The 56,223-nt window shown below is 53.6% G+C and overlaps 6 protein-coding genes across 6 annotated transcripts; 4 read left to right on the forward strand and 2 right to left on the reverse strand.

Annotated features, from left to right (window-relative positions):
* The first annotated feature begins 6,606 nt into the window (after positions 1 to 6,606).
* On the forward strand, positions 6,607 to 14,944 carry DNTTIP1 (deoxynucleotidyltransferase terminal interacting protein 1). The gene is made up of 13 exons (XM_063147493.1): positions 6,607 to 6,740; positions 6,903 to 6,973; positions 10,392 to 10,488; positions 10,831 to 10,929; positions 11,337 to 11,408; positions 11,680 to 11,739; positions 12,072 to 12,133; positions 12,509 to 12,554; positions 13,122 to 13,180; positions 13,454 to 13,514; positions 13,811 to 13,882; positions 14,092 to 14,147; positions 14,566 to 14,944. The coding sequence occupies exons 1-13, from the start codon at positions 6,618 to 6,620 to the stop codon at positions 14,708 to 14,710; spliced, it is 1,023 nt and encodes a 340-aa protein (XP_063003563.1). The 5' UTR covers positions 6,607 to 6,617; the 3' UTR covers positions 14,711 to 14,944.
* A 1,532-nt stretch (positions 14,945 to 16,476) lies between these two features.
* On the forward strand, positions 16,477 to 22,650 carry UBE2C (ubiquitin conjugating enzyme E2 C). The gene is made up of 6 exons (XM_063121379.1): positions 16,477 to 16,583; positions 16,718 to 16,745; positions 17,450 to 17,536; positions 20,943 to 21,147; positions 21,744 to 21,803; positions 22,546 to 22,650. The coding sequence occupies exons 1-6, from the start codon at positions 16,477 to 16,479 to the stop codon at positions 22,602 to 22,604; spliced, it is 546 nt and encodes a 181-aa protein (XP_062977449.1). The 3' UTR covers positions 22,605 to 22,650.
* Positions 22,651 to 24,607: 1,957 nt separating this feature from the next.
* On the reverse strand, positions 24,608 to 31,141 carry TNNC2 (troponin C2, fast skeletal type). The gene is made up of 6 exons (XM_063147481.1): positions 30,974 to 31,141; positions 28,990 to 29,041; positions 28,042 to 28,185; positions 27,818 to 27,932; positions 26,897 to 27,033; positions 24,608 to 24,883 (listed from the first exon to the last, which is right to left on the reverse strand). Exons 1-6 carry the CDS (start codon positions 31,124 to 31,126, stop codon positions 24,852 to 24,854), a joined length of 633 nt encoding a protein of 210 aa, XP_063003551.1. The 5' UTR covers positions 31,127 to 31,141; the 3' UTR covers positions 24,608 to 24,851.
* Positions 31,142 to 35,009: 3,868 nt separating this feature from the next.
* SNX21 (sorting nexin family member 21) lies at positions 35,010 to 39,838 on the forward strand. Its single transcript, XM_063147491.1, has 4 exons — positions 35,010 to 35,067; positions 36,565 to 36,862; positions 37,958 to 38,115; positions 38,680 to 39,838. The coding sequence occupies exons 2-4, from the start codon at positions 36,586 to 36,588 to the stop codon at positions 39,343 to 39,345; spliced, it is 1,101 nt and encodes a 366-aa protein (XP_063003561.1). The 5' UTR covers positions 35,010 to 35,067; positions 36,565 to 36,585; the 3' UTR covers positions 39,346 to 39,838.
* A 97-nt stretch (positions 39,839 to 39,935) lies between these two features.
* ACOT8 (acyl-CoA thioesterase 8) lies at positions 39,936 to 44,932 on the reverse strand. Its single transcript, XM_063147494.1, has 6 exons — positions 44,792 to 44,932; positions 43,185 to 43,321; positions 41,853 to 42,078; positions 41,127 to 41,284; positions 40,458 to 40,649; positions 39,936 to 40,309 (listed from the first exon to the last, which is right to left on the reverse strand). The coding sequence occupies exons 1-6, from the start codon at positions 44,920 to 44,922 to the stop codon at positions 40,191 to 40,193; spliced, it is 963 nt and encodes a 320-aa protein (XP_063003564.1). The 5' UTR covers positions 44,923 to 44,932; the 3' UTR covers positions 39,936 to 40,190.
* Positions 44,933 to 45,279: 347 nt separating this feature from the next.
* Positions 45,280 to 52,291, forward strand: ZSWIM3 (zinc finger SWIM-type containing 3). Its single transcript, XM_063147482.1, has 2 exons — positions 45,280 to 45,859; positions 49,420 to 52,291. The coding sequence occupies exons 1-2, from the start codon at positions 45,705 to 45,707 to the stop codon at positions 51,512 to 51,514; spliced, it is 2,250 nt and encodes a 749-aa protein (XP_063003552.1). The 5' UTR covers positions 45,280 to 45,704; the 3' UTR covers positions 51,515 to 52,291.
* The last annotated feature ends 3,932 nt before the right edge of the window (positions 52,292 to 56,223 follow it).

The raw sequence follows: 56,223 nt of genomic DNA on the forward strand, positions 1-56,223 counted from the left end.
ATGAAAGCTGCAGGGTTAAACGGGTGGGGAAAACATGAGTGGAACTCCACAGGGGGGAAGAGGCTGTTGGGAACTGAGGCTGCCAGGGGAAAGGCGAGGGGCAGATTTGAGCAGGCTGCAGTCAACAGTTTGCATATCGTTTGCAGATATAACGAGCTGCCCTGGCACTGCTTCACTTAGAACAGCAGCTGTAGGCTTTTCCTTTATATTATTTAGCTTCTGAAGAGAGCTGAGGGATGGGACGTAGACCTGAAGGGCTCCAGTGTGTACATGTGGAGGCAGCAAACAGTACTATTATTCAGCAAGTGCACCCCCACTTCTGGCGGGCAGTGGCCTCAGGGCTTCCAAGGTCCAGTTTCCTCAGGAGGAGGTCACAGGAGGCTTCGGGTGCATCTGTGGCAGAAGCACTCTTTACATATGTATCTATAGGGGCTGAGCATAAGATGAATGTTCACAGCATTCGTGCCCCGCCTCAGATCCCTAGGGAATCCTGTAGCGCCATAGGGTTTCCCACAGCAAGCAAAGCCAGTGGTCAGCTTGCTTTCCAGTTGCAGCTCCAGCACAGACTGACCTTCCTGCTCCCCACAGAGACCGTCGCTTGCTGCTTTGCCTAGTGGGGAAAGAAAGAGGAGTCCTTCTCCCACCTAGCACCTATGGCAGCTTTCTGGTGCCTGCCAGATGTGTTGGGCTACAATGGGAGTTGTAGTCCAACACATCTGCAGGATGCCATGTTGGGGAAGGCTGACCTATGCTTTCTTGGGCCATCCTAACTGCCATGGAAAGACCTCACCAAAACCGCCACAAGCTGTCCTCTGTCAGATGTGAGGGCATCCACACTGAACATGAGAACAGCCACGCTGGATCAGAGCAAGGGTCCATCTAGTCCAGCATCCTGTTCGCACAGTGGCCAACGAGAAACCCACAACAGCGGATTTCTTGCTGATATGCAACCCTCCCACCCATGTTCCCCAGCAACTGGTGTATGCAGGCTTACTGCCTCTGAAACTGGAGGTGGCACAGAGCCATCAGGACTAGCAGCCATTGATAGCCTCCTCCTCCCTGAATTTGTCCAATCCCCTTTTTAATCCATCCAAATTGGTGACCGTCACTACTTCTGGAAGTGAATTCCATCGCTTAACTCTGTGCTGTATGGAAAATTCCTGCCTTTGATCTGTCCTGAATCCCCCACCATTCAGCTTCATGGGATGACCCTTTTGGATTCTAGTATCATGAGCGAGGGAGGAAACCTCTTCCTAGCCACGTTCTCCACACCATGCATGACTTTGGCCACAGCTAGACCTAAGGTTTATCCTGGGATCATCCAGGGTTCACCCCTGCCCGAGCACTGGATCCCCTGTGTGTCACCTAGATGAACAGGTTTGACCCCTGGACGATCCAAGGATAAACCTTGGGTCTAGCTATGGTCTTTGTCTCCCTCCTACTTGCCTGCTTTCTAAGCTAAACAGATGTTGTAACCTTTCTTCCTAGGGAAGTTGCTCCAGCACCTTGATCATTCTGTCACACCAGAGATTTGTATAAAATTGCATAGAATCAAAGAATAGCAGCTGGGATTGTTTACTGCTTTTAGCACAATACTCCAAATGAATATAAAATGGGAAGGCAGCAGGACCCTTGCCACCATCAAGTAAACACGGGTGTTTTCTAAAAGTAATCCAGAAGAGAGTGGAACAGCTTTCCAAAACTCTGTGTACGCCAACTTTTTCCAACTTGGGGCCCTCCAAGTGCCTCGGACTACAATTCCTAGCTCCCCCAGCCAGCCATGCTGGGAACTGTAGGCCAGCATATCTGGAGGGCGTCAGGTTGGGGAAGAACATTGAAAGCGATGGCTGCCTGCAAACAGTCATGCCAGACGTAAACTATCTTGACTCCAACAAGCTTCCGTACTTTGCGGCTACTGCTGCTACTTGCTGCAGAGATATACAGTCACGGCTGAAGCACTTTCCACGCTGTGCTGCCTTCATAGAATCATAGAATAGCAGAGTTGGAAGGGGCCTACAAGGCCATCGAGTCCAACCCCCTGCTCAATGCAGGAATCCACCCCAAAGCATCCCTGACAGATGGTTGCTGCTTCTTGAATGCCTCTAGTGTGGGAGAGCCCACACCCTCCCTAGGTAACTGATTCCATTGTCGTACTTCTCTAACAGTCAGGAAGTTTTTCCTGATGTCCAGCTGGAATCTGGCTTCCATTAACTGGACATCAAGAAAAACTTCCTGACTGTTAGAGCAGTGCTTCAACCCCTAGTAGTGCTATTCTTCCAAGGAAAAGCAAATCCTATGCAAATAATCTTCGGCTGGTATTTCCCCCCCAAACGGTTGAACTTCAGCATATCTTACACCTTGTCCACAGCAAGAGGCCCAAATCTGGGGAGAACGGTGAGGGTAAATAGCATTTCAGAACCCAATGTTACACCATCCTTCCATGAAACTGTGACACAGATATCGTTCTGGAGAACTGCCAGCCGGGCTGCTAGAGACGATTTCAGCAGGACTGAAGGCAACCAGGATGATCAGAGGTCTGGAAATAAAGCCCTATGAAGAGAGACTGAAAGAATTGGGCATGTTTAGCCTGGAGAAGAGAAGATGGAGGGGAGACATGATAGCACTCTTCAAATACTTAAAAGGTTGTCACACAGAGGAGGGCCAGGATGTCTTCTCGATCCTCCCAGAGTGCAGGACACGGAATAACGGGCTCAAGTTACAGGAAGCCAGATTCCAGCTGGACATCAGGAAAAACTTCCTGACTGTTAGAGCAGTACGACAACGGAATCAGTTACCCAGGGAGGTTATGGGCTCTCCCACCCTAGAGGCCTTCAAGAGGCAGCTGGACAAGCATCTGTCAGGGATGCTTTAGGGTGGATTCCTGCATTGAGCAGGGGGTTGGACTCGATGGCCTTGTAGGCCCCTTCCAACTCTTCTACTCTATGGTTCTATGATTCTATGAAGTCTTCCTGATGTTTCTTGCCTCTGTTTATCCCTTTCAGGCCCTGTAACATTTGGGTGCCAGATGTCAAATCAAATATGTTTAACACATTTCTCCCAGGACAAAAGTCATTGACTGCGTAGATGTTGAACAGTATTGTATAAGCCAACTAACACAATAAGCAGGGCAGAAATAGTTTCTAACCCAACTCTTCATTCCTGTCACTTCACAACAGGAATCTCTTCATTAATATTTGGTTTCTATTGAATTCTATTTCAGTATTCACGGATATCTTATTGGCACCCATTCTCTATATTGAAAATATATACCATATAGGAAGGGCTGCTCCCTACAATATCTGCCAAGTAGATATCGATTTAAATTAGCAAAGGAGAAAAAGCCAATTTTAAACAGGTGTTCCACTGATATTTCTTCATTTCTTTCCTAAACAATGGTGTAGATCTGACCACTAAACAATGTTTAAACAATATTCTATTTGGTGACAAATTAACATTGTTTTATTCTTACAGTCAGGTGTTGTGTTTATATACATTCTTTTTTTGTTGGTTTTTTACCCACAAAGAGAATGTTTTTAAAACTTACCCATATAGGGAACTTCTCTACATGTAATTTATTGCACGCTCATGATTGGCCACTCACAGAAGTTTCCAGGTCTTTTACATGATGCCCTCAACCTCCAGGATATCCCTCAGTAATATCACTTTTAAAAAGATCAGAGATAATGTACTATTTAAAATTATTGTGGGGTATTGCAGGATAGCCGCAGTGTGGAAAGTTTGTGTTGTGCTATAATACAGCCACTAGATGGCACTGTTTCATTGAACTTTATGGAGTATTACCCAGAGAGGAAGTTTTCAATTATAAATCAGGGGATCACCGTTGGTTCGTGTCCAAAGAAGCCCGTAGCCAACACAGAAAGACCAGAGAAGAAAAAAGCCTGGTAAGGGTGCAATTTTCTCCTTAATGTAGAGATGCCCAGGGTCTTTTTTATGACCAGTAGCCATGAGTTTCATTCATTCTATAATCCTTTCAGGTTTCAGACTGAAATTGGTTTCTGGACTGGAGCTCAGTCTCTAGTTAAATTCTTCCTTGTTTTAGGCTCTAAAGCCACAGTCCTAACTATGTAAGCCTGATGGCGTTCAATGGGACTTACTCCCAGTCCCAGGTAGATATGCATAGGATTCCAGCTTTGGTGAGAACCTTTGTCAAAAGTGCACATTTTACCGATGTCAGGTAGTACAGCACCATGTACATTGATGGTGCTATATAAATAAATTAATAATAATAATAATAATAATAATAATAATAATAATAATAATAGGTTCATAAAACTGTTTGCAGCACAGATCCGGGTCAGTCCCCCTTGTTGAGTCAGTTGCTGGAGGCCTTTTGTGGCTTTGGGGTTTCTGGCTGTCCCGGACGCACCCAGGACCCACAGGCATGTTGGGGCCATCATGGCAGGCCTGGCTGGCAGCTGCTTTCTAGTCTCCCTTTTGTCCAAACACCACCAGAAAGGTGCTATTGCTCCTTAGCGAAGCTGGGATCTCCTATTGTTCGGTAAACCAGGAAACTGGGTCCTTCTTCATGGGAGGGGTAGAGAAATTCACAGGACGGAAGCGGCATTTGCTCGTGGTTTCCTTACTGGCCGCAAATGGGTTCTGTCTCAGAAAAGGCGGCAGCAGGCAGGCAGGCAATGCCCCTGTGCATGAAGGGCTGCCCATTGCGCAAGCGCCCACAGGGCAGGGCTTGCTACAGGGCCCTGCCTGCGTGGGGTTGCATGTCACACTCCGTTGTTAAGCTGATGTGCATCGCATTCATTTATTAATTCTAAAAGGCATTGAACGGCATTGAACGCTAAATTTGTTTTTTAATGGACTCTAGAATTGTTGTTTTAAATGGATGCTGCTGTTTTTATACTGTTGTTTTTATGTCTCTGATGGTTTTTAGGTTTTGTATACTTTTAATGTTTACTGTTTTTAGCTTTTGTGAACTGCCCAAAGAGCTTCGGCTGTGGGGCGGTATATAAATGTAATAAAATAAAATAAATAAAACATAAATAAAACAAATGTCCATGTACTGCTTTCCACAAGCCAGTCTCTTACGCAGCCAACCCAATTCTGCATAAAAGGAAACATCCCACATAAACTGGGCTGCGGCCATTGGGGTATTATTATTATTATTGTTGTTGTTGTTGTAGTTGTTTTTAAATGGATATTGTCTGTTTTTGTTTGTATTTTAAGGTTTTTATGGTTTTAAATTTTGTATAATTCTTTTTAACGTTCACTGTTTTTAACTTTTGTAAACTGCCCAGAGAGCTTGGGCTATGGGGCAGTATATAAAAGTAATAAATAATAATAATAATAATAATAATAATAATAATAATAATAATACCCTATTTCTTCGATTCTAAGACACACTTTTTTCCACATATAAACGTCTCTAAAAACGGGGTGCGTCTTAGAATCGCAGGTGTGTCTTAGGGTATTATTTTTTTCTGTTGGTGGTACTGAAATTAGTGTGCGTCTTACAATCTATGGCATCTTACAATCGAAGAAATACGGTAATAATAATAATTTATTGCATTTTTATAACGACCAACAGCCGAAGCTCCCTGGGCGTAGGAACGGGAACGTCCCTGTTTCCAAGCATTTCCAAAATGTCCTGGCCAGTCAGTCAAGAATACCGGATTCCTGTTCCAGCCAGCGGAAGAAATTCCAACCTCCGAAATGGTGCCTTGAGCCTGCTCAGTGGAGTGTCAGTCTCCATACTGAAGTCTCCTCTGGCTTTTGAGAACTAGTAGAGAAATGTAATTTAGTGACCTTTTTTTGTGTTTGTTTGCTTCTTTGCCTATTATTTATTTGCAGGTGCTTAAGTACTTTAGGCTGCAATCCTATGCCAATTTACCTGGGAATAAGTCCTATTTATCTTATTAGGATTTGTTTCTGAGTGGACACACATAGGATTGCAGTGTTCGATAGCTTTCTTTCTTTCCCTAGACCTTTACATATTGCTCAGTTGTTGTTTTTTAAAAATCCTAATCCCCACCCCAAAAAATTGTCCCGGGCAGAATCTACACTACTGCTTATAATGGTTTATAATGGTTATGACAACTGTTCAGGCCCAGGACACATTACATATACCGTTTTCATACCGTTTTTAAAGTGTTATATCCTGCTTGGTGTAGATTGGCCCCCGGTTTTGTGGATTCAGAATATGGCAACCCTACCTGGGTGGTTTACAAAAACTAAAACGAGAGCGAGAGACCACAGCGTGACTTTGAGAGGGAGAACTCTGCACATGCTCAAAGCCACCCCCGTCTTGACACCTAGAATAGTAGTGTTGGAAGGGGCCTCTAAGGCCATCGAGTCCACCCCACACAACCACCCGATCGATGCAGGGATCCCCCCTCACAAGCTGCCTGCAGTCCGAAGAGTGAACCTTCCCCCCCCCTCTTTAGAGAGAAAGGGGGGAAGGGAGGCACTCTGCGCATGGCCAGAAACACCCCTCCTGCTGCGGCGGCGGCGGCGCCAAAGGTTTGAAAACAGCCCCCGCCCCCGTCCTTCTCTCTGTCGCCAAGGCAACGGGCGCCGAGGCCTGTGCTTCCGGGCGCATACCGATGACGACGGCGCCAGTCTGAGGGCGCCCGCGGAGCAGAATGGGGGCCGCCCGGGAGGCCGAGCAGCCGCCGCCGCCGCAGCAGCAGCAGCAGCGGGAGGCCCAGGGCGGCGAGGAGGAGGAGGAGGAGGCGGAGGAGCTGGCGAGGGGCCCGGGCGCCGCGGTGAGGGGCGGCTCGGTAGCCGCGGGGGCCTTCCGGGGCCCTTTCCGCCCCCGGGGCAGAGCGGCCGCAGCGCTGGGGGTGGTGGTGGGGGGCGTCGGCCCCGGGATGCTGTGGGCCGCCGCCGCCGCCGCCCCCTCTGAGCCGCCGCCCTTGTGCCCACAGAGCCCCTGGAACATCATGATCAAGCACCGGCTGGTGCAGCGGCGCGGGCGGCGCTCCCAGATGATGTGCAGGTAGGACCCGGCGCGGGAGGGAGGGAGGGAGGGAGGGCGGAGGCCAGGGGGCGCAGGCGGGGACGCCGGGGCGGGGAAGGGGGCCGCAGCAGAGAAGGCCGCGCCCAGCCAGCCCCACCCGCGACGCCAGAGGAGCCCCCTCCCCCCCAGGGAAGCCTCCCCGGGGTTGGGGGTGGGGGTGGGCCCCCTAACCCTGCCCTTATGTTTTATTTATTTATTTATTTATTTGTTAGTTACATTTATATACCACCCCATAGCTGAAGTTCTCTGGGCGGTTTACAAAAAGTTAAACAGTAAACATTAAAAGTATACAAAATTTAAAAACATAAAAACAACAATATCCATTTAAAAACAACAGTTCTGGGGGTCTGTTAAAAAACAAACTTAGCGTTGTTAAATGGTGTTAGATGCCTGGAAGAAGAGAAAAGTCTTGACCTGGCGCCTAAAATATATTTTTTGTGAACTGCCCAGAGAGCTCCGGCTATTGAGCGGTATAGAAATGTAATAAATAAATAAATAATAAATAAAACAGTGTTGCCGCCAGGCGAGCCTCATCGGGGAGATCATTCCACAGTCGGGGGGGCCACCACCGAAAAGGCCCTCTCCCTGGTTGCCATCCTCTGAGCTTCCCTCAGAGTAGGCAGTGAAGAATCTCCAGGACAAAGGATGCCACAGCTCTCCTGTCCCTCTCTCTGGCTCTGGGGAAGTTTGTGCTACCAAGCATCTGGTTACTGTCACAGCACAAATGGGACGCTTTCCCTGAGTCTCTTGCAGTTGTCCCCAAATGCAAAGAAAAGCAACAGTTCCACAAAGCTAAACAAATTCATGGTGGGTTTGACAGTAGTAAGTTTCTCCTTTGATCAATTTTCCTCTGCACTGACATACACACACTGTCTTCATAAGTTTGCATTCATTTCTTTCTTAAATCATTGTACTTTCATTCTGCTCTCAGGCTGCCTGAGGAATGGTAGAAGTTGCACAGGATTAAGCCCAAAATATAATTAGTTATTATGGAGCGCCATAAAGAAAACCTCCTAGCAGCCAATGAGTTCTACCTATGTTTTTGTCCGTAAAAGTGGGGGGGGGGGGGGGAACACGTTAAATGCGCTAACCAGAGAGCTTCGGCTATGGGGCGGTATAGAAATGTAAATAATAATTATAATAATAAATTCAATGGGTGTGTGTGTTTGTCACTGTAAATTATAGAGAGAGATACAGATATATCACAAGCACACAGCTGTTTTTCAGTTCTGTGCTAGCTGAGGTCTTCTTCAGGTTGTTTGCAATTCCAGTCAATTTTGTGTTGTGGAAATCTTGTCTGCAAAATTCTCCACCAAATTTTCACAGCCAGGGTGCCACAGCAGAGAAGGCCCTTCTCCTGGTAGCCACCTGCCTCACTTCCTTTGGCAGGGGCTCACATAGAAGGACCCCGAAGAGGATCTTAGGGTCCAGGCACGTACATATGGAGGCGTTCCTTCAGATAACCTGGCCCCAAGCCGTTTAGGGCTTTGAATGTTAATACCAGCACTTTGAATCAGGCCCGGACCTGGATTGGCAGCCAGCAAAGCTGGAAAAGTACTGGCATAATGTGGTCTCATTGGCCAGTCCCTGTTAATAATCTTGCTGTCCTGTTTTGTACTGGCTGAAGTTTCCGGACCATTTTCAAAGGCAGCCCCACATATAACACATTACAGTAATCCAAACAAGAGGTTATCAGAGCATGGATAACTGTAGCTGGGCTATCTCTGTGCAGATAAGGCCCAGCATTGGGCAAAAGGCGGGATACAAATAATAATAATAATAATAATAATAATAATAAAAATAAAAATAATAATAATAAAAAAAAATCAGCCTAAAGACTAAGATACTGAATGATTCCCCCAAGGAGCCCAACGTAATCTTTAATCTCTTTGTACTTAGTGTGCACATTACTGTTCTGGCCCAACTTTGTATCACAGCCAGGGGACAACATTTTTCTAAGCTTATATTTGGGACAGATAAGTGGAATTGAATATGCTTTCGCCTGTTAACACCGCTTTTGCCTTGCTCAAGGAGACCAAGCAATCTTTGGCACAGCTGCTCCTGGGCTCTTGCTCCGTTCCTTTCTGCTGTTCTTGTGGAGCCCGTCCTGCGCTGAGTGGATGCGCCCAGGACCATTTCCCATAAGACTGCAGCCTAGCTATTTACGTGCAGATTACTTTATAATATTAATCAATTTAGTTATAAATTTTATCTGGTGTTTTAAATTTGTAATTTCGCATTGCTGCTGTTTTTATCTGGTTGAGCTTTTATATTGTATCTTATATTATGGTTTTATACTGTTGTTTTATACTTTGAATGTTTTTAATTTTTGTGAACTGCCCAGAGAGCTCCGGCTATTGGGCGGTATAGAAATGTAATTAATAAATAAATTAATAAATATATACTTTGTTTTCCAAAAATATTATATTCAAAAGAGGTTCACAGAGCAAGACATTTAAATGCAATAACCGTAATTTTAAAGCATCACATTACATAAATTCAGTTACAGTTCATTTCTGTTAATAATATTCGATACCGACGACATCAGCATTAATTGTTGATTAATTGTTGTAAACCGCCCAGAGAGCTTCAGCTGTGGGGCGTTATATAAATGTAATAAAATAAAATAAATAAATAAATTATACTCACATTAAGCATTTTTTTAATGTTTTCTTCTAATCGTTTTGCAATAGTGTTATAGTTTTGTTTGCTAGCCTGTACTTCTGTGGGTTCACCTTATAGCTCCCGAGGACTTCAGCTCTTCCATTAAGCCCCAAATATCATAGTTAATGGCTGTCTCAGCATCCTGGAGGGTAGATGTCTCCTGCCTTAAGAATTGTTCACACATCTTAAGCCGTTTGGGCTGCTGATCTGTCGCCTTCTCTGAAGAATAGTCAAATTACCATCCACGGTTCAACCATATTGGTCCTTGGGCCATTTGCCTGCCTTTTAACTTCTGTTGGTCCTTATTCAGACTGAGTAGAAGCTCCATGCTTAATGCCGCCTTCATATTTTCTGCTGCTTCCAAAACCTGACTTGTACCCTCTTGTTTCTGGGTTCTTATGACTGATCCTCTGTGTCTGAACAGCCAGGGTCCCCTGCAGAACCTTGGGCTGCAGTGTTAATGAGGCTCTAAATAACAGAGGCTTCCCTCCACACCCTCCCCCGTTACGAGATTGACTTGTCACTGCTGGGAAGTGTAGGAGTTTCATATTAGGTCACAGCCCTCAAGAAGAATGAAATAATAAAAGGGTCTGGCAGTCCCTTTTCTCCTGGCAAACATGTCTGGAGTCGGAACAGAGTATAGGGCGCTCCGGAGGCTGCAGAGCCTGGAACTGGCCTGGCCTGGCCGACGCTGGGCGGCCCACTGACTGCATTCATTCCTCTCCTGGTCCAGCTTCACAGACCCTGTGGTTTCCATGGACCTGCTGCGAGCGGTTCTCCAGCCAAGCATCAACGAGGAGATCCAGGCTGTCTTCAGTAAATACATGAAGGTAAAAGCTGAAAGCAGACGCATTTGAATTGGCAGCCCAGAGATCCTGCCAGCGTTCAGCTTGAGCGGGTCCGATTGGTGTGTCGGGAGGAGGGGTTAATGGTAGAGCCTCCCAGCTGGAAGAGGTGGACTTCCTTCTCCTTGCCCTGGCATTGAGACACTTGTGGGGGGTTGCAGCAGCAGCAGCAGCAGCCTGAGAGGTTCTGCAGATTTGTATCCTTCCAATAAGATGCCCAGTCGCACATAACCCATTTGGGAGGAGAGCAAAGGTGGAGGGGTCCTGTGGCATTTTGGGGAGCGCTATTTTGGCCTAGGCTCCAGTTGTCTCCTCCTTCTTCCCAAGTTTTTCCAGAAAGCTGCAGGGAATGTGCGGGAGAATGTCGGGGAGGACGTGGACACCGAGCAGCTCATTCAAGAGACATGCCGGAGCTGCCTGGAGCAGGTGGGTGTCTGTTGCCACCACTTGTTTTGAGGAGAAGAGCCCTGTGCTGAAGGCCCTCCCAGAAAGCAGCAGCAGCACCTCCAGATCTCAGGATCTCCCGGCATGAAGCTGACACCGCCTAGCATTGTGTCAGCGTGGGAGGCGAGACGCGCCCGAGCACCCCCACAAAGGCAAGGCCCCAGCGGGAGCAAAGGGACCTTGTTGCTTCTCTTCATGGAGCTCCGCTTTGTCTCCCTCTGGACTCCTGGGGAACATGATCCATAGCCCGTTCCTTCCTGATCTGTTCATAAGCAGCTGATTCCCCCTCACATATTGTTAAACCTGGATCACGGAGATGCTCCGGATTAACCAGCAGAGGGCAATGTGGGGTTTACCTGGCGCACGTCTGACGTTCCTTTTCTCTGCAGGCCAAACTCCTGTTCTGTGATGGCAAGAAGACTTCTGCTGCAAGGCTTCCCCATGAAGTATCAGCAATGAAGGTAGAAGCTGGGCTCTCTCCAGCAAGGGATGGGCCTGGTAGTCTCTCCCCGGCTTTCCCATGTTAGGGCTTGGGGCCTTTCATGCTGCTGAGGAGTCCTTGGCTGTAGCAGTTCTCCAGGCACCTCTGTGAGGGGTCCTTGGCTTGTTCCTGCTAGGGGAGAGGCACTGCGGCTGTTGGCTCCAAGTAGGAGTTGCCCCCAAGAGGCCTTGGACCCGGGACGGAGCAGCACTTCCCATTTCCAGGCTAATGCTCTTTTCCCCCCCGATCAGCGCTCCAAACCAGTAGAGGAGGAAATCATGAGCCAACAGGGAAGTCCCATCCCCAAAAAGGTAGGTGGCCTCGGGAAGCTGGAATACCTAGTCCCTTGGGATGGGGTCAGGAGTCTCACTGGGGCACAGCCAGACTGCCCCCCCCCTTTGCAAGTTGATTCTGTGCTGCTTTTTTGGTCATGGGCTGGGGAAGGTTTGCTTTGAGTGGGGGGCTGTGCCTACTCATCCTCTGCTGAGAGGAGCGGGTCATTAGCAAAAGGCCTTCAAGAGGCAGCTGGACAAGCCTCTGCCAGGGATGCTTCAGAGTGGATTCCTGCATTGAGCAGGGGGGTGGACCCGATGGCCTTGTAGGCCCCTTCCAACTCTGCTATTCTGTGATTGCTCCGTTGCAGAGGAAGGGGCGGCCTCCAGGACAGAGCCAGGCGAACGAACGAGGGACTTCGGGAGCGAGCACGTGAGTGCAGTGCGGTGGCTAGAAGTGGCCTGGGGTAGCTGAGGCGGCCTCTTCTCTCCCTCACTGAGAGCATACCCAGGAGAGACCAATGCAGGGGCTGGTTCAGCAGTGGGGAAGGCTCTTTCACCTGGAGGAGATGGAGGCCTGCCTAGGCTGGAGTGGCCGGACCAGGGAGGGCCTGGCGTGGAGGAGCCAAGCGGAGCGCTTTGGCATTGGTCCAGCTAGAAGGGATTGGCCTGAGAGCGCCTAGTGGCAGCGCGATTCTCCGAGAGGCAAGACGTCCCTCTGCTTCCCCTCTTACGCTCCCAACTTCACCTCCCGTTACTGCTTTAGCTCTTGAGCGCAACTTAGCCTTGCTGCCTTCTCTCCTCTCAGGTGGAAAACCAAGTCCTCTGAGCCATTGCAGAGGGATGGGCCCAAGGTATGCTATGCCCCCTGTTCCTGCCCCCTTGCTTTGTGGAGGCCCCTCTGGGACAAAAGGGGGGGGGAGCTGGAAACCAGGCCTTTCTGCGGCCAGGAGGGCAGACTGGCTAGCAGGAAGCCCCGGCACTAGAGGCAGGTCTGATACGAACGCGCTGGGCGATGGCTGTTCTCTCCACTTCCTGGTTGGGGGCTCTTGGAAGCTCCGGCTGGCCGCTATGGGGAGCAGGCTGGGGGGCCAGAAGGGCCCTCCTGAGTCAGGGGCTCTTCTGACATAAACGTCCTGGACACCAAAGAGCTTTGTTACGCGTGCCTCGTCGTCATCATTATTGACATTCCTATACCTCCCCATAGCCAAAGCTCTCTGGGCGGTTTACAAAAGAGTAAACATTAAAAATCGATATACAAAAAAGCATAAAAACAGGCAATAGCTGCTTTCCTGGTTGGGCTGAACTTTGGCCGCCTGTCAAGCCACACTCTGTACCGCAGGCAGCAAACGTGTGCGGGTATATGGGGAAAGCTGGTGCTGTCCTAACGACTCCCTTTCTTTTCTTCCCTTGCCTTGCAGTGGGATCCCTTGCGGATCACGGAGGCCACCGCCTTTGTCCTTGGATCAAGAGCAAACAAGTAAGGTGCTGCCAGGCACAGAGATGGATGGGAGGATGGATTTTTGCCCTCCGGGGCGAAGCAGGCTGCCAGCAACACACACTCTAGTGCTTCTTTAAGGCAAGGGTGGGCTGTAGAGCCATGGCTGGGTGGGAGGTTCTTATAGAATCATTGAATAGCAGAGTTGGAAGGGGCCTACAAGGCCATCGAGTCCAACCCCCTGCTCAGTGCAGGAATCTTCTTGCCAGCGGCACAGTTGCAAGAGTTTAACCCAACTCACTGTCCCGGATTCAGGGCCCTCGGGATGGGAGGAACCAGAGGCAGACTCTACATCAAGCATCCCCACCTGTTCAAGGTCAGTGATTCAGCCGTCAGGGTCGCGGGTCTCCCTCTCTCACGGTCTCCCACACCCCGGCTTGTGTTGCCTTGCTGCCTCCTTTCTCGCTGGGGGGTTCAGTTCCTTGTAGCATGTAGCCAGGCACTCCAGACCTCCCTGAGCAGCAGAAGAGACGGAGAGGAGCTATGCATGGCAGACTCTCTCCACGGAGAGGGCACATCTTCCCTCTGTCTCTGTGCAGCAGCCCTGCCAGCAGGGCCCTTGCAGCTAAGGATCAGCTGGGCCAGCTTCTAACTTTTGCCCCCCTATTCTAGTACGCAGCCGATCCTCAGGACAAGCACTGGCTAGCTGAACAGCAGCACATGCGAGCCACGGGAGGCAAGATGGTGAGTGCCACAAAGCCTGGGGAGAACGAGGAAAAAGAGGGGGGTGAACTGGCTCAGGTTGTAAAACAGCAGAGGGGGGGGGGACCTTCCGCTATGTGCTGGGGCCCCATTGGGTAAGTGTGCTGGGCCAGTCTGGGCAGGGCGCCGTAGGCTTCTCAGTTGCAGCGGTGGGGAGAAGGGCTCACTCCTTTGTGCCTCTCCTTCCGTAGGCCTATCTTCTCCTGGAGGAGGACATTCAGGATCTGGCTGCTAGCGACGAGTACAGGTGAGGCACGGAGCAGGCATTTCTTGGGGTGGGGACTCTACCCTGCATGGAGCGGCACTTGTGTCTCAGGCAGCGTTGGTGCGGAGAGGTCGCCAGGCACGAGAGGCACGGAGAACCCATGTTTGCTTGGTGCAAGGGGGAGCGGCAGGACTCCAGGCTCTTTGGTCCGTGGAGCCCAGCATTGTTGACACGGACTGGCAGGGGCTCTCTGGGGTTTCCCAGCCCTGCCTGTAGCTGCCAAGGGTTAAACCTGGGACCTCCCTCAGGCTCCGCAGGTGCTCTGAGCTACTTCCTCCATCCCTGGGTGCCAGAGTCATGCCAGAGTCCCTGATGGGATCCTCTCGAGAGCCCTTTGCACCAGCTTGGTCTTCATGAGGGCTTTTCTCCCTTGCTTGCTTTCTCCTACTTGCTTCCATAGGGGGTCCCTAGAGCTGAAGCTGGACGAACTGAAGCCCTTTGTCCCCCCACCGTGGATGACTGTGAAGATGCGGAAGTATATGGAGTCCCTCCGCAGCGAAGGGGAGCACCCGCACCCGCCGCCAGAAGGCACCCACGACACCTAGGCCTCATCCAGCCTCCACCTCTGGGGACGGGGACTCTTGGACTTGCTCCTGTGTGCTGGGTTTGCCCTGCTCCTGCTGGTGTTGCGGAGGGTGAGAGAGAGAAGCAGCCTGGGCCCAGCCGGGCCGTCCTTGAGTGCTGTGGGGGTGCAGGATCCTTACCTGGGCTCCACTCTCCCTTGTTTAAGTACTTGGGCCTTGTCAGGAACAGGCTGAAAATAAACACATCTGCTTGAATCTGCTGTCCTTTTGAAAGACTGAGCTGGGGGTGGGATGGGGGGGGAGGAAGCGGCCCTGTCCTTGGACCAAGCAGGTAGCACACCAGTGGCTAAGAGAGGGCGGGTGGGAGACCTGTCACTAGCCCTCCTGTTGCTTGTAAACAGGGAGGGGGTCTCCAACTGCTTTGGGGGAAAGAGCAGGTCAGCAACAGCCTACTACTGTCTCCGTGGTTGGATGCAGGCTGAGATCTGATTATAAACGGTAGTATTTATAAGGCGCTTCAGGACTGACCGGCTGAGTGGAGCCTGGAGGCCAAGAAGAGAGGGGAGATTGGGTGGTTTCAGGGGGGTGGGGGTGGGGGTTCTAGAGCAACTACAAGGAAGCCTGCAAGAGAGGGAGAAGTGCTGGCACAGCAAGGGCAAGGAAGGACACAGCAAGGCCAGGCGGTGGAGCCTCAGGGCGGAGATGTGAAAGCACGCAATGGTCATTTACCCGATTTCTTCGATTCTAAGACACACTTTTTCCCCATATAAACATCTCTTAAAATGGGGTGCATCTTAGAATTGCAGGTGTGTCTTAGGTTTTTTTTCCTGTTGGTGGTACTGAAATTATTATTATTATTATTATTATTATTTATTTATTTATTTATTTATATAGCACCATCAATGTACATGGTGCTGTACAGAGTAAAACAGTAAATAGCAAGACCCTACCGCATAGGCTTACATTCTAATAAAATCATAATAAAACAATAAGGAGGGGAAGAGAATGCAAACAGGCACTGGGTAGGGTAAAACTAACAGTATAAAGTTACAATTGAAGAAATACGGTAATAATAATTATTTCTTACCCGCCTCTCCGATTGCATTGAGCTGGGGAACAACAGCAAGAATGAAATACTGATTAAAAACCTACACTGTTAAAAACACCCTAAAAGCATGCTAACATTCTACTGGGTAGAATTCTGCGGCATCTCCGAGCGAAATGGCGGACCAGGGAAAGGGGGGCAAACACGAGAGGTAGGAACAGCGCCGGGGTAAGAGAGGGAAGGAGGGACCCCGTGGGGGGATGGGGGGCGGCCCTAGAATCAGAATAGCCGAGTTGGAAGGGGCCTCTTAAGGCCATCGAGCCCAACCCCCTGCTCCATGCAGGAACCCCCCCGAAAGCCTCCCTGACAGAGGGCTGTCCTAAGGCAGGACTGTGCCCCGCCGGGGGTTCAGGGCCCGCCCGGCGGCGCCCCTGCTTCCCAAGCGGGTGGAAGGTGGCCGGGCTCGCCTCCGCTGGGCCCGGCTTCTGGGCTGCAGGCGGCGCCCCTGGCCCGCGCCCCTCCCCTCCTGCCTCCCTCCCTCCCTCCCGCGCTCCCGGCCGCCGCTCCCCGGCCGCTGCCATTGGGCGCCTCGGAGGCCAGCGCGGCGCGGATTGGCTGAGCCGCCGGAGCCTCGCAACATTCAAACTTGGGCCACTCCAGCAGCGGCAGCAGCAGCAGCTCCAGCCCGGCGCCGAGAAGCCCCAGAGCCGCCGCCGCCGCCGCCGCCGCCGCCGCCGCCGCCATGGCCTCGCAGAATACCGACCCCGGCGCCGCGGCAGCCGCCGCCCGCGCCTCCAGGAAGGCCGCCGAGCCCGGCAGCGGCGCCGCCCGAGGCTCCGTCCGCAGCAGGTACGCGGGCGGGAGGGAGGGGAGGAGAGGAGGGGAGGGGGCCCCCGGGCGCGTGCAGAGGGCCCCCTCGCTGCTGCTGCTGCTGCTGCTGCTGCTGCTGGGCTCTAACGCTTGTTCCCGTCTCTGCCCCGCAGGCTGCAGCAGGAGCTGATGACCCTGATGGTGAGTGGCCCCCGCCCTGCCCCACCCCGCCCCAGCAGATCTCGATCGCCGCCCCCCCTGCGCCGCCCTCGCGCCCTCCAAGGAAGGAAGGGAGGGAGGGAGGGAGGGTGCTGTGCTTTTGCCCCATCGGAGACTCCTTCCGCTCCGAGGCCTGGAGGGGCCCAGAAGACCTTCGCCGTCAAGGCTCTCCAGCTGGGGGTCGTTGGGCAGATCGGGGGGGGGGCAGCGGCTGCTCTAAGGGGGCTGAGCCTGTTTAGAGGTGGGAAGGAACAAGGAACCGGGGGGGGGGGGCTTGCTCCGGAAGGCACAAGCAAAACTCCTCCTTGTTCCCCTCCCCCACTCTGCTTGGACCCCCCCCCCCCATCCTCTCTCTCCCCAGTCCCGAGGCCCCTCCCTCCTAGGAGCCCCAGCTCAACCGCTGTGGCCCCCAGGGGCCCCTCAGGTACAGCTGTGCTCCCCACACCTGGGGAGGCGGCCTGCGGTTCAGAGGGCCTTGAGCAGCTGCCCAGGAATCTGGGCCATCCAGTTCGTGGAGAGTCAAATGTCCAAAAGTCGCTGCTTGCCTGTGGCCTTTTCTTGCGCCCGCTTCCTTGCCCCGAAGGCCCCTTTGCTGCCAGCCTGGGCCCTGCCAGCCTTTCCTTTCTCAGCAAGTCACGCCCCGCCTTCCTCTTGAGGCCCCGGCACTAACCTGCTTTTCCACCCAGATGTCTGGAGACAAAGGCATCTCGGCCTTCCCGGAGTCGGACAACCTCTTCAAGTGGATCGGGACCATTAACGGAGCAGCCGGGACGGTGAGCTGGGCCAGGAGGGAGCCCTCGGGAACCCAGGAAGCCGCCTTAGGCGACGGAGCCAGGCCACACCTCCTTGGTCTACTGAGCTCAGGATTCACCGCACTGACTGGCAGCAGCAGCAGCTCTCTGGGGTCTGAGGTGGGGGCTTCCCCCACCTTGCCCTGCCTGGAGATGCTGCCCCTTGCGCTCAGGGCCTAGTGTGGCCGCTCTGCGCGGTGAGGGCGTGGGACAGGGGCGAGGGGGCTCGCATGTGGTGCAGTGACATTAAGAGCGTTGTCTGGACCCTGGGTACAAACCGTGGGATGGTGGGGGGGGGCGGTGTCTCAAGGGCTTATTTTCAGCTGGAGAGACAAACTGAGCCAGGCTTCAGCCCTGGAACATGCAAACTCATGATGGAGTCTCTGTGTATGTGCAGAGAGCCTTCTCTTACGATCAAGTAGTCAGCCACACCTTTCATCCTGTCATTAGGAGGCCGGGGTTCCTGTTCACACCAGGGACAGCCTCTAGAGAAACCAGCCAGTTTCAGGCATCACAGCTGAGTGTGCTCTGGATAGAAGTGAGTCAGGAGCCCAGTTCAGGCATTTGCTTGAACACATTTATTTATTTATTTATTTATTACGTTTTTATACTGCCCAATAGCCGAAGCTCTCTGGACGGTTCACAAAAATTAAAACCATTAGGAACGTAATAAACATCCAACAAGCTAAAAACACAAATACAAAAAAAACCAATATCAAAAGCACAACCAGGATAAAACCACGCAGCAGAAATTGATACAGGATTAAAATACAGAATTAAAACAGCAAAGTTTAAATTTAGATGTTAAAATACTGAGAAAATAAAAATAAAATTCACATGAGCGTGAAACCTGAGCAGGGGCTGGGGGATCCACGAAGACAACAGAATATTTATTTATTTATTTAAATTTATTTAAATAAATATTTATTTATTTCTTACCCACCTCTCCTTCCGGATCGAGGCAGGAAACAGCATTAAATACAAAATCACCAGAAAATGCATAAAACTGATGAAAACATATAAAAATTATAACAATATTAAAATAACAATTGAACATGTTTAAAAAAAAACCATTTGGGTAGGCCTGTTGGAAGAGATCAGTCTTTATGGCTCTGTTAAACTCAGCAAGGCTATTAAGCGGACGAATCTCCAGCAGGCCATCCCACAGTCTGGGGGCAGCGGATGAAAAGGGTCCTCTGGGTTACAGTTGTCAGCCTAGTTTTGGCTGCCTGGAGTAAATTCTTCCCCTGAGTGTGCAGGGCGGATTGTACTGGGGAAGGCGATCCTGCAGGTAACCTGGACCCAAACCACGTAGGCGTTGACTTGGAGGACAGCTTAAGCTGAACACACCTAGAAGGCTACACAGTCAGGAGCCCCGAAAAGGCAAATTGCCCAGAGGTTTCTCATGCCCAGACTGAAAGAACTGGGCATGTTTAGCCTGGAGAAGAGAAGATTGAGGGGAGACATGAGAGCGCTCTTCAAAGACTTGAAAGGTTGTCACACAGAGGAGGGCCAGGATCTCTTCTCCATCCTCCCAGAGTGCAGGACACGGAATAACGGGCTCAAGTTAAAGGAAGCCAGATTCCAGCTGGACATCAGGAAAAACTTCCTGACTGTTAGAGCAGTATGACAATGGAATCAGTTACCTAGGGAGGTTGTGGGCTCTCCCACACTAGAGGCCTTCAAGAGGCAGCTGGACAACCCTCTGTCAGGGATACTTTAGGGTGGATCCCTGCATTGAGCAGGGGGTTGGACTCGATGGCCTTGTAGGCCCCTTCCAACTCTGCTATTCTATGATTCAGTACGTTTTCCAAGCTCCCTTCAGGACCTCACGGTAAACATGCAAAGGTGGAGTGGATGAGGAACTGGGGTGAGTGGATATTAGCGTGCCCCCCCGCCCCCCATCTCCATTTTTAGCCTCGTGTGTTTAGGCAGCTGCTGGCCAGGGCTAGGAAGAAACTCAATGGTCAAAGGTGAAGAAACCGGCATCTGGGAGAGACCTGGAGGCCGCTGGTTTTCAAATGCTTACTGTAAATCTGGGGGTCTGATTTGAGTTCGAACTTCCACTTTTGCAATCCAGTGGGTAAAGTAAGACCAGTGTAAAAGACCACAGACTTTTAATTGAAACCAATCAATTGTTTCATTGATACAAAATGCCTCAAAATGATACGATCTTCACATTGGAATTAATCTTAGAAACATATATGATAGTGAATAGTCGCAAAAAGGCGCCGAGCGGGATAGCCAACCAAACAATATAAACGGAAACAGAATAGTTTTAGATTGTCCTTGACAAGGGAATTTGAGTAGTAATCCTAGACCCAAATCTGTCTCCTTGCAACCCATAAGTCAAATGCTATTAGACTACTCCACTACGACAGGCAAAATTCATGTCAACTGTTCCAGTTCAGTAGTGGGAGAAGAAATGGAAAATAACCGAAAGTATCCCACAGAAAAAGGGAAAGAGCAGCCGTGGACTGTGCCCAGAGCATCTTTTTATATTGTCCAAAGACGGGGGGGAAATGGGCTCCCCACCCCCCAAAAAAACCCTTTTATGTCCCGTCCCTGCCTTGTGTGGGCCTGCGCAAGGCCTAGCTAGAATCCTAGAATAGCAGAGTTGGAAGGGGCCTACAAGGCCATCGAGTCCAACCCCCTGCTCAATGCAGGAATCCACCCTAAAGCATCCCTGACAGATGCTTGTCCAGCTGCCTCTTGAAGGCCTCCAGGGTGGGAGAGCCCACAACCTCCCTAGGTAACTGATTCCATTATCACACTGCTCTAACAGTCAGGAAGTTTTTCCTGATGTCTAGCTGGAATCTGGCTTCCTTTCACTAGGGGGAAGTGTGGCAAGGACCCTGCTTTCCTGCAGGTCTTTGTACCGATCAGTGTGTCATAGGTCACATCGGCATCTGTGCACATTCTTCCAAACATTCCAGTTATGTTTCTTATGACTCTGGATTCTTGCGGCGCCTGCTAGACTTGTTGAAGTGACTTGCCAGGATTTCCCTGTCGAACACAATGCATTTACAATTCAGCAGAACTCCCCAGCAGCTTCACTAGGTTTGCCCATGGTGTCCACCCCTTCCTTAGCGCATCCTGGCTGTTCTAAAACCTGCCAAATCTGGGCGGGTGGGGCCTTGGGCCTGGCAGGGCCAGATCCTGACAAGAATAACTGAAAAGGGTGGGGGAGCCATTCCCCAGCCTTTGAGGATGGAAGGGGACAGCTAGCTTAGACTCCCTCGTTGCCAAAGCCGCCCAGGGATATGATGTAGGCTGCCTGGGCTCAAGGCAGGTGGCTGAGGGGCAGGAGGGCTGTTGTGGGGAGGGGGGGCACGTACGGCCATTGTGGTGTCTCGTGTGCCTGACCTGTGCCTCCCCGCCCCACTAGGTGTATGAGGAGCTGAGGTACAAGCTGTCCTTGGAGTTCCCCAGTGGGTACCCCTACAACGCGCCCACTGTCAAGTTCCTCACCCCCTGCTACCACCCCAATGTGGACCTGCAGGGGAACATCTGCCTGGATATCCTCAAGGACAAGTGGTCGGCCCTGTACGACGTCCGGACCATCCTGCTCTCCATCCAGAGCCTGCTGGGAGGTGAGTTCAAGGCGTGCTCTGGGGGTGGGAAGGCTTCTCCCGGCTCCCAGCCTCAGGTCCACCGGCGCCTCGCCAGCCCCGGTGGAAATCACTGCGGTAAATTCATGAAGGATTGCAAATACCCTTCTAAACAATAAGCCTAGAAGCACAGCTCTGTGCCCACTCTGCCGCTCTTCTAGATAACTCAGAGTTATCTAAAATGGCAAGTATTTGCGTCTCAGACCCAAATACTCTTTCTCTCCTGCTTGTTCTGTGCTCAACAAACTTCAAGTTGCAGCGGGGTGCACAGGTCCACTCACCAACCCCGTGCCAAGAAGGGGGGCTGGCACAGCAGTGGGAGGGGAAAGAGGGAGGCGCCGATCCGCACGGCCCCCCGGGAGCCGCGCAGGGCTTTCTAAGGGGAACGCCAAGCTCTTCACAGCAACGCGAAGGAGGCGGCCTTTGGCAACGTGACGCCTGCCGGGTGTTTCGGATGATAATCCCCACTCCACCCCTGGGATGGGCAGCAGAGCTCCCCGGCCTGAGACCAGGGGAAGGTGGGGCACTAGTGGGACCTTGACCACGTGGGCTGATGGCTTTTGTCCCCCCGACCCCAGAGCCAAACATTGAGAGTCCGCTGAACACCGATGCCGCAGAGCTCTGGAAGAACCAGGCAGGTGAGTGTCTCCAGGTGTGCTTATGGGCTGGGGAAGGAAGAACAGAGCAAGGTGGGCAGCTGCTGCGGGGGGGGGGGGGGTAAGGTGGCAGGGGCACAGTCTTCAGCCCCATGGCCTCTCGCCCAGGCAATGGGAAATGAGCGCGTTGGAGCATGGCGGGCTGGTGAAGAGTGTGGGGTTCTTGCCCCACTCGGCCGTGGAGCTCACGGGATGACTATGACTCTCAGCCTGGCCTACCTCACAGGGTTGTTGTGAGGATAAGATGCAAAGGAGTCGGTTCATGTTCACCTCCTTGGAGGTGAGGAGGGTTATAAATCTAATACGCAAAAAAATCTCTGTTGCATTTGGACTATAGGACAGGAGGGCACGTTTGACCTGCGGGCACGCTTGGCGCTTCCGCCCCGCTTGTCTAGAACCCCAACCTGAGTGGGTGGGAGCTCAAGTTCAGGCAGGGTGTGTGGCAGCCAAAGCCCCAAGAAAGGCTTGCCTGGTTTGAGCTCCTAGGTGCCCCCCAGCCCCAATGCTCCACTATCTCCCAGGTGGAAGAAAGCCAAAGCTGCAGCCGTGGGCTCCTTGGCTTCCCCCCTCTGGAAACCGGGGGGGGGCACCTGGGGTCCTTGTGTGGGCTTGGCTCGGCGTACAGGATGGGGGGGGGCATGCCCTTGAGGCTCCCGAGCTGTGAGGCAGCCCTCTGTCCCCGCCCAGCTGCTTGAGCTGCATTGGCGCCCGTCTCTCCCCACAGCCTACAAGAAACACCTTCACGAATCGTATGCAAAGCATATGAAGAGCCAGGAGACCTGACTCCTCTGCTGCTCCTGTCGCTGCCTGCCGTCTCCACCCTGGTGGTGCGTGTCCTTCCTCCCCACCCCCACCCCCCACTTTCCATTCTGTCCCTGGGCAGAACGCAATGTTGTATTATAGGTTGTTTTTAAATTTATTTGGCATTTTGTCTTGCTGTTTAATCTATAAATAAACCTTTTTTGTTGTTTTTATACACGCTGCCGGCTCCTTGCATTGCATCTGTTCCCGGGTTCTAGGCTGGCACTCCCAACCCTGGGCCCAGGCAGGCGGGGGGCTGCTTCCCCTATGGAATCCATAGGAGGGGGCTGGCCTGCGCTGACTCAGGAGGGGGCCACACACCCTGATGCCTGCAGCCGCCAGCATCCGGATCCCCACATTCAGAAGAGGAGAGCCCTGTCAGCAGGGGGCCTGGAGGCTCAAACAGCGCTGGCTACGACCTGGCCTGGGGGTGGATTCATGGGGCAGCAGGATGAGAGCCCTGCGGCAGGGTCAGGCCAACGGCCCCTCGCGTCCAGCATCCTGTTCCCTGCAGCGGCCAGCCAGGTGCCCTGGGAGAGCCCACAAGCGGGCCGTGGCAGCAAGAGACGGACTTGGGAATTAGTGCTACCTCTCTGTTGTGGAGGCTCCGAGTAGCCGTTGGTGCTAAAAGCCATCGAGAGCCCCCACACACACCTCCATGCCTCTCTCTAGCCCCTTTCAAAGCTGGCTGCCCTCCCACCTCGTAGCAGCGAATCCCATCCTCTGACTACACCTGCTTAACTCCCCTGAATGTCCCACCCATCCATTGGGTAGGGTGGCCCCACTGGGTTCTGGTGGTAGGAGAGGGAGGAAAGACACGGAATAACGGGCTCAAGTTAAAGGAAGCCAGATTCCAGCTGGACATCAGGAAAAACTTCCTGACTGTTAGAACAGTACGACAGTGGAACCAGATACCTACAGAGGTGGTGGGCTCTCCCACACTAGAGGCCTTCACGAGGCAGCTGGACAACCACCTGTCAGGGATGCTTTAGGGTGGATTCCTGCATTGAGCAGGGGGTTGGACTCCATGGCCTTGTACGCCCCTTCCAACTCTGCTATTCTTTGATTCTCTCAGCTCTCTCCACGTGTGAACGAGGTGGGTGGTGAGGCCACCTCTGCCTGCCGGAGTCCTCAGCAGTGACGCACTTTGTGCTCACTCGCTCCGCAGCGGCGAGGGCCAGGAGCCACTTCCTTGGCAAGCACCTGGCCACCGCTGAGGAAGCAGTGCTCCACTGGGCCCCGCCTTTGGGCTCCTGCAGGTGTCTGGGATGGGCTCTTGACTCCTTTGCTCCCAAGCATCCTCCCCCCTCCTCAGGACAGGTCACTGTTGCTTGGTCTGCCATCCCAGGATGCGCACACTTTGCTTCCAAGCCTTCTGGCAAAGAGAAAGGGCTGATGGTCGCAAACCGGGGGGGGCGGGAGGGGGGGACAGCTTCCTGCAACGCCCGCTGGAGTCGTGCCCTGTGGGGGCTGCACTGGAATTACTCCCAATTTCCCCCAGTTTTCCCTCCCGGTGTGGAGTGAGCCACGTGGGGAAGGAAAAGACTCCCTCCTTGCTCTGTCAGCGGTCCTGATCCTAGGCGAGTGGACTCATTGGCGCAGTTGCTGCAATGAGCAAATAGCAACCAAGGGCAGCCGGTTTAGTCTCACGGGCACCAAAATGCGTTTGGAGGTGGTCTGGCTAGGGTGGCCGTCCTTCTGTTCTTCTGGACCCCGGGAGGCTGAGACAGCCTACCGCTCCTCCCTGCTGCCCCCTCCCCACCTCACGACCCCTCCCCATCAGAACACTCTAATTAGTTGGCTGCTTTGTTTCTGCCTGTGGGCCGCCATAATCGTCACGGGCTGCAGGAAGGGAAAAGCCTGGAGGCTACGGGGTGGGGGGGTATCTAGGTTCCAGAGCGGGGCTTCCTTCCCATCCCTCCCCTGGGGGTCAGGGGCCTACTGCAGATGACGCCCCCACAGCCAATCCATAAAGGTGCCCCATCTTTGGTTCCAGTCCTTTGCTCTTTATTGAAGTGTCAATGCTATAAACAGAATTTCACAGGTTCGGAGCAGTGGGGATCCACAGAGTTTAGCTGTAAAGGAGTCTTGGAGTTGCGTGGAGCAGGCTGGAAGAGGAGTGGGGTGAGGGAAGCTCACGAACTGGGCAAGGCCACGTCGCTGGAGCAGAAGCAAGAGGTGGCTGCTGGTAGATGGCTGCCCCCATCCTTGCAGGAATGTCTAGGCGCTTTACTGCACACCCTCCATCATCTTCAGGAACTCTGTGGGAAACGGAAGCTGGGTCAGCCCAAAATCGGGACAGGCAGTGAAGCACGCAGGAACGCCGCTCACCTCCCCATGATACATTGGCCCACCTGCAGAGAGCCCACCCCACCCACTGTGGATCCAACAAGCCCCCCACCCTACCCCACAGGCACCAGAATTCTGTGTTTTCTGGGCTGGCTGTGGCATCTTGACAGAGGGACTCTGGCTCTGTATTCACCGCCACCAAGAGCCCAAACTCTAGAGCCACAAAGCCCTGAATGGGGGGAAAGAAGCAATATCTGTTACAGAATCCTAGAATGGTAAGAGTTGGAAGGGGCCTACAAAGCCATCAAGTCCAACCCCCTGCTCAAGGCAGGAATCCACCCTAAAGCATCCCTGACAGATGCTTGTCCAGCTTCCTCTTGAAGGCCTCTAGTATGGGAGAGCCCACAACCTCCCTAGGTCACTGGTTCCATTGTCGTACTGCTCTAACAGTCAGGAAGTTTTTCCTGATGTCCAGCTGGAATCTGGCTTCCTGTAACTTGAGCCCGTTATTCCGTGTCCTGCACTCTGGGAGGATGGAGAAGAGATCCTGGCCCCACAGTCTACAAGGGAGGTTACCCGATCAAAACGAGATCAGATTAATCTGACAGGATTTGTTCTTGAGAAATCTATGCTGGCTTCTAGTAATCGCTGCATTGTTTTCAAGGTGTTTACAGAATGACTTCTTTATAATCTTCTCCCAAAAAATTCCCAGGGAATGATGTTGGGCTCCTACTTTTTGCCCTTTTTGAAGCTAGGGACAACATTAGCGCTCCACCAGCACCTCACCCATCTTCCATGATTTTGCAAAGATAATAGACAGTGGTTCTAATAGTTCTTCTGCTAGCTCCTTTATCACTCTAGGATGCAGTTCATCAAGCCCTGGAGATTTGAACTCATTCAAAGAAATTAGGTGTTGACCATTTGTTTATCAATCTCAAACTGCAATCCTGCCCTCTCAGCTTGTGAATCACTTTTGTCGGGGTGGGTGGGGTCATAAGTCTGCTTTTGGGAGAAGACCGAGGCAAAGTAGGAATTGAGCACTTCAGCCTTTTCTTTGTCGTCTGTTATCAATTTGCCATCCTCATTAAGCAGTTGAACCACCATTTATTTCCTCTGTCTTTTACTACTCACGTATCTGAAGAAAGCCTTTTTATCTATTTATTTATTTTTTTAGCGATAAAAAATAAATATTTATTTATTTATTTTTTTATTAGCGAGGGAAAGCATCCCTCGCTAATCTCAGCTCATTCACAGCTTCAGCCTTCCTGACTTTCGGCACTTCTGCGCCACTTGTCTGTACTCTTCTTTTGTAGCCTGGCCTTCCTTCCACTTCCTATATGTATCCCTTTTTGTTTTCAGGTCATCAATAAGCTTTTTGTGGAGCCACATTGGTTTCCTCTGTTGTCTTCTATCTTTTCTCCTTGTTGGAATTGTTTGTAACTGTGCCTTTAAAAATTCATTTTTTAGATACTCCCACCCATCCTGCACTCCTTTTCTCATTAGGCTCATTTGCCATGGGATCTTACTTATCATAGTTCTGAGTTTATTAAAATCAGCTTTCCTAAAATCTAGAGTACGTGTATGGCTACGCTCGACTTTTGTCTCCTTCATAATCAAGACGTCATACTGGTCACTTTCCCCCAGAGTTCCCGTGACTGCCACTTTATCCACTAAGTCATCCCTATTGGTCAATAACAAGTCAATTAGAAACTGGGATTCCTCAGAGGGTGAAAGCCAGGCAGCAGCTTCTGTCGTTCCAAGCCAAAATGTGCTCTTCTGCTGGGCTGGTTGAGAGCATGGGGGCCGGGTGGTTTGGGGTGCGCTTCCTGAGGGAACTGCCTGATGATATGGGGCACTGGGGCCGGTTAGCCCTCAGGGCGCTACAGGAATAGCTTAACGCTGCTGCCTCCGGCCGGTCAGCGCTGCCCCAACAGCCACCCCAGCTCCCAAGAAGAACATCCGGCCTGGCCCGGCCAGCCACTCACCATCAAAGTCAATCCGGCCATCGTTGTTTTTGTCTCCGTCCTTCATGAGCTCCCCAATCTCCTCTTCGGTGACGCTCTCACCGGATGCCCGGAAGATCTCAATCAGCTCCTCAGCGTCCAGGTAGCCATCAGCATTCCTATTTCCGGGAGAGAAATGGGAGGATTGGGAGATGGGAGGGGGAGTGTTGAGCTCTTCCAGACTTCACTTTAATCTTGACCACCTGCACATCAAAGCCCGTTCACCCCCGCAGGAGCAGCGGAGACAGCAGGCTCCAGCTCTCAATGGCTGCTATTTATTTATTGATCTGTTGGGTTTTTATACCGGCCAGTAGCTGACGCTCTAACGGCTACCGACTGCCTCCAGCCCCGCAGGCAAGATGCCTCTCAATACCAGTTGCTGGAGACCAGGAGAGGGAGGGGAGGGGCTGCTGTGCTCCTGCCCAGGCGGTGGGCTTCCCATGGGGACTTCTGCTTGGCCACGGTGGGAACAGAATGCTGGGCGAGGGAGGCCTTTGGCCTGGCCCAGCTTGATGGGGATCTTGGCTCTGGCCCGGCCCAGATGGATGCCAGAAGGAGGGGGGCAAAATCCTCTGTGTTGCGTCAATGCAGACCGGGAACGCCAGCTATCCCTGGGCTCGTCCCCTCACACCCCACCAGCCAGCCCTTCCTGGCTTGCAAGCGTGGCTGCAGGAGCTGTTGTCCACTTGTGCAGACTCATTCCTGAGCACCGCAGGCTGGGCAGTTGTCATGACGAACTCTGAACATGCGTCCCGGCCTGCCTCTTCGCGGAGGGGCTGGTGCGCTCCACACCTTTGCCTGCCTCTTCAGCCCTTGACCTTTGCACTAGGTCCTCTCCAGCGGGGAGGGGCTCCTGCCCTGCCAGGGCTGAGTGAGGCTGCCGGCCGCCAGGTCCCACCTCACCTGTCAAATATGCGGAAGCATTCAGCCAGCTCCTCCTCGCTCTTGCCCTTGGCGTCCTCTTTCATCTGGTGCACCATCATGACCAAGAACTCTTCGAAGTCGATAGTTCCGCTGCCTGCAGGGAGATGCCGGGGTCAGGCGCTGCCCCCTCTGGACCGCCAACTGTTTCCTGGGGGGGGGGCGCCCCCACCCCCACCCCACCCAAGGATGCTGTTGCTTCTCACCATCCTCGTCCACCTCCTCTATGATGGCGTCCAGCTCCTCCTTGGTGGGCGTCTGGCCCAGCATCCTCATGACGGTGCCCAACTCCTTGGTGCTGATGTCTCCACCGCCATCAGCATCAAACATGTCGAATGCAGCTTTGAACTCTGTGGGAGACGCAGGCAGGGTTAGCCAGGGGAAGGGGGAGTCAGCCTCGAAGCCAGGGCTGCTTCTGCAGGGGGCAAAATCTCCCTGTGTCAGGACCGCTTCGCATGCCCAGAACTCCGCCTGTGCTCCAGCCGTTACTGGGGCTTGGGAGAGGGGGACGTCCTCATGGAGAGAGGGTCCCCGAGCCTCATGTGATACACACACTGGCCACCCTCCTCGGCCAAGGGAGGACCAGGATCTCTTCTCGATCCTCCCAGAGTGCAGGACACGGAATAATGGGCTCAAGTTAAAGGAAGCCAGATTCTGGCTGGACATCAGGAAAAACTTCCTGACTGTTAGAGCAGTACGACAATGGAATCAGTGACCTAGGGAGGTTGTGGGCTCTCCCACCCTAGAGGCCTTCAAGAGGCAGCTGGACCACCATCTGTCAGGGATGCTTTAGGGTGGATTCCTGCATTGAGCAGGGGGTTGGGCTCGATGGCCTTGTAGGCCCCTTCCAACTCTATTAGTCTATGTTTCTATGATTCCTGCGGTGGGGCAAATGGGTCAACCCAAGCCAGCAGAACCACTCTGCGTCAGCCTGGGGCTGGCCTCTCCCCTACAGTGATGCAGGGCTCCAAGAGCTGCCCGTCCCTTGCGTACGATTGCAGTTTCAGGAGCCACCGGCGGGGTGGGGCATGGTTTTGATGCCACCCAAAGCGTTTCCACGCCGTGCACTCGGTAGCTTGCCCCCAGGTCAAGCGAGATGCCTCCCCAGCCAGTTGGGTTGGGGGCTCCCGCCCAGGGATATCCCTGTAACTCACCTGCAATCATTTCCTCGCTGAGGTAGGACCGGGCTTCCGCCTGCTGGTCCGTCTGCAAGGCAAGCGAAGGGAGTCAGCGGGAGGCCCAGAAGCTGCCTTTGCCCATCCCTGACGGCCTGGGCCCACCTTGCCATCCTCTCAGGGTGGCCAGAGGCCTCCTTCTCCAGAGGCCCCTTTGCCCTTCAAAAGCCTGCCTCCTCTTCCAGGCCCTTTCTCAGCCTCACGAACATCCCTCGTCCTGGAAAGCAGCAGCCGTGGGCAACCTCCTTAGCCCGGTGAGCTGCATGCGGTGGCAGGTCAGGGATCACACATGCACGTGCGCCCACACACGCTTCCCCCACATGCACGGACTGTAGCGCACCAGCATGAGGCGGCACAAACCTCCCCTCCTTGCCCACTGAAATAGCATCACTTGGAGGCGAGGAGATTAGAGGCCCCCCCTCCCCCCCCCGCCCCGCCCCGCCCCGTGCCCACAATCAGGATCAGCTTCCCTGCCGCTCTTGGAGCCCGCAGAAAGAGCAATCCCAGCTACATTGGGCAGGCCAGATGGAGAGTAGGCGAAAGCGGCTTCCCCCGGCCCTACAGCCCAGGCTGGATGCTGTCCCAGTGCCATTGAGCAGAGCCAGGGCGAGTGGCCTTTTCCCACACTCCAGCTGGACTGCAGGGGCAAGCGGGTGGGGCTCAGAGGGCCACTTGCGGGCCGTGGATCTCACCGGCAGTGCCACCACCGAGGCTGGTTTCTCAGCGCTGCCGGCAGGACGGGCCCCGGCAACTCACTGCATTCCGGCCCTCAAGAGGAGCCCTGAGGCCTGGCTTAGAGCTGAGGGCTGGGGCGTGCTGCTGGGGCGAGGGCGCCATGCCAGGCATTAGCGGTGAGGGGGGAGTCGGGCCCCCGGCGGAGTAATGCACCCAGCCGCCACTTCAGAGGGCTGGCTACAATCCCAAGAAGGCCATTGCTTGCCACGCAGCTCCTCCGGGTAGCACCAGCAATCTGGGCCTGTGTAGGCCCAATGTGGCTTCTGGGAGTCCTGCATCTGCCTGGCTGGAGGGCCTGCTGGTCTCAGGGGTCCAGGAGGGCTCCCCAGTGCCCTTGGCTGGGTGCCATTCTTCACTCGGGTTCCCAGGCTCCGTCGAGGGTCTGCTGGATGCCTGCGGCAGCGGCTGGCCAGCGCGGAGGATGCTTCTTGAGCCCCAGCTATTCTTAGCCGCTGCCGCCTCGGCCCTCCTTCTAGGGTGCGCGGCGGGCTGGCAGCCAGCTGCCCCAGCACCTGTTGGCCCTCGGATTGGGTTACTCCTTCGAGCCGGGTCTTGCAGCACAGAGGCCAGACGCTTCCCGGCCAGTTCTTGTGACCGGCGGCTCAGCTTTCTCCGCAGCCGGCTCCTCGGTGCCCTAGGCTGGGCTCCGGGGCGGCTCTGAGCCCAGGCCAGAAATAACCGCCACTCCACTCCACTCCACCCCACCCCCAGGCCTGCAGCAGCTCATCCCAGCAGACGCCTGCTCCACACCCTCCTCCCCAAACTACAGCTTTGGGGGGAATTCGTCAAACAAGGGAAGCCCCTGTGTTGCCCCCTCTTTGAGCAACAGCTGCACCGCCTCCCCCTCTCCCACAGGCCACCTCTCCACACCCACCCTGGCCCCCATTAGCGGTAAAGGGGGCCCCCGCTCTCAGCTCCAGACACCCCTCCCCCAAACATTCCCCCAGTCCCCTCGCCAACCAGCAGCCTCGGTCCAAGGGTCACGCTGCCCCTCGGCCCCACACGGAGCGGCTCTCCGGGGGCAGTGATTGTGTCCTGGCAGCTTTCTGGCCCCGTCTGTGCGGCCCTGCCCCACCCATCGGACGCACGACCAACCGGCCCATCTTGCCAGCCGTGCACATTCCATGGTCCGGCCCGGCACCCCGGGAGGAGGGCCAGCTCCAGCCGCCCTGGGTGCCGCCACCTTCAGAACGGGCGTCCGTGCCCGTGGCCTCTCCAGTGAGCTTACCATGTTGGCAGGTAACACCCCACAGCAACCCACAGGGAAAGAACCACCACGTCCCACTCCGCTCCGGGCAGATGGCAAAAGCTCCTCCCCCGCCTCTGGCTCCACAATTTGTACTCTGCCCACTCCGCAGGTCCCCACCCAGGCTGCCCTCATTGGACACTGGGGAGGCAGCTCTTCAAGCGGCCAATCGCCTTCCTCCTCACCTGTTCATTGGTTAATGGGGCATTTTACCAAATTTAGCCAAGCCACTCCTGGCTATGTCCAGCAGCAGCGGCAGCAGGGCTGGGAGGACAGGAGAGGAGGTCAGGGCCCCACAGGGGAGAAACCCAATCCCAGGCGGAATGACAAGGAACTGACGGCAGGCCACCTGCAGGGACGTTGCCTTCCTCCACTGAGCATCTGCCATAGGCCAGCAGAGGGTCAAAAATAGACCCAGCAAAGCAGCCCCCTCCCCGCAAAAAACCCTCTCCATATATTGAGAATGAAGCCGGGGCTGCCAAGGAGTGTCTTTACTCAGAGCCTGCTGCTCCCTTGAGGAGGGGGCTCCGAGGAGTGGGAAGCTCCCCTGCCTGGCCCCGCTGGGGGACCGGCCAGAGCTGTCCCACAGCCCCCCTCCGACTCAGTTCGGCCTGGGCAGGGGGAGGCTGGACTTGGTCTTGCAAAGCTCCTTCGCCACCAGGGCCCTCCACCAGGCTCCGGTTTCCTCTGCGCCGGGGATGTGGGGAGGGGGGCAGAGAGGAGGAAACCTGCTCCCTCCACCCGTGGGGAGGCGCTGACCACCACACAGCACAAGCCAGAGCCGGGGGCAGAGCAGGGGCGGAAGGGGACCCTCCCTGGACCCGACACGTCTGTCCTCGCTCTGCTGGGATGCCCAAAGCGCAGCCCTGGCTCCACCCAAGCCCTCGGCCCTCAGGAAGAAGGCCCAGGACGGGTGCAAGAGGGACAGGATGGGGGCCCTGCGTGCTGGGGGGGTCCCAGTCCCCAAAGGGGAGGCGGAAGGGCTTGCCTGACCGGCAGGGACAGGTGGCTGCCCCTGCCCTCCCCTTCCCCTATTAATAGACATTCCGAAGGAAGGCTGCTGAGGCGGCCAGTGGGGCAGCTTGCTAAATAAGGGAGAGGAGCAGCCAGCTCAGGAGGGGTGGGGGTGAGGCTGGTCTCCCTCCACCCCCACTTGGGTCATCACTAGATGTGGGGGGTGGGATGGGACTAAAGCAACCTTGGCTGAGGGGGGGGCACAAGTCCAGCAGGGGGTGCACTTGCACCTTGGGGGCACAGTTAAAGGGTGGGGGGGTCAGCAGGCGTGGGCCTTGTATCCTGCAACTGCACCAGAACCGCCCCCAAATGGCCCCACAGGGCTCCGAGTGTCAAACCCTCGGGAGTTGTCTCAGCACAAATATGTATAGGGCCACAGTCTGCCTGGGGAGGGACTGGTCCCAATATTTCACCCAACAGGAAGCTCTCCGGTGGGGGCCCAACCCAGGCGAGCAGGCCGGCTGCGATGAAGGAATTGCTCTCTGAATGCACTCAGTGGTGACGTTTTTAACGTGACTTTATGCGTCCCGTGGCTGACTTTGGAAGCCCTGGAACTCGGGGGCAGAGCACCTGCCTCGCCCCAAAAGGTTCAGCCGCAGCACCTCCAAGGAGAGCTCCGCTTGGAACCCCTTGAAGAGCCGCCGCCGCCGCCGCCACTCCGTGTGGGGACAACGCGGAGGCAGATGGACAGAAGGACCAGGCAGCCTGCAAAACAGTTGTCAGAACAGCCTCCAGCTAAGCCTCCGGCTTGTGGTTTGCCTGTGCAAACGGAAGGGAGCTCGTGTTCTATTTGCTTCATTGACAAGCACCCAAGCAGAGCATCCGTGGGGGCAAAAGCACTCCTCTAAGCAGACCCCCCACACGCACCTGCTGGGCTGCATTAGATCCCCCAGCGAGGAGCTCTCAGCCATGATGGCTGCGTGCAAAACCTCCTGGCTGAGCACAGTACCTGTACAGCACCATGTACATTGATGGTGCTATATAAATAAATAATAATAATAATAATAATAATAATAATAATAATAATAATAATAGGAGGAGGGACCGTTCTGGCCTCCCGACTCGCCGTAAGCAGGCCTGGCTGCGAGGGCCAAGGCCTTTCCGGCGCTTTCACCGTTAATGGGAGGATGGAGGACAGAGTGCCGCACCCCCCAGAAGGCGTACATACATACATACGTCGTGGTCCGGCCAGGGAGGGCAACTCCTTCATTCTTGGCACGTGTCCTCCACAAAGCCCTTGAGAAACAAGCCGTCAGTCCTCATTCCCGGCGGAGACCAAGGCTTCCGTCTGTACAGGCTTGTACAGGCTTGTACAGGAGTAAGACCCATGGAACGAAGCCAGACCTCCCACACGGTAAGCACGAATCGGGTCAGGCACACACATCCCCCAAACCTGCTTCCCTTTCGTGACTGTGTCTATATTGAGAGGGTAAGCTGGACGAGGCCTTTTCCTGATGTAAATGTAGAGCCTTGCACACCTAGGATGCTATAGTCAGCAACGATTATCTGGCACACCTCTTCGCACTCTCGCTTCGAATCCTAAGTCAATGCTGACTTTCAGACGCTGTGTGTGCCAGGGTGGCCTTTTCTTTCACCCACTCACGACTGCCAGCCCGACACAGCCTGCCGCCTCGGATGGAAGCCTCCTTAAACTCCAGGGGGCTGGTTTCCGAGTGAACCTCCTTGCTAGGCTTCCCTGGTTTTCATTTTCAATGCAGTCATTTCTGTAAATTTCTACAGAAATCCATGTATGTGCTGCTAGAGTCTAGCCACGAGCCACTGCAATGGTGCAGATTTTGGGAACTTCAGGGGACGAGGTTTGGGATTGGTGAGAAATTCTAAGCTCCATCCTGCCTTTGTTTGGCCTTTGATGTTCCAGTGGAAATGGCCTTGAGCCTACAGAGAAAAGGAACAAGAATCAGTAGCAGTTCTGTCGGCTCCACTTGCGCTGGCCTTAATAGTATCATAGAATAGCAGAGTTGGAAGGGGCCTACAAGGCCATCGAGTCCAACTCCCTACTCAATGCAGGAATCCACCCTAAAGCATCCCTGACAGATGGTTGTCCAGCTGCCTCTTGAAGGCCTCTAGGGTGGGAGAGCCCACAACCCCCCTAGGGAACTGATTCCATTGTCGTACTGCTCTAACAGTCAGGAAGTTTTTCCTGATGTCCAGCCGGAATCTGGCTTCCTTTAACTTGAGCCCGTTATTCCGTGTCCTGCACTCTGGGAGGATCGAGAAGAGATCCTGGCCCTCCTCTGTGTGACAACCTTTCAAGTCTTTGAAGAGTGCTCTCATGTCTCCCCTCCATCTTCTCTTCTCCAGGCTAAACATGCCCAGTTCTTTCAGTCTCTCTTCATAGGGCTTTGGAGTTGCACAGCCTTTGGAGTTGCACGGCATCATTCTTTACAGTGAAGAGTTCCATATAACTTGCATGTCTGCAGACATTATCAAAAAACAGAGCCTACAAGTGCGCATTCCTACGGCACCGACTGCATGCCCTCTAGAGATCCCCTCCCCCTGCCTCCAGTGGCGGAAGAGGAGAAAAAAAGCGCCAAGGTGGAGGACGGTCCAGGGCCAGCACCAGCCAGCCAGCCAGGCAGTGGCGGGTAAGTTCAGCGGCCGGGATGGAGGGTCCCGCCCGGGCGCCCCACAGGCAGGCTTCGTGGGGGGGGGCGCCCCTGGAAAGGCTGCCGGGGCGGGGGCTGCGCCACAGGGCGGGCGGGCGGCAGCGAGGCAGCAGCACAGAGGCCGCGCCGGGCTGACCTCGCCCCGGGCTTCGGCTGCCTCTGGCCAGGGAGCCCCGACGGCTCAGCGGCCGCCGGCCCCGCGCAGCGGCTGCAGCTGCGCCCCTTCGGCCAGGGCGGGGAGGCGGGGCGGGTTGAGCCCGGATTGGCGGCCTCGCCAGATCCCGGGCAGCCTGGGCGGCGCTTCCCGGCGGGAGGCGAAGGGGAGGCTGGCCGGGGAGGAGCAGGAGGAGCCGGAGCCGCTGTCGCTGCAACCCCAGCGGCCATCGCCGAGGGAGGGAGACGCAGCGGGGCAGCCGCGATCGGAGCCGCCGCCAGGTAACCCGCCCTCGTTCCCACTCCAGCCCCCGCCCCTGACCCACGTCGCTTTGGGGAATGAGGCGGGGGTCCTGTGTTTTGGGGCGCCCCCCCCCCTCGCTCTAGCCTGCCTCGCCCTCGCTCAGCTTGCGGTAGGCCGCAGCCACAACCCCCGCCCCCCGGACAACAAGAAAGCGCGCTTCCTCTGAGCATGTGCAAAGTATACTGTGCGCGAGCCTCTCCCTTGAGTCCCCGAGTCCCGAGCAGCAACGCCCCAAGGGCGCCCCGACAACTGCGCCTCTCCACGTGGGCTTTTCCCTTCTCATGGCCCGCGGGGGCCGCAGCCCCGTCCAGCGGGGGAGCTTCTGAAGTGCAACGCCGAGACCACGGCTCAGCCCCCGAACCCGGCTCCAGGGCCCAGGCCTGCCGTATGCGCAGTACCATAGGAGTAAATAATCGTGCCCTGGAGCATGTACAGAATGCTCCAGGGGCTCGGCGCCCGCGCCTTCCCTCCGACCGCAGGCCCTCTCGAGGGCAAGAAATATGTGCCGGGCGGTGGTGGGCAGGGCACGCATCAGCCCGTCTCTCTGGCCACTCCCCGGCTGCCGGGGCCGAGGGGGGGGGTGCGTGTGCACCCGCGTGGGGAGCGGTTTTGTTTCGCGGGGCGCGTGCAGCTGTGCAAGTCCGCCGGCTCCCAAGCGCCTTCGTGCCTGCAGCGTCGCCCTCTGTTCGTGGACCGGCCTCGGTCGCCCCCCCCCCGAAACTGCCCCTGCCTTTGGCCTCCAGTCTGAGCACCGCAGCGTCTGCAGCCTGACAGCACCTCTGGGCCCCGAAGTGCTGCCCTGTTGACTTCACTGGGGCCGAGGAGCAGACCAGCGGTTTATGGCATTCTCACCACATCTGCTGGGCAATACCGTTGACAATACCGAACTCGAGGGAGCAGGGGTCTGACCTGGTCACCAGGCAGGTTCTGCTGCCACACTTTTGCCAAAGCCCCCCCCCTCCCCTGGGAGGTTTTTAAATTCTCCCTTCCTCTTGTTTTGCATGGCTTAAATAAGGAAAGACTTATTTCCTAAGACTTGCAGCTGAACTGGATTCTCATTTTCGAGCCGTGAGCACTTCTGCTGCTACTGAGATATTGAATCTTTTATAGTTATTTTCAGCTCTACAATGCTGTCGTCCTAAAGCCTGCTAATAAACAGCCCTTATTTAGCAAACTCCAAGCAAGAGTTAATATTAGATCCAAGTTTCCATGCTGATACCGTCTGCGTTTCTTCACCCTTCTGAGTGTCGCTTGAGGAATCTGCCACAGCTTGCTGGGCGCTACAAGGGGTTCCCCCAGCCTCCCCAGATCCAGGAGAAAAAGAGTCGTGATCCAGGGAGGGGGGTTGCAAGCAAGGGAAGGCAGGAGCCGCAAAGAAGCAAGGCGCCCGTCCTGCCCGTCACGTGGCCCATACTCCAGAGGCCCGCAGGTGAGCTGCCGGTGAAATTGCTCCTGACCAGCCTCTTCCCCTGCAGGGCAGCCCAGAGGGCGGTGCAATGGCCTCCCGCATCCTGCACCGGCTGCGACACGCACTGACTGGAGAAGGGGAGCAGGACGGGCTAGCAGCTTGCCACGCGGAAGTGGACGAGTTTCCGGAAAGCTCTGAGCTGGAGGACGACACCGAGGGCCTCTCTACGCGGCTCAGTGGCACCCTGAGCTTCACCAGCAATGAGGAGGAGGAAGAGGAAGATGACGACGACATCCATGTGGTGAGACAGGAGCGAGGAGAGTCCCTGCCTCCTGACCTCCTTGCTGATGCCGCAGAGAATGGAGGTAAGTCCCGGAGGGCTGGGGGCAGAATCATAGAATCCTAGAATAGCAGAGTTGGAAGGGGCCTACAAGGCCATCAAGTCCAACCCCCTGCTCAGTGCAGGAATCCACCCGAAAGCATCCCTGACAGATGCTTGTCCAGCTGCCTCTTGAAGGCCTCTAGTGTGGGAGAGCCCACCACCTCCCTAGGTCACTGATTCCATTGTCGTATTGCTCTGACAGTCAGGAAGTTTTTCCTGATGTCCAGCTGGGGGCAAGGATGATTTGTCCAACCATCTGTCAGGTATGCTTTAGGGTAGATTCCTGCACTGATGGCCTTATAGGCCTCTTTCCAACTCTACTATTCTGTTATATATGGATGGCTCTTGGGGTGCCTGGCACTTTACAGGTACATAGTAAGAACAGCTTAGGCAGGAGCTGGCATCCTGAAATTGATGATACATTGAGGGGAGACATGATAGCACTCTTCAAATCCTTAAAAGGTTGTCACACAGAGGAGGGCCAGGATCTCTTCTCCATCCTCCCAGAGTGCAGGATACGGAATAACGGGCTCAAGTTACAGGAAGCCAGATTCCGGCTGGACATCAGGAAAAACTTCCTGACTGTTAGAGTAGTACAACAATGGAATCAGTGACATAGGAAGGTTGTGGGTTCTCCCACACTGGAGGCCTTCAAGAGGCAGCTGGACAACCCTCTGTCAGGGATGCTTTAGGGTGGATCCCTGCATTGAGCAGGGGGTTGGACTCGATGGCCTTGTAGGCCCCTTCCAACTCTGCTATTCTATGATGGGAGAAATGCCCCCCCCCCATGTTTAGAAAGTGGGAAGATCTAGCTGCCATCCCCACAAATGAGTTAAAACTAGAAATCAAATAGATTTGTGATAGATGAACAGCGCAAGGTAAGGGAGAGTTTAGTCTGTGATGCTTGACGTGTGCGGACTCAATCTCCTGACGACAGGACAGTCAAGTGGAAACATCTGTGGGCTTCCGCGGGGGGGGAGGCGGCGCTTCAGCTCAGGAGGAATTCCACTGTCACTCGGCTCAGCTTTTGATATCTGCTCTCTCTCTCCCCCGCCCCCCCCCACCTGCATGTGTGCAGAGCACAGCCCCCCCTTGACTGAACACCGGGGCAGTAACATGCTCACCCGGCAGCTGCAGGAGCTCTGGCGGAAGTCGCGGGGCAGCTTCGTCCCCCAGCGCCTCCTGTTTGAGGTCACCAGCGCCAACGTGGTCAACGAGCGCAACTCCAAGTACGTGGTGAGTGATGGAGGGAGGGCAAAGGAAGGGCTCCGTGCGCGGGAAAGGGACTTGGCTGCGACTCGGCAAAAGCCTGATGCGGGAGAGAAGTGGGCAGCAGGGCACAGGACGGGAACTGGGCTCTCCCGCCCCATCCCCTTGAGCCCAGCCCAATTCCAGGGGCAGGCGTCTGAAGTCCCGGGCAGCTCCAGCGCTGCAGCTCAGCCAGCAGGGAGCTGGCTGCCCGCAGCCTCCCGTGTCCTCTGCGTAAGTCTGCCTGTGGTGTCTTCTCCCATCCCTTGGAGCGTTGGGGAAGCCTGGCCTTGACTCTTGTCTCTCTTGCCTTCTGCTGCTGTTTGGGCACGGCTGGCTCAGAAGAGCCTCAGGTAACTCTCGCATGGCTGCTGCTGCTGCTGCTTCACCTGCCCTGCTTCTGAGCTCTTCCATGCCGCTTGGGAATCAGCCGGGGGAGGGGGGGACGGAAGCACGCCTGTGGGGCCTGCCTGGCTGGTTGCCATTGGGCTTGGCGGGGGGGGGGGCGACCTGGGACTCCTGGCTTCCCTCACCTGCCGGTTCTGCCCACAGCTCTACACCATCTACTTGATCCGGGCAGGGCAGTTCGACAAAGCCCCTGCCGCCGTCGCCCGCCGCTACTCGGACTTTGAGCGGCTGAACCGGCGTTTGCGGCGCCATTTTGGCAGCGACATGGCCGGCGTCTCCTTCCCGCGGAAACGGCTGCGGTGCAACTTCACGGCCGAGACCATCGCCAAGCGCAGCCGGGCCTTCGAGCAGTTCCTGTCCCACCTGCACTCCCTGCCGGAGATCCGCCGCTCAGCGGACTACCTGGAGTTCTTCTTCCTGGACGGCCTGCAGGGGGCGCAGCGCTTGACTCGCAGCGGCGCCTACCAGGAGGCCCTGGCGGCCTGGACCAACGCCCACCGGCTCCAGGACAAGCTGGGCGCCGGCCACTCGGGCCACTTCTTGCTGACCCTGGCCGGCCTGGCGGTCTGCCACCAGGAGCTGGAGCAGCCCGGCGAGGCCCACGCCTCCTGCGAGCAGGCCCTGCGGCTGCTGGAGGCCCAGGACAGCCACCCGCTGCTGGCCCCCTTCCTGCAGGCTCACATCCACTTGGCCTGGATGCTGGGCAAGGACAAGCGGCAGGCCGAATCCCGGCTGCGGGGCCTGCAGGACGCCAGCGTGGGCGGGGTGCCCACCTTGAAGGAGATGCTGATCAAGCAGCCCTTGCCCTGAGTCCTTGTGCAGAAGAGGCAGGCCGGGCTGGCACAGCGGTTGGGCTGGCTGAGCCCTGGGTGCAGGACGTGGGGGTGGGTTTGAGAACTGACGCCCAAGCAGAAGGAACACAGAGTCTGTTTAGCGCACACTTTCCTCCGGCTGACTCTACCTTTGCGCGCCAGAGCAGCGCCCGGCCCGTTCCTCTGCCTGAGAGGGAAGGTGACTCGTACTTGAACACTGGATGGGAAAAGAGAAGGCAGCGTCTGCCACAGGGAACAGGCACTCACAACTGTACAGCACGGGTGGGGGGCTCTGGCAGCCAGCGGTGGGGGCCACTCCCTCTTCTGAGGCAGGTCCTGCCGCCCCCTGCTGCTGCTGCTGCTGCTAGCTGGGACTCCAGCATCCTGGGCTGGGCGGCGGTGTCGCAACTGCTGCAGTGCCAGATGCTGGAGAAAGGGAAGTTTCAAGAGATACCGCAGAGGGGTTCCCCCCCCCCTCCTTGCAGCCTGAGCTGTCGGGGGCAGAGCGGATTCCAGGAGAAGGAGCTCACGTCTTGCTCCTCCTGCAGTGGAGGCCCCTGTCCCCTCACAGCCTCAGGCAATCGGAGCTTTGTGGGGACCACAGTCACTTTATTAGCAATAAGGAAAGCCCAGGGCCAGTCTGTAACTCCTACGCCCAATAAAAGCAAAGCTACAAGTGCTTCCGTCTGCACGTCTCTGTGCGCGTCCGTCCGTCCACCCTGCCTGTCTCCAGCTGGCTCAATGGCGGCTTCCGGCCAGGGTGAGGCATGGAGGTCTTGGCCCAAGTTCATGAGGGCTGAGGCCTCCCAGCAGGCACTGTGGCAGGGCAGGAGGAAGCACTGGCTACAGCTTGCTTTCGGCGAGAGGCTCCTGCACTCTGATGACTCCTTCCTGGGCACAGCTGACGGCCAACACACCGTCCCTGCGCCACAGCCGGCCGTGCACCAGCCCCCGGCACCCGCCTGTAGGGGTGGGGTGGGGTGGGGAGAGGGAGGGAGGGAGGGGGAGAGAGAAAGAGAGAGAGAGATCAGCCACAGCATCCTTGACCGCTCAGAAGACTCTTCCTTGCCCTGGCATATCTGCCCGCCGCCACGTGCAGGTGGCACCTACCGGCCCAGGGGCTCTCGCACTCGTAGAGCATCCAGTGATCAGCTCGGAAGGGTGCGTGGAACCACATGGAGTGATCGAGGGAGACCATGAAGCTGACTCTGTAGTGCTGGTGTGGCAGCAGGGCCGTCCGCAGGAAAGCGAAGTCAGAGATGTAGGCAGCCACACAGCAGTGCAGCTTCATGTCGCATTCACCTGTTGACAGAGAAGGCGCCTGCTAAGAGCCCGGCCCTGCCCTGAAGGAAAAGAACCAGGGCAGGAAGTGCCAGTTGAGGGGTCAAGGTGGCACCGTCTCATATGCTGAGCAACCTTCTGCCACACGTGAGCTCGAGGGCCCTGTGCAAGCATGGAGACGTCAAAGAGCTGTGAAGTAAGCTTCAAGCTTGCAGGATGTGAAAAAGCTCTCTAGTTCGAAGGCTGAAGGAGGCACGACCCCCCCCCCCCGCGGCCCTCACCCCATAAACCTCCCTTCCTCGAAAGGGGTTTTTTGTGTGTGTGTTAAGGTTTGCAAAATAAATAAATTGAATTTTGATTCAAACGAAAGTATGCACATATACATTCATCCTTGATGTAGCTGACTTCCCTTAGCCTTAAATTTAGGGTCTGTTCTAGGGCCGTGTGTGACAAATCCCAAGTCCGCCGATGGAGGAAACACAGCATCTAGCTCGTTACCTATGTGGCCTCTGGCCCGCACCCAGAAGAGCTGCTTGGGCTCCTGCGGGTTCCGATGGAAGAAGTCAGGCGGGTTGACCGGCTTTATCTCGATCGGAACTTCCTGCGCCAGCATCTTGCTGAGGCCCTTTTTGTACCTCTCCAGCAGGTTTGGATCCCTTCAGAAAAGCAGACATGAGCATGAGCGAGTTGGAAGCAGCCCCAGCCACTGCGCTTTGCACTAGAGGCACAGAGGAAAATGGGGCAGGTGGAGAGGGCTACTGGAACCCTGGACAGAATTCACAGGTGCACCCATCTCAAAATTGACACACTAGCTGAAGCTGGCAGAAAGCCTCTTATGGGCCAGAAGACAATGATGCTATGGGGCGGGAGGTGGGGGCAGCCAGGAGCATAGTTTGCTCGAGACTGTTGGAGATGCAGGGGAGCCTTAGATGGGTTCTAGGCTGGAGGCAGGTGGAGAGCTGAGCTTGGTGCCTTTGCCTCCGGAGAGGTTCTCGCCCTTTTAAAGAACATCAGAGGAGGCCCAGTCCCCACTTCATTCCGGGACAGGAGGGGCTACGCAGTCCTGTCGGTTCCATCAGCAGAGTCCCTAGGCCAGCCAGGAGTAGCAAAGGCAGGCACCAAAGGGCTAGGCAGACCCCTTCTCCCACAGGGAGTCTCCACTTTCTCTCTCTGCAAAGATCGTCACTGACCCCTGCACAAGCACTGCGGCGCCCTGCCACTCACCGTAGGTACTTCTGGATGAGCTCCTCTTGGGTCAGCAGCTCCTCTGGGAGGGGCACGTCGGGCATGTGGAACTGGTGTTGCACAGGGCTTGCCTGAGCCTGCTGGAAGGAGGCCTGGCAGATGAGGATGGGTTTCCCATGCTGGATGGCCTTGACTGACCGCACTGAGAAGCTCCTCCCAGTGCGGGTGCGCTCCACCTGGTACAGCACCGGCACCGTGGGGTCCCCTAGAAGCATGAAGGGCTTATGGTGAGCTCACTTGCACTTCCAGCCAAGGGAACACGGTAAGAGTGCCATGGGCGCTGTGCAAGCAATGCTCGCCCGCACTGTTCCCCTTCTTCCGCTCATGTCAGAGATCAAATACAGCATTTCGGTTGGCAGACAGGTGAACTAGGTGCTCTCTCGCTCTCGCTCTCTCACACACACACACAGGTAATCTGGCAAATGAAAAATTGCACAGCTGGGTTAGCTAAGCAGCAGCAGCAGCAGCCTTTGAAAGGGTTCAGGGGATACAGAGCGCTGTTACTCTTGTGAGGGAAAGTCCAGCATCTCCCCACCCCCCTAGCTTTAGGTCCTGCCAGGCCAAAGGTGATGATGAACTAGGTCTGATGTCCCTGTCCCGCCTTTATAGGTCCTCCAACTATGTTAAAGACTTGTATAATTGACGTGCATTTTAAACGTTTAATGTTTTGATTTTTTTTAAAAAATTGTACATTTCTTTTCCTAGGTTTTTAAAATATATATGTTTTAAATTTTGTAAGGCCGCCTTGAGGCCCAGTATTGGGCAAAAGGTGGGATGATGATGATGATAATAGTAATAATAATAATAATAACAACAACAGCAGCAGCAGCAGCTGCGGGAGTATCTTACAGTTCTGCCTGCTAAGACTTGGCCTGGCTGGGCATAGAGAAGGGATCAGGAGCGCCCCTCACTGGCCAAAGAGTCAACACACAGACACTCACCGCCATCCACTAAAGGCAGCAGGTTTAATACAAAGAGAAGGAGATCATACTTAGACATTTCAGGGAGGAAAGAATAATTGGATACACAGAGAGTAGATCTAGCAAGAGCAGTTAGTCCTAACAATTGTAGTGGAAAAGCAAATCTCTGTGATCAGAAGCAAACGCTCAGGGATTATTGGCTGTGAGGGGCCAAACAACCAAGAATGGCCATCTCCATCATGCCTGGCTTGTGGGTTTGTCCTTGTCAATTCAGCAGGATCCCAGGGCCCTGTTGCAAGTCTGGGTGGGTACCTTGCTCCAAGATTCCACCCCCACCCCAGGGATCTATCACACACCCACACCCACACCCCATTGCAATGGCTGTCGTTACCTGCTCTCACAAAGTAGCAATGCAAAGAATGGACTTGGACGTCTTCACTCACGGCCTTTGCTGCTGCCACCAAGGCCTGGCCCACTATCTGCCCGCCAAAGAGTCGCTGTGTGACGGGCACCCAGTAGTGCCTCCCGCTAGGAGAAAGGAAACAAGGAGGGCTTAGTCCTGGGCACAGGGCATTTCTTTGTCCTTGGGGTCCTCCCATGGAGCTCTGGGGAGAGGGAGGGCGGGCAGGCAGGCAGGTGACCTGGAGGCTCGGACAGGGCAAGCAGAGCCCTGCAATCCAGGCTCAGGCTTGCTAGGATCAAGCACCGTGAAAGGACAAAGAAGCAGGGCTGTGGAGTCAGAGTCGTGGAGTCGGAAGCAATTCTTGGATTACTGGAGTCGGAGTCGGTAAAAATGTACCGACTCCTAATAAATTTAAATTGTATATAGAGTTGTGATATGTCCCTGAAAACCAAGATTGTCCTGGATTCCAGCCAATTCCAAAATATTCTGGCTGGTTGGACAAAAATCCCGGATTCGTAGTCCAGCTGGCCAGAGAAATTCAGACCCCCTCAGCGGATCGGCAGCAGCAGAGAAAAAGACGGATCAATGTGCCGCTTTCTCCAGAGTGCCGCTGCTCCTTCACAGGCAGGCTCAGACGAGTCACCGTGACTCAGGTGCTCCAAGCATGGGAGTTCCAAGCACAAGGAGGAGTTTGGTAATCTTGGCTGGTTGCGGTAAGCGCTGGGCCCCGCTGGGTTGTTTGTTGGGGAAGAAAGAGTTTTTTGGGGTGTATGAGGGAGGAAGGGGGGAAAGGAAAGGAAGCACAAAAACAAACTTTCACTTCTAACTGAATAAAATACAGTTCTTACGAAGTAGTTCTCCTGTAAGTGAGCAATACAGACTCCATTTTGAGGCAGCCAACAGTCAAGGTGCCTTCACCCCTCCATCTCCAACAGAGATGAGGGGGAAAAACACGGGAATGGGGCTGAGAGCAATCAAAGGCTAGGTCAAGCAATTCATTTAGATAAGAATCACCTTACTTAGCCACAGACACTCTATGACCAACGTCTAAAGATTCCTTACAAGCATGTGTGTGTGTGTGTGTGTGAGAGAGAGAGAGACTCATTAGAACGTGTGCAAGTTGTACACGGGTCTAATGAGAGCATATCACGTAACACAGTAAAGGAGATAGTTATTTGGATTTTAGAAAATATAACCTCTTTGTTTTCATTTTTGGGCTTCTTTAATAAATAATTTTTTTAAAACAAACCCAGAATGTCTTAGCTATAGCCTTTAGACCTGGGCTTTAACAGGTCAGGGTTCTAAAAAGTTGCGTGCTTGCAGTCGACCTAGGAAATATATAGGAAATTTACTTCCTATATCGATTTATAATGAAAGGAGTCGGAGGTTTTATGGGCCCTGCAGAGGAGGCCGCCCGGCTGCTGTCCGAGGCAAGAAGCCCCTTTGGCCTGCCTCCCCGGGCTCGGGCTCCCCGCAGGAGAGGGAGGCGGAGGCGCAGAAGGCCCGGCCGGCTCAGGGGCCTCTTCCCGCAGGCAGAAGCCCAACAGGGAGAGCGGCCCCCGGGCCCTCTGGCGCCGCCCCCGGCCCGCGCTCACCGGAAGAGGTCCGCGTCCAGCCGCTCCAGGCTCAGGACGCTCGTGACCAGGACGCTGCGCAGGTCCCCGGCCGGAGCCGCCGGCCCTTCCCCGGCGCCCTGGACCCGGCCGGCATCTGTCGGGGCAGCCATCTTGGACGGTCACGTGACGGAAGCCCGCCGGAAGTGGCGCATCCCGTCCGGCGGCCCCGCCCCCCGCCCCCTTCCTTCCCCTTCCTTCCGGCCCTGGCAGGTAGAAACGGGAAGTTCCCGCCCTGCCGGCGGAGCCTGTGGTGCGAGTGGCCGGCTGGCGCGTCAGTCTTGCTTCGCGCGCGGGCGATTCTCGCTGCCGATTGGCCGAGCAGCTGCCACTCGAGCGTCATGGCCCGCCATTGGCGGGTTCCCCGCGAGGGGCGGCCTCTCCCCCGGGTTATAGGAGAGCGAAGCGGCGCTGGGGGGGCTTTATCTGTGGGGCGCTTGAGAGAGGCGGGTCTGGGGGGCGGCTGGGACCCCTCGAGGGCGGCAGAGGGCGAGGCCCCCGGTCGGGAAGGCGCCTTCTCCTCTGGGCAGGGGGGCAAGGGCCAAGCCCCCCCTCTCTATTGGTGGCTCCATTTGGGTGGGCCTGAGGGGGCACCAGAGGAGGGGGCAGCCCCCCACCCAGAGAGGAAGCCCCCCCCCCACACACACCCATACCCACCCCCCAAAGAGCTTTGGCCCTGGCTGGGGGGGGGTCTTCAGTGCTGCCCAGGCGAAGAAGCCACAGCAGGGGCTGCTGCACTCGCCCCTCCTGTGTCAACACACCCACACGCGTGTGCACACATCCACACACATACATACACACGCACACCTGGACAGTGGCTCCGTGGAGGAGATGCTCTGCCGGGCCCCTTAGGTAGCAAGGGGTGCCGGAGCGTGGCCCACCCTGCCTGGCTGCCATGGAGCTGGGCTCCTGCTTCAAGAACTACGACGACTTCCGCGAATGCTTCAGCACCTACAAGAAAGAGAACCGGCTGCAGTACGGCTTGAAGAGCTGCCTCTCCGTCCGGTTTTACAACCGCAAGAACGGGACGCACATCCGTGAGGACGTCACGTAAGAACGGCCGCCTTTAGGCACTGTGGGCCTGGCAGTGGCGGTGGCTGGGGGTGCTGCTCCCACGCCAGCCCTGCGCTTGCTCACTCAAAACTTCCCCAACTGCCTGTCCTGGTTTAAGACTTGAACGAACAAAAATGTACACCTTGCTCTGTTTGTCCAGATGTTTTGCTTTCTGAAGTCTCCTGTGGAGAAGGGCCTTTGGCATCACCAGCTACCCGAGATCCTTTGCAGCGGAGATGCTGCCGGGGCTTGAACCAGAGGCCTTTGGTTGGCAAAGCTGGTCCTCTGGTGCAAAACTGTGGTTGCAGTCATCTCCTCTGTCACATGCACCTCCAAGGGTAGTCATTGCTGGCCAACAAAGTGACTAGCCTCTTGGGTACCATGCTTTTAAAATTCTCGCAACAAAAATCCCTTTAGGTAGAATTTCTACTGCTATTACGAAGTCTGATCTGATGATCCATCAGGCTCCTAGGTCCATCAAGCCCTGTATTGTTGACATTGACTGGCAGCGATGCCTCCCCAGGGTTTCAGGCAGGAGTTTTTCCTGCCCTACCTGGCGATGGTGAGGATCCACCCTCAGACCTTCTGCATGCAAAGCAGATGCTCTTCCACTAAGCCACGGCCTCTCCTAATCCTGGAATGATAATATGGCACTTTATTTCACACTGATCTCCTAATAATCCTATTAATTAGGCCGTCATTACAACCATGTTGCAGATGGGGAGCTGAAACTAAGTCTTGATCAAAGATGCCTTACCTGGCATCTGGAAATACTACCCAAAATGGTGGGTCCTGCCTTGGTAAAGTGGCTTCCTAACTCATCTGTTGTTCAGTAGGTCTTTTAGGATCCCAAACGGTATATAAAATGTTCCTGAAAGTTTCTGCAAGGGTTCAGATGCCATAGGAAAACTGTCAAGCAGTCATGATTGAATTTTTGTGATCCAGACTGGGAGCCATAAGAATATGACAAGACCCATACTGGATCAGGCCAAAGGTCTATCTAGCTATAGCCAAGAGTCATAGCACGATCCTGTGTGGTTGGGCAAGCAAAAGTGAGAAAAACTGCAGCCAGAAGCACAGTGTGGATGTGGGTTCTTTGGCCTGTGGTAGGACAGAGAAGAGACCTGGCAGCTTCCTAGATCAGTAAGATGGCACCGTGAGCAGGAGTGGAGGGGGATCAGTTCTTACTCCCAAAATGAGGAGAGTTCCAGACAGAAGTGTCTGTGGCTGGACCTAAAATACCTGCTCTTCCCTGCTCTCCTCAGATTGGCCTGCTTGTCTCCCAGTTCAGACTTTGTGTCTCGTTATCTATTTGTCCCCACCAGAAGTATATTCAGGTAGCTGGGCAACTACGACTTGTCTCAGGCTACGAACCAGGAAAAAGAAAGGAACACACACACACACACACACAGGTAGGATTGTGAGAAAAAAATCCATGACAAAGACTTATATAATTAAGAAGAAAAGCTAAGTCCTAAAGGGATATCTCCATATACAAAATGTTTTAAAAGTACATATAAAGCACAAAGTATTAAAATATGTGTATATTTGCTCTTAAAAGACATACAATTAAAGACATTTTTAAATGTGTTATATCCAGACTACAACCTATATAAATAAATATAAACAACTCAAAAATACAAAGATACAGAAGAAAACCATCCTATTCTCATTATAAGCCAGTATATGCGTACTGACTCAGAAAACCAGTTACAGATCTTTACTCAAGCACAGTAGATTCGCTATGAATTCCTAGGCATGGTGGATAAAGAGAGACGTGGAATATATGGGGAAAGCATAATGGTTAATCAGGAACAGCCATATTTACAAAAATGCTGATAGCTCCAGTGATTCATTAAGGCCTGAGGGGTTGCTTGTTTTAGCCTAATTATCCATCCCACTTCTTTTACCTAGAAAGATAGATCTTTTAATTTATGGGATTCGTTTTTCCAATAAAATTTTCCAATTTTATATTATGGTTTTATACTGTTGTTTTATACTTTGAATGGTTTTAATTTTTGTGAACCGCCCAGAGAGCTCCGGCTATTGGGTGGTATAGAAATGTAATAAATAAATAAATTATTATTATAATTATTTATTGCATTTTTATACCGCCCAATAGCCGAAGCTCCCTGGGCGGTTCACAAACAATTCAAAGTGTAAAGTAAACAGTATAAAAACATGAGATAAAATACACATTAAAACGAATTAAAACATACCGTACATGATTAAAACATCCTGAAAACATTCTAAAATTTCACTGGATAGGCCTGCCGGAATAGATCAGTCTTTATTGCTTTTTTAAATTCTAAAAGACTGTCAAGTTGATGAATCTCCTCCACAGTCTGGGAGCAGCAGAAGAGAAGGTCCTCTGTTTATTTATTTTGTTTGTTTATTTATTTGTTTAATAAATAAACAAGTGGTGCTCCCTCAACTCCACGTTTGATGTTGCTGATACGCTCACCTATCCTGGTCGCAACACTCCTTGTGGTCTTGCCAACATACAACTTTCTACAGGGGCATATTATACCATAGACCACAAAAAAGGTATTGCATGTGGTAAAGTCTTTCAAAAAGTATTCCCTATCATCTATGGGACTCAAAAATGTTTAAGTGTGAGAGAATGATTACAGTACTTAGAGTGTCCATGTGGGAAGAGCCCAACAGGCGGTCCCAGTCCTGGTAAGAGAGTCTGTGTATTCAAAGTATTAACTGCTTGAGTAAAGATCTGTAACTGTTTTTCTGAGTCAGTACGCATATATTGGCTTATAATGAGAATAGGATGGTTTTCTTCTGTATCTTTGTATTTTTGAGTTGTTTATATTTATTTATACAGATTGTAGTCTGGATATAACACATTTAAAAATGTCTTTAATTGTATGTCTTTTAAGAGTAAATATACACATATTTTAATACCTTGTGCTTTATAAGTACTTTTAAAACATTTTGTATATGGAGATATCCCTTTAGGACTTAGCTTTTCTTCTTAACTATATACGTCTTTGTCATGGATTTTTTTTGTTTTTAAGATTGCCCTGAAGTTGGAGTCCGAAATTCATAGGCTCTATTGAGGCTGTATTGAATAAACACTCTTCAAGATTCCCCCTTTGGTACCGCCCCCTTGCTTTTGGCTTTTTTCTCACTTGTCTCAGGCTACCCAAAGAAATCCATGACTTAGGAGGGATTTATTTATTTTTATCTAGCATATTTTTTTTTATTTTGCCATTCTTCCATCATAGAACTCACGATGGCATAAATGGATATTCCCTGGCCTTTTCCATCCAGACGCCAACCAGACCCAGAGCTGCTTAGCTTCAGCAAGGTAGCTGCCACATGTGCTGGCAGACTGTGCCCCCTTAGACCTTGAGCACCCATTAACACTCTGAATACATTTTCCAGATGTTCCCAGCGCTTCTAACCCCATCCCAAAGTGGCTTTGCAGTGTCATTAATCACAACAGCTGGCTCAGAAGGGCAACATTTGCACTCGAATAGAGAACTGAAACCCAGAACAGTGCCTTGCTCACTTGACTTCCCATTTTCTTTCCAATGACCCAGGTTCATGCAGGTGAAATTTGGCTGTGTCCGGTCAAGAGAATACAGCAAGAAGAGGAAGCAACAGCCCAATTTGTGCCCGGCGTATTTTGTCCTGCAATATAATGAAGAACTGGACCGATTGGTGATTAGTGAGCTGAACAGCAACCACATCCATGCGGAGTCCAAAGCTTCCTTGGGTGGCTCTGATCCTCCACCTGTGGCCAGGGGACAAACGAATAAAGCTGGCTCTGAAGCCTGTGGTAGCCCTCCCTCCAAGTTGCGCAAGGAGCGGTCTGCTGGGGGTGAGTCTTTCGAAATGGAGAACGATGCGAGTGTGAAGGTCGAACTGGACAGTAGCATAAGTGTGAAGGTTGAAATGGATTCGGAGGAGGCTTCGCTTCCACCTGATCCTCCTTCCCCTCAGAAGGAGCCAGAAATCTCTCTGACAGAGAAGGACAACTCCCATTCTGCTTTGGTCCGAGTTGCTGAAGTGATGAAGAACTTCCTTCGAGTAGACGTAGGCTCCCTGGCTTCCATCAGTGTGGGCAGCGACCAGGACCTGGAGAGACTAAACTTACAAACCAGTAAGATGAAGAGCTTGTTTGTCAAGTTTCCTGAGAGCCTCTTGCTGCACCGGGTGCAGAGTGAGAGGGGCCACATGCTGTACGCTTTCCTCGTGGAGAGCAAGGACCGTGTGGGGAAGCTGGTTCACTTTGCTATCCTGAAGGAGGACACTCAGGAGAATGCACGGAAAATGCTCTCTGTCTTCAAGGAGTTCAACCCTGAGTGGCAGAAGGTCAAGGTGGTCTTTGTGGACATGTCCTTTCTCCACCGGGATATTCTCCAGGAGCTTTTCCCCTCAGTGCAGGTACTTTTGTCTGTCTACCACACGGTGCGGCTCCTGGAGAAGAAGCTGAAGGAGTCTCATGCCTCTTTCTCCTTCAAACATAGCTTAAAGTTGGCTTTGAGGGAAGCTGTCTTTTCCACCTCCAGCACAAATCTGGACATGCTGTCTCAGCTGGTGAAGCACTTGGTAGACCAAGACTTGTACGAGTACCTTCAGATGAACTGGTTCTCCTGCGAGATGTTGTGGTACATGCACGCTAAGAAAGGTCTCCATTCCTGCAGCACCTACATAGACAGCTTGGACCTTATCACTCAGAAACTCTCCAACTTCTTCAGCACCCAGCTGTCCCTGGAGATGAGCATCATTCGCTTCGTGGAATGTGCAGACTGCTTCAACACCAAAGGCCTAGAGAACTTGAACCAGGGCTTCTCCAGCTTGGAGGAGGGCAGCCGCAGCGGCCTCATGGAGGAGCTAAAAACACAGACCCGTGCCTCTGTGAAGCGCAGCTCCAGCATCACCTCCCAACAGCCCCCAGTCAGAAATGCCACGGAGCCCCCCAAGCCGTTCACGAAGCACAGTCCAGCCAGACCTGTGGCCGCCATGCTGGCAGCTCTGCGGGAGACCTGCACTGACCTAGCTTACCAGTTGTGTCTGAATGAGTGGGATGTGGTGCAGAAGTCTATCCAGCTCCTGAGTTCTTCCAAGAACAAGACCACAGTTCAGCTGCTGGAGGACACGCATCAGATCAGCAAAGACGGCAAGAGCTGCAGCTGCTACTTCTACTGCCGCTACCAGTTGCCTTGCCGGCATGTCTTGTCCATGCTTCTGGCTAACCGTCAAGTGGTAGAAGAAGCCATGGTTGGCAAGCGTTGGCAGAAGAAATACCAACACCTTTCAGTCCTGGGGGAGAACTTACTTGAAGGTCCTGGCCACTGCATGGGCACCCAGGGTGCTCTGGTGGCAGCAACGTCAGAGGAGCGGTGGGACAAAATTCAGTCTCTCAGCAAGGAACTTGGCAATCTTTTGCTGCAGAGCGAGGGGGAGGAACTGGAGGAGCGCACCTCCACCCTCAAGATGATTGTGAACATCTGGACTAAGTGTTATGAACTGCAGGAGGAAGAGGAGGGGGCGGGGGGGAAGCCCCTTAACATCCGGAACGTGGGAGACCTCCCCTTCCTCTGGATGAAGAAGGAAGAGATGGCAGAAGTGGAAGCTACTTCAGGAACTCCGGACCCAGCTGTGGAAGACAACCAGGCTCCTCTGGTTTGAATTCCCCCTGAGCGGTCGAGTTTGGAGTCATGACAGCAGCTCACGCCAGCTGTGGCTCTGGCCATGCTCCAAGCCCACAATGGTTCTTCCCAACTCATGAAACTCAGGGTTGCTGTTTAGTTTCTCAGCAATAAAATGGACGGTTCCCCTGCCCCCCGGTCAGTATCTGCTCTTTAGGAAGACTTGCAAGCGGGTGGAGGGCAGCATGGGTTCTTCCTGCTCTGTGTATACAGAGGGCTGCGCTGCCTGAGACAATGACACACCCACACACTCAAGCCAGGCCACTAACATGGGCAGGGCATGAGGGCCTTCAGGCCCTGAGGTGTGCAGCCGCAGGCTTGACAATCAGGAAAACTGTACTTCATTTTGAGGGATGTATCCACGGGATCATCTTTTCTGGGATTTTAGTTTCCGTATGTTTCTTGCCAAACCTTGTCTGTTGCTCTTGATTCAAATGTATGATTTCTCCGATTGCCCCTGTATTTTTCTTCAATGTAGGTGATTTTAAGCAAACCCACCTGGAAGGCTTGTGCTCTGTCCCTTCATTTGGGGAGAATCTCTGGGCCTGATGCATGCAAGCAGCACCGTCCGCGGATCTTGTCCCAGTTGTATTTCTACCATAATGCTCTTGGGGTGGGGGCTGGGCTCCCACGTCAAACAGCAAACCCTTTTGGGGGGGGGGGCAGAAGGTGGGATGTTGGTGCTTTGTAGCCTCTGCTAGCAGGGGCTGGTTTTGCTGCCATGTACTTAGACCAAATTAATTGTTGAAAACACAAATTTGACTCTGCTGATCTGTTGTTTTTATTGGATTGGATAAATTCCTGGAGGAGAAACCCATCAATGGCTACTAGTCCTGAAGGCTGTGTGCTACCTCCAGTATCAGAGGCAGTAAGCCAAAGAGCACCAGTTGCTGAGGAATATGGGTGGGAGGGTGCTGTTGCACTGGTGTCCTGCTTTGTTGGTCCCTGGCCAATGGCTGGTTGGCATTTATTCAGTTCAAACATTCAGGGCCAGCGCTGCCGTAGAGCGCCAAGCAAAGGAGGGCGCCGAACGGAGCACCCGGAAGCCGCTCTCCTAGAGCGGCTTCCGGGCGTGCTGTTCCAAAGCTGCCGCCCCCCCAACCCCAGCGTCCTGGCTTCGAAGCCAGCGCCCGTCCGGAAGCTGCTCCTGGCTTCGAAGCCAGGACGCTGGGGCTAGGGGTGGGCGGCTTCAGAATGGCGCGCCCGGAAGCCACTTCTGGGTGCACCATTCTGAAGCCACCACCCAGCCCCCCAGCCCCAGCATCCTGGCTTCGAAGCCAGGAGCAGGCGCGGGGGGCAGCTTCAGTGCGGCACGCCTGCCTAGGGAGCAATATAGTCTGGCGCCGGCCCTGCATACGTTGCTGAACTTACTTTCCACTTTGCCTTATAAGACAAATCTTTGTCCTTCTTGTTGGCCATAGAAAAAACTTCATTCTACCAGGATATTTTTGCAAAAGCCAAATATGGATTTCTGCTGAGAAAATCATGCCACAGTAATGTAAGGGTGCACTCTTCCCCCCCCCCTTTTGAGAAGGTAACTAGTTCTGAAGACTAATGGAACAGAGGGACAAGATTCTTCCATTAGTCCCATCTCCCATTTGAACGGTGCCCTAAACTATTGCACACACATCCAGTGGATATTGATTTACTAAAATGCTGCTTTGGAAGAAAGTGATTAGATGCCACCGTGTGTACGGATGGCGTACCCTTCCCCCACCTGCATGTTGGGACCAGAACTTCTCCTTGGGAATTCATTTGTGCTCAGAAACGCAGCTCACAGTGCAGGTCTTACTTAGCAGAGTAATTTTATTAGCTTCAGACTTCTTTACAGTTCCATGTCATTGTGCAGAGTGACAAAAGGCAAGACAAGCTATACACATATCCATATATTCACAGTTTTTATCTATATTACATACAGCTGTGATTAGGCTAACCCAGCCTCAAGGTTCTTTTGTGTATCCATATCATTAACACCATGACATCTTACAGAATCCTGGCAAGGTTCCCAGTACAGCTTCTATCTCAAGGTATTTGCTCACAAGTAGTCTTCCTCTGTTTAGCCTTGAGATAGCCACGCACAATTATTAAAATTATTAAAACTACGCAAGACTCTATACTTTTCCTCTTCTTAACACTGCAGCTTCTCTGCTCTAAACTGTAGCCCCACAAACTGTTGGGATCCACATGTGTTTGCAAGGGAGAAATTGACGGTGTGCAACTTGGAGCAGAGAGGCAATGAGTAGGAAAAGAGACAGGAACCCCCTCTTCACTCCCAAGGTGACCCATCTCCAAAGCGGATTTTTCCTGGGAAAGCAGTCAGTGTGGTGCTTCAGTTGGAGGATTAAACAGGAGGAACAGCTGAGCCTGGGTGTGTTTGGGGAGTGGCACTTCACGGGAACAGGCAGAAGCTAGGTGAAGGCCCATGCAGCTGACAAAAGTTCCCAATCACCACAATTACCCTTAAAAGACTTGCCAGAACTCAGACACGGATGCTGGAAGCAACTATTATTCTTGGTGCCTTGTCTTCGTCGCGTGCGTACCAGCTCCTTGATCTTGCCTGGACTTCTCCTGACCTTGGACCGGACCCTGACTATGCTTTGACGCTTTCCTGAATCCAGTGTTCCTCGACCTGGCTTCTGATGGATACTTCGGCTTTCAGCTACGGACTGTTTGTTGATGTTTTCATCCTGCTTATCAAGTTTAACGCCACTGAGTTACGACACGTAGGTGGAGATTTATGCATTTACTGCATTTCCATACTGCCCAATAGTTGAAGCTCTCTGGGCAGTTCACAAAAATTAAAACCATAAAATACAACTTAAGTATAAAATTTAAACCACAATATAAAAGTACAGCCAGAATAAAACCGAGCAGCAAGACGGAGATTTAAAATACAGATTTAAAACTGCAAGTTAAAAGACTAGGATGATAAAATGTTAAAACACTGGGGAAATGAAAAGTTTTTCACCTGGTGTCAGAAAAAGGATAACACAGATGCCAGACAAACTTCTCAGGGGAGCTCATTCGATAGCCAAGGTGCCACAGCAGAAAAAGCCCTCCTCCTGGTAGCCACCTGCCTCACTTTGGCAGGGGATGGCGTAGAAGGACCTCCTGAAGAGGATCTTCAGGTCTGGGCAAGTACATATGGAAGGAGGCGTTCCTTTGGATAATCTGGCCCAAAGCTGTACAGAGCACTCCTTAAATACCTGAAAGGTTGTCACACTGAGGAGGGCCAGGAACTCTTCTCGATCATCCCAGAGTGCAGGACACGGAATAATGGGCTCAAGTTACAGGAAGCCAGATTCCAGCTGGACATCAGGAAAAACTTCCTGACTGTAAGAGCAGAACGAGACACATAACCATAATGCATTGCAAACTCGAATGTGATCTTAAAGTTGAGGTAAATCGCAAATGCAGAGATGTGCATTATTGCTTTTAAAACCTGGCACTACAGCGAATGGACGGCTATGTCATGTGTTCAAAAACATAAATATGCACATTTAAGTTGGGGTAAACAAGCTGTATAGACACACCCCGGGTCCAGGTTAGGGATTTTCAGGAGTGGCCTGATTACATGCATGTTTTGCTTTAAGAGAACTTCTGAAATCTGGCATTAGCAGCACAATCCTTTGCACGTCTATACAGAAGTATGTCCTGCCAAGTTCAATGAGACTTGCTCCAGGTAACCGGATAAGATTGCAGTATTACTGTGGTAGAACTATGCAAAGCTAAGGCCATTTTATACTGCACTAATAGGAGACGTCTCCATAAAACTTTGGTAGTTCTACCAAACGGTACCAAACGGTTCAGCAACAATAAACCCTTTCTGGGAGTTCAGTTCTGTGCACCCCAGTTCAGGAGGCAGGTTGAGTCTGTTTGGGAGCTATTGTAGAGAAGAGAAGGAACATTTTTTTCACTATCAGTCAAAAAGGCTCCTAGAAGAGCTTGTAAACAACCAATAAAAACAAGGCAGTCCATGCCTGCAGGGTTGCAATCTAAAAAGACATGACAAAAAAGGAACAAGGGATGAAGAGGGAAGAGGAAAAAGCAACAACTATTAGGTGGATTCATAGTTGGCTACCCAATCGGACTCAAGAGTGCTCATCAAACTCAGGGGAGGTAACGAGTGAGGTACCACAGGGCTCAGTCCTGGGCCCAGTGCTCTTCAACATTTTTATTAATGATTTGGACGAGGAGGTGTAGTAGGGTTGCCATATGTCCCGGAAAACTGGGAATGTCCCAATTTCCAGGAGATTCTGAAATGTCCTGACTGACTGGGCAAGAATCCCGGATTCCTGGTCTAGCTGGCCGGGGAAATTCTGACCTCCAAAATCCTGCCTTGAGCTTGCTCAGCGGAGCGGCAGCAGCAGAGAAAAAGACACATCAATCTGGTGCTTTTTCCAGAGCATCACTGCTCATCCACAGGCTCATCTGAGTCACTTTATTGCGGCTGCAAAGAACAGGAAGAACAGCGAGGAAAGGCGCACACGTTCTCCTCAGGCTTCCTGAGTCCCATGCAGTGCAAAAGAGTTTGGTGAGCTTGGCTAGTTGTGGTCAGTCCTTTAGGGTAAGTGCGAGTGGGGGGGGGGGGGGCTGCTGGGTTATTTGTGGGGGAAGAAAGAGAGTTTTGTGGGGGACAGGAGGGAGGGAGCGAATCGGGGACAAGGGGGTGAAAAAGGAAAGGAGAGA

The sequence above is a fragment of the Elgaria multicarinata genome, chromosome 1 (assembly GCF_023053635.1).
Source record: "Elgaria multicarinata webbii isolate HBS135686 ecotype San Diego chromosome 1, rElgMul1.1.pri, whole genome shotgun sequence".
In the NCBI taxonomy this organism is placed as follows: domain Eukaryota; kingdom Metazoa; phylum Chordata; class Lepidosauria; order Squamata; family Anguidae; genus Elgaria; species Elgaria multicarinata.

Bases quoted from the DNA above. Each gene is read 5' to 3' on its own strand.
- ZSWIM3 (XM_063147482.1), top strand. From the start codon at position 45,705: ATGGAGCTGGGCTCCTGCTTCAAGAACTACGACGACTTCCGCGAATGC. The intron at 45,860-49,419 runs GTAAGAACGGCC...CCAATGACCCAG, and splicing joins CACATCCGTGAGGACGTCAC to GTTCATGCAGGTGAAATTTG.
- TNNC2 (XM_063147481.1), bottom strand. From the start codon at position 31,126: ATGAGGGCAGCCTGGGTGGGGACCTGCGGAGTGGGCAGAGTACAAATT. The intron at 29,042-30,973 runs GTAAGCTCACTG...CTTGCCTTGCAG, and splicing joins GGGTGTTACCTGCCAACATG to ACGGACCAGCAGGCGGAAGC. The intron at 27,933-28,041 runs GTGAGAAGCAAC...ATCTCCCTGCAG, and splicing joins AGAGGAGGTGGACGAGGATG to GCAGCGGAACTATCGACTTC.
- ACOT8 (XM_063147494.1), bottom strand. From the start codon at position 44,922: ATGGCTGCCCCGACAGATGCCGGCCGGGTCCAGGGCGCCGGGGAAGGG. The intron at 41,285-41,852 runs GTGAGTGGCAGG...GCTTTTCTGAAG, and splicing joins CTCATCCAGAAGTACCTACG to GGATCCAAACCTGCTGGAGA. The intron at 40,650-41,126 runs GTAACGAGCTAG...CTCTGTCAACAG, and splicing joins GCGGGCCAGAGGCCACATAG to GTGAATGCGACATGAAGCTG.
- SNX21 (XM_063147491.1), top strand. From the start codon at position 36,586: ATGGCCTCCCGCATCCTGCACCGGCTGCGACACGCACTGACTGGAGAA. The intron at 36,863-37,957 runs GTAAGTCCCGGA...GCATGTGTGCAG, and splicing joins TGATGCCGCAGAGAATGGAG to AGCACAGCCCCCCCTTGACT. The intron at 38,116-38,679 runs GTGAGTGATGGA...TTCTGCCCACAG, and splicing joins AGCGCAACTCCAAGTACGTG to CTCTACACCATCTACTTGAT.
- DNTTIP1 (XM_063147493.1), top strand. From the start codon at position 6,618: ATGGGGGCCGCCCGGGAGGCCGAGCAGCCGCCGCCGCCGCAGCAGCAG. The intron at 12,555-13,121 runs GTATGCTATGCC...CTTGCCTTGCAG, and splicing joins TGCAGAGGGATGGGCCCAAG to TGGGATCCCTTGCGGATCAC. The intron at 14,148-14,565 runs GTGAGGCACGGA...TTGCTTCCATAG, and splicing joins GCTGCTAGCGACGAGTACAG to GGGGTCCCTAGAGCTGAAGC.
- UBE2C (XM_063121379.1), top strand. From the start codon at position 16,477: ATGGCCTCGCAGAATACCGACCCCGGCGCCGCGGCAGCCGCCGCCCGC. The intron at 16,746-17,449 runs GTGAGTGGCCCC...TTTTCCACCCAG, and splicing joins AGGAGCTGATGACCCTGATG to ATGTCTGGAGACAAAGGCAT. The intron at 21,148-21,743 runs GTGAGTTCAAGG...CCCCGACCCCAG, and splicing joins CATCCAGAGCCTGCTGGGAG to AGCCAAACATTGAGAGTCCG.